The 72,089-nt window shown below is 44.1% G+C and overlaps 1 protein-coding gene and 3 pseudogenes across 1 annotated transcript; 1 reads left to right on the forward strand and 3 right to left on the reverse strand.

Annotated features, from left to right (window-relative positions):
- Nucleotides 1-6,634: 6,634 nt before the first annotated feature.
- On the reverse strand, nt 6,635-15,330 carry LOC123156168 (ABC transporter G family member 45-like; annotated as a pseudogene).
- A 13,341-nt stretch (nt 15,331-28,671) lies between these two features.
- Nucleotides 28,672-37,386, forward strand: LOC123155615 (DNA repair protein RadA). Its single transcript, XM_044573766.1, has 15 exons — nt 28,672-29,396; nt 29,621-29,676; nt 30,981-31,039; nt 31,246-31,317; nt 31,476-31,559; nt 31,784-31,891; nt 32,235-32,297; nt 32,390-32,470; nt 32,953-33,018; nt 33,963-34,118; nt 34,688-34,765; nt 35,005-35,043; nt 35,442-35,524; nt 35,642-35,714; nt 36,924-37,386. The coding sequence occupies exons 1-15, from the start codon at nt 28,687-28,689 to the stop codon at nt 37,092-37,094; spliced, it is 1,899 nt and encodes a 632-aa protein (XP_044429701.1). The 5' UTR covers nt 28,672-28,686; the 3' UTR covers nt 37,095-37,386.
- Nucleotides 37,387-39,087: 1,701 nt separating this feature from the next.
- LOC123163286 (uncharacterized) lies at nt 39,088-39,238 on the reverse strand (annotated as a pseudogene).
- A 556-nt stretch (nt 39,239-39,794) lies between these two features.
- LOC123155616 (ATP-dependent 6-phosphofructokinase 6-like) lies at nt 39,795-44,418 on the reverse strand (annotated as a pseudogene).
- Between the last annotated feature and the right edge of the window lie 27,671 nt (nt 44,419-72,089).

A 72,089-nucleotide genomic window follows, 5' to 3' on the forward strand; every position in this document is an offset into this window, starting at 1 on the left:
AGCAGAAAGTGTTGCGAGAATTACATGCAGGGGCGATTGGAGGCCACTCTGGCGTACAAGCAACTTACAGTCGAGTGATGAAGCTTTTTGCTTGGCCCAAGCTCAAGCACACAGTCAAGATGTTCATCGGCCGTTGTTCTGTCTGCAAACAAGCAAAACCCGAACACGTCCGGTACCCTGGGCTACTCCAACCCCTCCCCATTCCTGAACAAGCTTGGGAGATGGTGACCCTTGACTTTGTCGAGGGACTACCCACTTCCATGGGGTACAACTCCATTCTGGTCGTCATTGACAAACTGACTCGGTATGCGCACTTTATCCCACTTCGACACCCATTCACAGCTCTCCAAGTCGCCAAGGCATACATGAACAATGTATTCAAATTGCACGGGCCCCCAGATAAGATGGTGTCTGATCGCGATCGGGTCTTCACTAGCAAAGTATGGCAGGAACTATGCAAGTTGACCCACATTACTCTCAACATTTCTTCAGCGCGCCACCCGCAGATGGATGGTACCACAGAGCGGGTGAACCAATGCATGGAGCTCTATCTGCGCTGCTTCGTTCACAACTGCCCGAATAAGTGGGCAGAATGGCTGGCCCTGGCCGAATTCTGGTACAACACATCATATCACTCGACGTTGAAGACATCTCCATTTGAGGTTCTGTACGGTCACAAACCGCGTTTCTTTGGCATCACCAACATCGCTGACGACACAGTCAAGGATCTCGCTGCATGGACCCGTGACAGAGCAGCAGTAATGGGTCTCCTGAAGCAACATCTTCATCGGGCCAATCAAGTCATGAAGAGCAAAGCTGATAGGCATCGGTCGGATCGTGTGTTTGCAGTCGGCGACTGGGTCTACCTGAAGCTGCAACTTTACGCGCAATCCTGCGTGGCGGCTCATGCTAACCACAAACTGGCTTTCAGGTACTTTGGTCCCTTTCAGGTTCTTTCTCGTGTGGGCGAGGTGGCGTACCGGCTTGCTCTGCCCGATCAGGCCAAGATACATCCGGTCATTCATGTCTCTCAACTTCGAGCTGGGCTGCCTCCTTCCACGACGGCACTTCCTGAGCTGCCCGTGCTGGACCAAGATCTCCTTCAACTTCAAGTCCCTGAAGCCATCCTTGGGCGGCGAACGGTATCTTGCGGGACGCGCACGATCGACCATGTGTTCGTCAAGTGGTCAGGCTTTCCAGCATCACTCGCCTCCTGGGAAGATGAAGTTCCTCTCAAGTCAAGATTTCCACGTGCATTGGCTTGGGGACAAGCCACATCTCAAGGAGGGGGGAATGTCACGGGAATGCTAAGTCACCCGGCCCAGCTGGGCCGGCCCAAGAGAGGGCGCCGGCCCAACCCACGAGTCCAGGGAGAGGACTGGGTCCAGTGAGTGTGTACTTTAGAGGGTTGCGTGTGGAGGGATTCGGCATCGTTGGATCACTACTCTGTATCGGCGCCGTTGGGCGAGCTCTCCCCTCCCACCTCCTGGCTCTCCTCTCGATCCCCTTTCCTTCTACTCCGAACCCTAGCTCCAAATTATACCTCTGATTCAGTGATTGAGTAGCAATACAAGAGCGAGAGACATAGATCCGTGTCATACATCTCTCGCACCCAAACTCCATCTCGCCTTAAACTGTGAGAAGAACACAATGATCATTGGTTAATCTCATTTCAGGTCTCGGCCAAAAGAAGAGGACGAAGAAGTTGGTTTCAAACAGCATATTTTTAGGGTAAAAAAAATTCAATTCACGGCAGCTCAACCTATCAGGCCAAAGGTTTGCCAAATTCTAACCGGGCTCGGTTTCCCAAGGCTCCCGAAAATCGCAGGCCCAGCAGCCCACCTTTGCGGCTTTGTCCGTTTGGATCTCTCTCTCCGCCTCCTTTCCTCTTCGCCGCCGAGTGAACGAGAGACGACAGACGAGGCGAAGCAGCACCCACCGCCGCGTGGTGTATAAATACCCACCGAGCAGAACACGGCGGCGATCGAGATGAGTACCAGAGCAAATATCGCGGAGGAGGAAACGGCGATGGAGGGAGGCGAATCGAGCTCCACTCCCGAGCAGCAGCAGATCGAGGTCCTGTGCGTCGAGATGGAGGAGCTTGCGTCTTTCCTGAGGGCCAAGATCAAACCAGCAGCAGCCGCGCTCCGCCTCAGCAGCAGCAACGAGACGGGAGACAAAGAGGCGGCGGCGGCGCCGGGGCCAGACATCTCGGATCGTATCTCGGAGGCGCGGTACGCCGTATCCAAGCTCAGATCGGGGGCTGTGTTTTGATTTTCGGCCGCAAAATGTGTATTTCGGCCATCTCGGCCTGAGGCGAAAAATATATTTAGGCCGAAATTACTCAAATTTAACAAATTTTGGTCAAATTTAATTCAAATTACAGTCAAAATTTGGTCAAATTTCAGCCGAAATCTTTAAAAATGACCGAAATTCGGCCATCTTGGCCTAGGGCGAAAAAAAGCTCAAACCGAAAGTCAAAACACAGATCGGGGGTGGCCATGCTCCTGCCGGGCCCGAGACCGGCAGCTGCAGGCGAGTTCGTTCCGAACCCCGCTGGCGCTGGCCATCAACCGGAGGAGGGAGAGGAGGAGGATATGACCCCCGAGACGACCAAGTATTACAGGATGCTCGAGAGCGAGGTCGAGCTGGAGGAGTACGGGCACAGGACCGCGGAGGGCATAGCGATGTATGCCCGGTTCCGCAAGGAGCTGCTAGAGATGGAGTACGGCCTTCGAGAGCTCCGGGAGCAGAATGAGAGGGACGACATTAAGCGGCAGCGCGAAGTGGACGCCACCATCCGCTTGTCGCGTCGGGGCCAAGAGGAAGAGGAGGACGAAGAGGAAGCTGAGGAGGAGGAGGAAGAGGATGAAGACCTCACGGAATCAGTCGAGGAGATGGCCATGGAGATGGAGGGGGAGGAGAAGTTGTTTGCTTTGGAACGTAAAGGCTGGGAGTCTGCATGGGGAGACGAAAACGACTTCGAAGACGCGAGTAAGTAAAGCATACTTTCTTCATTCAGTCCTCCATTGAACTTCCGCTGTAAACTTATAAACTAGTAATATAAGATCTTTTATATCACTAAAGTATAGTGATCTAAAAGATCTTATATTAGTTTGCAGAGGGAGTATATAGTAATTCAAGTTGAAACATGTCTAAAATTTGGATTGATTTGGTGGCTTTGTGTCCTGCAGCCGTGCTGAGCCCTATGCACTTTACATACTGCACGCCAGGATTGATCCCGTTTGTTGCTAGGGCCGCGAGCACCTTGCAGATCTACTCCATCAAGATTATTGGAGCAAGTAGGAAGTTGGAGTGGCCACTCTATGTGTATGGGGTTGTCGCTGCCCGAGACGACGTGGACTACAACCGCAACATTCTCTTCTCTCGGCGGAGGGAAGACTGCCAAAAACTCACTCCAGAGGTATGCATCGTATCCCTGTTTTTTCTTTTTGTTTTACCTTTATTTTTATTTTTTATTTTGTTCAACTATACGCATGATTATGATGATGATCCCTGCAGGATCCATTTTTGTGCTTGACTGGCCCGTCCCGTGCGATTGTGTCCATGGAATATGCCGATTTGGAAGTCCAGCTGAAAGTAAAGGGTGAAACAAGGTCTAGTGATAGAGCATTGATCACCCGTCGGTCCACTTACTCCGGTGGTTACCATCAAGGTTTGGAGACCATGAACTTCAGCAACTGCTTTTGCACGGTAGAGTTGAGTTTAGAGCGGCTTACGGAAACTGTCCAGGCTACTATCTTGAGTGTCCGTGTTGACGAAGAGGGGCCATGGCCTTTTGAACATGGCGGACGGATTATGTGCTCCTCACCACCACACGAAGTTAAAGACCCCCTATCCAGGCAAGTTGTTCTGGTTGATTCTCATAGTTGTGAAGGTGGAGAAATGCCAATGGGCACAGCCGGTTACATTGATCTGTCAAGGCGTGTTGTTTCTGTAAAATTGGAAGACAACCTGCAATTTGTCATACAAGCCTACTCGCAGTCCGGCGCTATTGCTAGACAAAGTAGTGTCACATTCAGGACCAAATATTGCAATGTTAGCCGAGGTATATGCAAGATTGGTGACTCTGTGGTGGAGATTACTATTGCTTGGTCCCATATTGTTAAGCACAAGAGGGAAATACACTTAGAAGGTCATGTTTTGGGTGGCTGGGGAGTTGTAAAACATTGAGAGCACCTTGATGCAGCTGAGGTTCGACCATAACCATTTATTTGGTTTTAGCTTTACAAGAATGGATGGATGTTATTGGAAATCAAGTATTATGGTAGACAGAATATAGCATGAGTGACATATAATAAGAAAAGTACAAAATACAGCCTATTTGTAGTTTTGTACAACATGGCTGCTGAATCTACTTCACACAGCATAGTAAGAAATTATAATACACATGCACAAAAATAGTCCGATAACATTGGTCATTTAGCTAATCGATACTATGACAAAAAAAGTTTTCCAGGGCTTTCAGTGGTCAAGTTGTTTCACTTGTCCTTCGTAGCAGAAATGAACCTGTTTGACTGTCCCTGCCTGAAAAGATATAGTAAGAAAAAGACCCATGACTCCATGAGTAAGAGTTAATAGACCAAGGAAACAGCATGAAAATGGAGCCACGAGACCAGCTTGTTCCATGTCTGACCTGGCCTCCATGATGAATTATACCTGGTATCTAGCGTAAGATGCAGGAGCATCCCTACCAACTGTTTGCTCTATCTCATTAGCTGACATTTGATCAACACGGTTGCCCAACACATGCTGATCTCTAGTCCTGGTTGTTTGCTCAATCTCTTCAATTGCTTAAGTTCTGCGAATTATAGAATCACAAAGCGGTGCAAAATGGAGTAGAAGATATCTTTTTTTAGGGAAAAGTATATTTTCGTGCCTCAACCCTTTCAAAAGTTTAGAACTGGACCCTAAACTTCAAAACCAACAAACTATAGTCCCTCAACTTCCAAAGCAGATAAGTTTAGTCCCTGGTGTCACCTCGGGTGGTTTCTTTGCTGACCGTGAGTGGTTTTTGATTAAAACAGGGCACATCATGTGCGGGTCCCACTTGTCATCGTCAGGGAGAAAGAAATAATAGCTAAAAATAAAAATAAGGTGGATGGGCTGCTAGCCCTTGCGTGCTCCTGCCGGCGCGGTGCGGGTTCGACCATGTGTCTCATACTTCTCTCTTATTTAAAAAGCCACAGGGGTAAATGAATGGATTATGGTGAGCTGCAAAACATATACTGTGAATGAAGTAAGGACCAAATAAATTGTATGACTTGTCTGCTTGTCCCTGCCTGGATAAATATATACTCAAAAAGGAACAATGACTAGAGCTGACGACCAAGGAAAACACATTTGATGGACCGGCGAGGCACAGCATGAACCTGCAGCCATGCAATTTAAGCGTCACTGGTAAAGTTAGGATACTCGCACAGAGTACATCAACAGGCGACAACACAGCTAGCGGTCTACAAAGAAATTAAAATTTCATGCGGTGTGATGTGCTAGGGTTATGAGAAGTCGTCTTTTCCCCGGGTCAAGTCAGAATTGTGATGGTTTCGTACAATTCGCTAAGATCAACTGAACGCTCTGAACCATGGTCATGAAATTCTCCTTTCTTATAGAATATAATTTGTAATTTGTAATTAGATTAAAGCCTCAAACAGATCTTCAGCCATTTATTGTATACATTAAAATTGAGGGCTCGAGGCCAATAAGCCAACAGTTTTTTGGTTCTCGAGATAGCTGACCGCTCTTTTTTGCCAAGCGGCCAATAAGCTAACAGTATACTTCTATTATTTAAAAAAATGGTATATTTCTACTTGTGAATTAGAGATTTTGCAATTTGTTTTTATGAAATGCTCTCGTTTCTTCCTCTTGTCCTTGGTGTATACATCCCAGAAAATGGCGAAACATGAGGGTGGAGGAGAGCGATGGATGCCGGCGGCCAAACCATAACAACGGTGCACTGCCCCTGAGTATGAGAGCGAAGATGTGAATGATGGGTTGAACCAACCACTTGCTCGTGTTCAAACTGGTAACTCTTCCGATTATGCCCGTTGCCCTGTGGGATTTGTTGCCTTTGACCAAAAAATACTAGCACTCACGTGTGGGAGTAGTATCGATTGATCAGGTTCCTCGGATAAGCTCGATGAACGCCTCATATCGATCTGCTGGTATCTTAAAAGTTCTCTTTTTCTAGGAAGCCTATTTTCTGTTATTATTTATCTAAATATGTGCGTGTTTGATTGACTTCCATTCACGCTTTTATCACTCCATATTTGCTATCGTTGATATTATGTCTAGAAATTCCAAATTCCCTCATTTATATCAGGGAGGTGCTCCACTGTTCTTCCTACTTTGGTATGATGTTTTATTTTATCTTATAGACGTTTCTCCGAGACCCAAGTTATCTCCAGCCATTTCTGTAGTTCTTCAAATAATCCTTTCAGTTCGATTCACATGTCCACTCCGATCATTTAATCTAATAATATTAGCTACAAGCAGAATACACAAACATATCACCCAAATAAAATTTCTATAGATTCTAAAAATTATGTACCATCTGTATAGAGTAGATACACTTTTAATGATGCCCCATAATGATCCACAAATTTAAAAACGCCTATCTTTTTTGAAACTTGATATACTTGATGCCAACACAGAAGATAAAACAGAAGAGCATGCTTAGCACGAAGTGAAGAGCTGTGACCAGGGGAAAGTAGCCATTTTCAAGGCCTAAGTACTCCTCCAAAAACTTCATCACTGGTTGGTCTGGCTGGCCCAACACACGGATTAGTTCCGTGTGGTCGCCGAGCTGTGAAGACACAAGCCCATATAGGGTCCATGCTGCTGGATCGGCCCAGTACATCCACCTCCACCACATGGGCATCGCCTGTAAAAGTGAGTGGCAATGCGTCATATACGCTAACATCCATCCTTCTACCAAAATTTATGAAGAGAGAAAGAATTGAAGGGATCAGTTACCTTCCGTGTAATGATGAAGCCCGAGAAGAAATTCCATATCATGAAGATGAGGAAGGATAGCCCAGCAGCTATCTCAGGACTGGGTGTTAGTGCAACAGCCATCATCCCATAGAGTGTGTAGTCCATGAAGCTTAGTACCATGTACATGACAAACCATAAGAATTTTTCAAATGTCATCTGGAACCCTACCATTGGGTACACAATTGCTGAGAAAATGAGTGGTTGAATAACAATGTAAGGAATTTCAGCTGCTACCTGTGCAAGAAGATCCATTATGAGTGTGTTAGTTGCATTCCCTAGTGATGGAAGGTGTTTTATCAATTGACTCACCTGACCAATTACAAACGCCATTGAGGAGTACATGCCAGAAGCTTTTTCTCTATAGAAAACAACTCTCTCCATCGCTACGACTGGTTGTAAACTATTGCAATTCATGAAACCGAGAAATAGGGCTGACCCATATCCAATTCCCAGTATGTTGAACACATCTTGCTCCACCTTACTGTTGTGAAGAAGATAGTTGGTAAATATTCTATGTATGGTGAACTTTTCATTTTAGATTTGACACAAGTAGTGACCATGCATGTGTACTTACATTGTTGACCCAATTTGCCAGAACACAACGCCAAACATGATTGAGATTGCAAATGTATTTAGAAAGCGAAATATATTTAGCTCCGAGTTTTTTCTGTAAGAGCAATATTGTTTCCATATACATGTCATGCATTGAGTTTTAGTATCTCGACAATATTTGGATGTGAATTGTAGATCTTCCTGGTTTGTATTTGGTTTGCTCAACTCATCAACCAAAGCCATATTCTCCCTGTGGATACATACACAAGCCAGAGAAATACAATGTGAGCATTTGCCTTCCAAATTTCTAGATGACAAATACACTATTTAAACAACAAGTTTATAGGCATGCATGTAATAGCTTACTTATATAAGTTGGAGTTCTGGTAAATTTGTACGTAGTCCACTCCAATTGTATACTCCATGGCATGTGAGCTAATGTCTAACACCCATGAAGCTGGATTTTGACCATCCTTGATTCTAGGAACACCAGGAATAACCTAAAAAGAGGCCATTTAGTTTTTATCCCTATCTTATGAATGATAAGTTCATCTCAACCTATCTCACCTCGAAATATTTTGTCAAATTTCTACACAGTGAGCCTAAAGAACCGCTATAAATGAGTTGACCTCCTTGTTTCATAAGTAGCAGCTGTGATTAGTGAGAAAAAAATCAATCATTATACTAAATAAATTTGTGCATGGAATAGATGATTAGCTTAACTTTATGAAATGTTTTGTCAAATGAGCCCCTGTAAAAGAGACATCCCTGCTCATATATTGGGTGTGGATGTCATTCTTTCTGGTAGCACTAGACATGTGCACAACAACTAACATACCTCATCAAAAGATTCGAATAAATGAATGTTTGGTTGATGAATTGTGCAAACAATAGTGCGCCCGGTGTCCACCAACTTTCGTACTGTATGCAAGACAATTGCTGCAGCACGAGCATCTAAACCAGTTGTTGGCTCATCCATGAACATAATAGAAGGGCTTGCCACAAGCTCCACTGCTATTGTAAGTCTTTTTCGTTGCTCAGCTGATAGACCTGTCACCCCAGGAATGCCCACCATTGCATTTCTCAAGTTGTTTAGCTCTACTAGTTCCATAATTTCTTCCACAAACATCTAGCAAAGTTTAAAACATGAAACTATGAGAACATGTTTGCAAATCATGGTGCTAATTTTTCTGTAATAATAAAAGTAATAAATATCTTACATCTCGTTGATAAGGTTTCACATATGAAGGTAGGCGAAGGTATGCAGAGAATAGAAGTGACTCATAGACTGTCAAGTGAGGAGAGTGTATGTCTGTTTGCTCACAATAACCAGTAATCCTTGAGCATGTATCTTGCTGTTTTTGGTAGCCACCTATGTTAATAGTACCTTCGATGTAACCTCCAGTTTTTCTTCCAGCCAAAACATCAAGTAATGTTGTTTTCCCAGCACCAGTGATCCCCATCAACGCTGTTAGGACTCCTGGTCTGAAAGAACCACTAACATCCCGTAACAGCTGAAGCCTTGTTTCGGTTGCTCCATATTTTTTCATCTCCTGTCATAAAATTGGCATATCTAAGATAAAAAGAGAGCAAAATAAGTTGTCATACCTAACATAAAATTGACGTACAAGGGAGGGATTACTTTAGGCATGTCAACAAAATAGTTTATTTTTTTAAATACAAAACACAGTGGTTGGAACGGGATGCTAGCTTGATCGGTTGAAGCCTTCCCACCAACTATTACTTGATCGTCGTACTCTAAAGAGTGTCTCCCTTGTGACTTGATATTACCTTGGTGCTTGTGTGGAGCTGCAAATAGTTTTGATGAGATATTTATCCTTGTTTTTTCTCTATGAAGCATAAGATCTAACTTTGTTCAATGTACTTACAGTTTAAGAACTCTAATGCCAATATGCTCAGGATGTTAAAGATCAGTGCAAATCCAAATAAAACTACTATGCAAATCCAATACCATTGCCATTCACCGAGCAAACCCCTGACCTTCAGAATAGCTTCTCCAATAGTATTAGCATTTTCAAAATGGAACTCCTGTAATAAGACATGATTTAAAAAAAGTAGACAATGGAACACAAAGATATTGTGTCTCATGACATACTATAATTGTTTATGTTGTAGTGTTATATGCTGCTAGTAGATCGTTCCTTCTTACCTTAGCCCATCTTTTGTCAAGATATTCATTCAAAGCTAGAGCGTTGAGGGCGTAGGTGAATGGGGAAGCCCAATAACCCCAGCTCAACCATGGTTGGAGGTCATCTGCGTTTTGAATGGAAAATAGGTAAATTCCATCTCTAGCCTTGAAATGATGAGAATGTTATTACGTTGTTGCGCTATTCAATGGTAGATAATCTAACCTTTTGATATGATGAAGCCTCCAAGTATGAAGATTGCGACTAGAGCTTGCGTCCCTAGTATATTTGATACTATTGGTGTCCTTCCTATGGTTGCTAAAAAGCGATAAAGACCCAGTGACATTTGATGCATCGCAAAAAACACTAGTAATTGCTGAAATAACCTGCCACAAAATTGAAGGCCTCTGTTAGTGAATAGTTATTTCCTTATTGGATAGCATCTAAATGATGATGAATGATGTTGAAATTTTTGTATATACCTAATGGGAGAAGGTGCATAGCCAATTGCATAGTAGGTTGGGAAGGTCCAAAGACTTGACTCCATTAGTGATATAGGTAGACTGATAAGGAAAACTGAGCAAACAACGGCCCATCCTGGTAATGCTAATGACTCCCTTTGTTTATAGAATATCGGGAGCCTCTTTGTGGTCATTGCAAGTTCGATCATGCTGTTGAAGTTTATAACAGCTATACCCATAAAGAGAGCACCCAAGTACTTTACTCCGTCAAAAACTGTATCTGGGCTCGTTTCCGTCCGAAGGAAAAGTGTTGCAATGACAAAAGCTAGAAAAATGAGTTGTATAGCCTTGAACATATGAACCGGACAATTTCTTTTAAATAGGAGTACTTCCCTTGAGAGGCAAGCTCTGAAAACATTCCACTTTGATATGCCTGGATTGTTATATGCTTGAAATTCTTCCTTGCCCTGTTTGATGTCGTAATTCTTGCACTGCTTATCTTCCAGAGATTGAGGAAGGTCATATGCTTTGAAGCAATTTACGAATTTTTCAATGGTATGATTTTGATATTCGCTCACATCACCGCTCCAGTACTGCTTTTGATACTTTTTTAAGGTAACCTATCCAGTGCAAATAGTACATTATATATCATGTTGAGTAGTTGGATAAATTTATCTCGTGCTTACTCTAAATGATACATCAACTATAAAGTGCTTTACTATTGATTCCAATCACCGTGTGTCAAAAAGCGGACGAGACTTCTTGTGCACTACAATTTGGTAAATAAAAATGTAGGCATGCAGTTCAACTTAATAAACATCACTCTATTGTTTCCTATGCTAAAGAAACAACTGGTGCTCTTCCTAATATTGTTTCGTATTTTTGTATGTTTCTTTCAATGGAACACCATGTCAACTAAATTATCTTTGCTTCATTTTTCTGTGCGATGTTTGGTTATGTTAATCACATCACAATGCTTAATCCATACACGTCTCTACTCATAGGATATTTATTTTCTATTGATGACCTTATGGCTATATAATTAGAAATGGCAAGATATTTGTACTATGTGTTTTCTCTACCTAGTGAACTAATGGTCTATAATACAATTCCAATATAGCTTTCCTATCATTTGAAGCTCACGCAAGGCAAGTACTTGTAACGAATATGATTTATAACCAGTTATGAAATGTATCATGATTTACCTCTTGAAGGAAGTCAGCTACATTCTTCCTGCTAGGGCAGGTAAAGCCAATGTTGTTGAAAAAGTCAATAACATTTTGCCGAGCGCCATGGTAAACAATATCACCCTCACAGAGAAGGATTATGTCATCAAATAATTCTAATATCTCTGGAGATGGTTGTAACAAGGAGATAACCATTGTAAGATCCATGAGATGTGCCATTTGTCCAAGAAATGCCATAATATCAAATGTGGTAGAGCTATCCAGGCCTGTTGATATGTCATCCATAAAGAAGCACCTTGCACGACCAACTAGCATCTCTCCTGGATCATTAAAAGGAAGGTAATTAGAAAGATTGCTAGTGAGATACATATATATAATGAATTACAATATGTACGTGAAACCTACTTAACCTGAGCATACCCAAGACCGGGCTTTTGCAAAGCCTACTATGGTAATCATGTGGCCCAAAAACAGTCGTTTGCATTGTAAAAGGCATTGAAACCATTTTTTTGGAATAAACATGAGTTAATGTGCCTATTTAAAAATATTTTTTTACAACTTTTGGTATTTTGGGGCCGGTTTTGGCAGAATCATAGCTCGAGCCCATGCACACCCCCCTCAAAATTTCAGGTCGGGCTGCCCATGACCAGGCATAGTACAAACCATGTGGCACAATATAATTTTCCAACGATTGTAGACATGTAAATTTATCTATGCAATGTGCTTTCCTTCATCAACATAATAGAGTTAAAAATGTACTTTAATTATATTATTCTCTTTGCAATATTTTGGGCCATGTTGTCCCACAACATAGGTAGGGTATGCAATTCTTCATGTCGTGTTGGCAACAAGCACCTAATATGCTAAATATCTCTTACTTTTTAGTGTGTTGTACAACTGATTGCAAACAACTATATTATATTTCATTAGTAGAAATAAATCTTCTAGGATCACAATCTCCGAGGACAAGAATAATATTGCCATATTGGTCAGACAAAAGATCATCTAGACTGAAGTTACTCAATTGCATAGTATGGAAGTTAAAGCAAATAGTTTATCAGAGTGGACGAGAAGATCGTGTGTGTATTTTACAAAAAAATGTAAGACTTGCCTAATGTGGTTCTCTTCTTTTGCCCCCCGGAAATCCCTCTTCGGAGCTCATCCCCTATTATGGTGTCAGCACAGTTCGACAATCCAAGAATCTATGTGTAGTATAATTTTTAAGTTATCATTAGATAATATAATTTTGAATATCACAAGATGAAAGAAATATACCTTCATGATATAGTTTGTTTTCAGGTTGCTTCCTTCTCCAAACTTGGTTGCCTATGCAAAAGACACTGTGTATGTTATTCAATAAAATGATGACAACTTCACAAATATTTTAGTCATAAAAGTGAGTGATACCTTAGAAAATAGCTCCTCATCCACTGGAGTAGTCCTTCGCACTTCATCTTGTAGCATCTCTAAATTAATGGGCATGTCAAATAGGAGCAATGAATTTGTGTGTATCTCGCATGGAAACTGATACTATTTATTATTGAAACATGGCTATTGCTTGATGGTGTCAGTTAAATCAAGAGGTTATTTGTTTTTGCCTAGTTATGTAATTTAGCGTAAGGAATAGAAGAAACACAAGGGGCACACCAAAGTCGTTGTTGGAACCCATCATGTTGGAAGAGAAATTAAGTGTCTCTCTCACTGTCATCTCGGCATGGTGAAGATCATACTGGCTAACATAAGCACGCATGTAGTGAGGTGTAGAGGAGATTGATTCTCCATTGTACATTACTTTCCCTTGGAACTGCCAAAATGACATTAAAACATGATATTATTTAAGATCTTGCTTGCAAACCATTTGCAACAGATGTAACATAGCATAATGTATTATGTACTATTTTTGGCCTGATACCTTCAAAGAGGGGTCTAATTTTCCAGCCAGTGCTCTTAAAAAGGTTGTTTTTCCTGATCCAGGTGCTCCCACAACAAGAGTCATCCTAAATATAAATAGAAAGGAAAGCTTCAGGTACAATGAAATAATGTACTTCCCTTCGTAGATATTCAATAGGACCTCAGGACATCGCCTCCTCGATAACACAAAAGGTTGTCCACGGCTCAATGAGGATGAGTGCACTATGCTTACTCCTTCTAGCCATAATTAATGAAACTAATTTGTAACATACCATATGCCATGGAAAAAGAATTATGTAGCTTTACCTTGATGATCTTATTGTCCCACTCGCCGTGTTGAGAATTTTGATTCCCGTCCTCTGTGTGGCACAAAGGTATGCAGATTCTAGAATTTCCTACGCGAGAAAGAGATTTTCGCCCGTACATAGACTTTTCAATGAGGATACAAGAGGATATTGCCATTAATTGGTGAGCACCATACAAACCAGCAATAGGAAAATACATCTGTAACATAGTTGCAAGCACACCTAGCTAGCTATTTGATAAAATCTACAAAACATTATTGTACATACTTTTGTGTTTTCTATGGCCCTTTTTCACTGACAACGAGCTTCGTAAGTTTTTTTTTGCGCTGTTGTTTCTATTCTTCAATTTGGTATGCTTGTTGTTCTCTTCCAGATTCTGGTCAAGCTCATGTGACTGGGTGTATGTCGTGGAATATGTGATACATTCGCTGCCATGCAATGATGGCAATGAACAATTTCTATCAAATCCACGTCACATATATAGCTATAGATGAATAATAGAACACATATATTGTGTATATAATTATGAATTTTAGCACTTGGGTGGTTGGGTTACAAGCCAACTTGACATGTACATATAGGAATAGGAATCGGCAAGCAGACACAACCACTAGGTCATTGCTATTCGACTAGTCTATCAGAGTATCCTACGAAGTCAGGTCCAGTAGGAGCAGGATGCGCTAAGCCATTCAATCTTCCTGCTGGTGGTCCACCATAGATCTTCTATGTAGCCGTTTGTTTTCTCTCTTAAATAATTTGTTTCTTTTTTGATCTCATGACTTTTTATGCGATCGAAAAACGAATGAGATCAGAAAGATAGGCGGATGACTTGACCATAAGGTCGGATGTTTCCGTGAACAGTAAGCAACGGATCTCCCCTAAGATGATTTATGTGGGTGCCTGGGTACCGTCCCCATTTCTTTGGCTTTCAATTTTGAATCTTTTATATCTTTTGAACCAAAAGTCTAAATGAAGTTTTTGTTTGCACGTTCATTTTCCTAGTGAAGAGTACTTTTAAATAAGATCATTTTGAATACGTTTTGACATGTTTTTAAAACTTCACCAAGTTTCAACTGGTAAACCTTTTTTTTGCGGGGGTTCAACTGGTAAAACTTGATATGAACGAACGGAAAAGTTGCCAAGTTTCAGAAACTAGAAGTTAAAACTTGGTATTTCTCGTGCGGAATCCAATGATTTTGCGGATTCAGAAGTAATCGTGCTGCTGGGCATGGGTGAGCTGGTGTGTGCCCCTACACCCGCGTGCCTTTGCGAATTTCCGTGTACATATACATTACATATTGAGCTAAATTTGTAAATAAGCATATGGGGGATGATGGTTTGCCGGGCATGCATTGAGCGTTAAGAAACTTAAAAGGCGTAACCGTACGCACCTTGGCAGCGCCGACGCCCGGCAGTGCACGCACGCCGGCGTGGACACTGACGCCGTCGAACTGGACCTCCACCTTCGCCGGAGCTCCGCCGCATCCCGACCTACGACACGCACACAGCTCCGCGTTCATTAATCTGCATGCATTATATGGAGTGCACACTAGCATATACTGTATATACTACTCCTTCCGTCTCAAAATAAATGTCTCAAGTTTAGTACAACTTTATACTTGCAAATGCAACCATGCATGCAAGCACATAAAATCGTAAAGAACGTATATACGTACCGTAGCCTGGCCTCTCGGAGAATGCGAAGGAACTCTCGGTTCTCTGCATGCGTCAATGGAGGCACCTCCGCCATTGTTGCCCCAAGTATGTAACTGTGCGTATACCGAGCGGGCCATGGTGTGTATATGTACACATTTAGAACGAACGCTTCCACGCTTCCACTTTGAGCGTAACCTCAGGAAATGCTAGCGAGTAGCACGTAAAAGTATATAATAAACACGCATGACTCGATCAAGACCTGTATTCTAAGCGTCCAACCAACCATGTATGGGCTAAGAAGCAAAGACCTCAACCTACACGATCAAGAAAATGATTCAGTCGAGTGTTAGTGGTGCTTATGATACGTATAAAATGGGTATGGGTTGATGTATTTCAGTATTATATTTGTGCTGAAGTAATGGATGCATGTACTTTTTAAAACATATAGTTACATGAATTCACGTAAAAAAATGATAGGTATAGGTATATCAACGATCGACCCACGTTGTACAACCTACACTACACATAGTGCTAATACGTTCTTAATCAGTTGGTTAAGAGATTCTGCAAGCGACGTGCGTTGAGGAGACGTACTAACCGGCCTGGTGATCGCGTCGACTTTAATTATTTTAGCTGATGCATGCCCCACATGGGCTATACGCTGTGCAATTGTTCTCCGCCAGACACCGCGAGGTTGTCCCCTCCTGCGTGGCTGCTGTTGCTGCCGCCCCTCGTTCCCGGTTGCCTTCTCTGTTCTTGTCGGTCTCGCTTCGTTTGCCACGGTGAGACGGCGATGGGGACTGCACAGCCGTGGTGGCGCATATTGGTGGGCAGCGTGTTTGGTAGCGCATGATAGATCGTCTGGAGTCGTGGGTGGTTGGTTGTCCGGAGTAATCCGTGTCGGCTTGTCCGGCACCGACACTGTGACGTCCTTGGGCGCCACTGTGCCTTCCTGAAGGGCGTCGGGTTTGCCCCTTCCCCCACAATCCTCTACATACCAGGGGAAATCCTAGGACTTGTCCGGGCAGCAGCGTCGTCGGCGTCGCAGTCCTTCTTGAAGGTGTTGCTTGGTATGCGGCGATCCGGGGTGCTTGGAATGTGGTGGAATTCTCCGGTGGGCGCATCGGTTGTGGTTCTTCATCGTTTTCGTTGATCCGTTGTTGTTCGCATTTGTTTCTTTTTTGTTTTCTCTTTCATTTTTTTGGGCGTGACTGTGCTGCTTCCACCCCAGCACCTATCATTGGCTGTATCGAAGTTGGTTGCTTTGTAATACAAAGCGGGGGGGAACCCTTTTTCGTGAGACAAACCTGCATAACAAAACGCCAGACCTGAAGAACCACATCTACGGACACACCATCTTTCACACACCTCCCGGCGGTACGACAAGCATCACCGGAACGAGAGTGGGGCGGGTGGACCTTATTGCATGCCGACGATGGCACCATCGTCTCGCCACTGTCGAACGGAGACAACCCTAAATTTATTCCCAGCCCTACCATCACTCGAACAAAGCCCCGGTGTCCCCCTCTCTTCATCGAGCGGCAGATGGAGGGAGAGGTGGCCCTCAGACTCGCGGGGAGTATGGTTGATCGGGCTCACCGCTCTCCTAAGTGAGGTGGGGGGGGATGGGAGAAAAGAATGAACCAACACTTTAACATCCTAACAAATTCAAGAATTTAACGTCCATTTGATTTTCCTTGATCCACCATGTAAACCAGTTCATCATTTTCATTAACAATACGCAGCTCCTCATAAATCTGGCCTTACGAGAACATTCGTGTTAGGACTAATAAATATGGTTGATTTTGCCACATTCGCAAGTTGACCATAATTTGTTATGTCTATAACTTGTTGCAAGCAAGTTGCATTAACCGTATCAGCCTTTGTAACAATCAATGAATCGTCAATGAAACGTAAATGAGGTACTCCCTCCGAATGAGAATACACTGATTTTTAAGTCTTTGATTTCACTAGTGACACATGAGTTTTATTCCATAAAAACTATATCTATAGATACATTGTCAAATGAAGTTTCTAAACATATATTTGTTGTCGCATATCATACATATTTTATTGATTAAACTGATTACCTAAAACCCCGTGTCCAGCTTATATTCCCATCCAGAGGGAGTACTGAGTGTGCATTTCTGCAGACTCTGATACCTTCAAAGCCACCAACTTCTTCTTCCTGCATTAACAAACTAGACAAGCCTTCCGCACATGGCAAGGAAGTGACAAGGGATGGCAAAATCCTCTAATTGGATGGAAACCATCTGCCACCTGAGAATTAAGCCAAATTAAGTTTAACCTTACCATTCCTGCTCAAGGAGCCAGCTGATCAGAACATCTTTACCCTTCCTGGAACCCATGTTTGTTGCACTGGAGCTTGCCTCGTCCAATGCTATCAAGTCGCCATGCAAACCCTAGTCCACAACGGGACATGTCACCCCAAGCTCAAGCCTATCACATGAGACAAGAGCCAAATGATCGTCATGAACAAGAAGAAAACCCATTGTTGCGATACAACTGAGAGGAGGGAAAACCCTAGACTTACGTCAGGGAAAACAAATATGTAAACTCTTTTTTTATGATGCATACTAATATGGGTTTATATACCTTTTTTTAGAAAACTCCACTCGAACTTATGGGTTTATATCCCTAGATCCGCCAATACATCTATCGTACTCTTTTTTTTTTTTTTTGAACAACTGAAAGGCGCATAGCGCGCCAAATCATTCATTATAACAACAGCTTACATGATTAATGGCATAACCCTTTTGTGATACATCTTGGATAACCTGCTTCAGGGAATGATGCCAGCGTTGATGTTCAGCAATAGTACAAGTAGTTACACAGTGTTGATTTGGATTAAATTCCTGCGAATAAGCTAGCTTTGCTGCATCATGAGCTACCGAGTTTTGGTTCCTTCTTACATGGAATACCTGGACATGGCTTGAGCTTGTGAGGGCACAGAAATCTGCTAATATACCTCTAATCATCCAGTGTCCAGGCTGCTTGGTTGGTTCCCTTGCCGCTGCTGCTTTTGCTAAAGTTAAATTATCCGTTAGAATGGCAGCCTCATGTATTCCTGTCATGTTTATGATGATGGCTGCTAACTTGATCGCCAAGGCTTCGGCATGTATCGCTGATTGAGCTTGCATTGCTGTTGCGGAAATCTTGATCTGCCATTTTGTTCGTCTTTCTTGTCCTTCTATGGATATCCCTATACCTGTTTTCCCTGTTCCGTTCACACTTGATTGTTCCTGTTTATTCCAAGCTGCATCCGTGAATATTTTCGTTGAGGTTGAAATTTCAGTCAGATTAACTGTATTCCCTTGAACATATTTGTCTTCCTTATGCTTGCAATCCTTTCCTGTTTCAGAAGTAGCTGTTTCCTGCATATTTATATTTTGTTCCAAAGACAAACTGTTTATGATTGCTTGAGCCGCATGGAAGACCTGTATTGGAGATGCATCTTTTCTTTGAAAAACTTTGTCATTCCTGAACTTCCAAAGGCACCACAAAAAAGTGAAAATATTACTTAAGGTTGCATTTGGATGATTTGAATTAGCTAAGTTTAAGATGGTAGTAACTAAAGAATCTAAATTCTGACACAACAAATCAGTTCTAATGTACCAGGGGTTTGCAAACCATGCAGCTCTAGCATAAACACAGTTGAAAAATATGTGCATCTCATCCTCTTCTAAGCCACATCTTGAGCAGAACTTACTAATGTGCTTAGAATACTTACCTGCTCTCTTCCCTGTAGGTAAAGCTTTTCTTACCAGTCTCCATGCAAATGTTTGGATTCTAGGAGCCATATTTCTGTCCTTCCATACCTGCTTTAAGAGTTCTTTTAAATTATTGTTTAGAGTTCTAGGTTGTGGCTCTCCTTCCTCTTGCAAGACCTGGAAACAAGTTTTATATGCACTTTTTGTAGTGAATTTCCCTGTTGGTGTGTGTTTCCAACATAAAATATCTTCACCTTCTTCCTGTATGATTGGCACCTGCTTGATGGAATTAGCTGTATCAGAATCAAATAAAAGATCTATGAGATTAGCATTCCATTTTTTCTGCCCTGGAATCCAAAGATCTCTAATAAGAGCCGGATAGATAAAATCATTATCTTGAATTATGAGATGATCATAAATACTTTCCCAAGTGTTAAACCACGGAGAGCTCCAAAGAGAGATATTGCCAGCCCTGATTTGGAAAAAAGAATTTCTAATAAGAATTGGCCTAACTTTAAGAATGGAGGCCCAAAAGGCAGATTTGGGAACATTATAATTGGCTCTCCAAAGAGAGGAGTCAGGAAAGTATTTAGATTTTAAGATTTTTGATAGATGGCTGTCAGGCTTTTCAACAATTCTCCAAGCAGCTGCAAGAATGAGACACCTGTTGGTAGCTTGAATATTCTTGATTCCTAGTCCCCCTTCATTTTTTGGAGCACAAATGTCCTTCCAAGCTCTAAGACAAAGAGATTTGGCATTAGCTTCTTCCCTAACTCCTGTCCACCAGAAGTTCCTAATGATAGCAGTAAGTTTGGCCAAGAATTTTTTGGGGAAGAGAATATTTGACATATAATAAATGGGAATAGAAGCAAAAACTGAATTAATAAGAGTGAGTCTACCAGCATGTGAAAGTTTATTGGCTTTATAGGTTGGGAGCTTGGATTTGAATTTGTCAATAACAAAATTATAAGCTGAGGACCTATCTTTAGCTGGGAGAATGAGAGGGTGACCTAAATGAGTGAAATGATTATCAATGATGGGAACTGGAAAGATATTTCTGATTGTAAGTTGTATACTAGGATCCACACCTTTACTAAACAGAATACCTGATTTGGTCCAGTTGGGGGTTTGACCAGAGATAATACAAAAAGAACGTATAATCTCATTCATAGTATTAGCTTCCTCTATCGTGGCCAGACCACAAACAAGGAGATCATCAGCAAACATGAGAGAATGGATTGGGGGGCAATAAGGTCCAAGAGATATACCTGACAAGTGGTTGGCTGTCATGGCTTCTTGCAAGGATATTGAGAGCTCATTTATGGCAAGGACAAACAAATAAGGTGAAAGAGGGCATCCTTGTCTTATACCTCTACTACTTCTGAATCTCGCATAAGATTGACCATTAATGACAACAGAGAAAACAGGAGTAGCTATGCATGCATGGATGAGATGAATGAAATGACTATGCAACCCTTTTCGCGTTAAAGCCGATATAATGAAATTCCACTCAAGACGATCAAAAGCTTTTGCCAGATCAATTTTAAGCATAAAGGCAGGAGTGTTCCAAGAATTAAGAGTAAAGGAATGAGTGATTTCTTGGGCAATAATGATATTATTACTAATTCTCCTACCTTCAATAAAAGCTTGTTGAGAAGGATGAATAAAATTAGGGAGGTGTGGTTTAAGTCTATTGGCCAAGGATTTAGCAATAATTTTATAAACAACATTGCAGAGACTAATAGGTCTAAAATCAGCAGGAGTAGTACAAACAAGTTTTTTAGGAATTAGAACAATGTTTGTGTTATTTATATGATTAGGCATTACCCCTGTTTCATAAAATTTTCTTACCAGATTGGTGATATCCTCTCCTATCCAATCCCAAGCCGCCAGGTAGAACGCCACATTGAATCCATCTGGTCCTGGGGATGCATTGACCTTCATTTCCTTCAAAATGCTCCAAACCTCCTGTTTATCTGGGATAGTGTTGGTACAATCTCTGCTGTCATTGTTTGTTGTTGTTGCATCGTACGGCCTCCCAAGATCTGCATTGTTAGACTTGAAGATTTCTTTAAAATAGTCTACAAATATGTGCGCAATTTTATCTGGGTTAAAATGAGTAATATTTTTGTTATCCCTGATGGAAACTATTTGGTTTTTCCTCCTCCTTTTGAGAACAGCTTGATGGAAAAAACTGGTGTTCCTATCTCCTTTTGTCGCCCAATGTTTCTTAGCTCTCTGGCTATAAAATTGAGTGAGCTTCGTTAAATTTTCCTCAAACCTGCAAACAAGGGCTGCTTCCATGTTGTGATCCTGCTCATGCAATGGTTTTTTTTGAATATTCTTAATTTGTTCCTCCAGAGAATTGAGTTCCTGATTTAGAGGTTTCTTCTTCTTGCACCATTTCTTGAGTGATCCTGCAAGGTGGTTAGTTCTAGCATAGAAAGGCCTATGAGCAGTACTATTCCAAGCAACTTTGGCATATTCATTAAAATCCTTTTCCATGAGCCACCAATTTTCAAATTTAAAAGTTTGCAAAGGCTTTCTGAAATTACCTTCAGTGGAGACAAGAATGGGAGCGTGGTCACTAATAGTGATCGGCATATTATAGACATTAGTGATCGGATATAAAGCACACCATTCAGCATTTACCAAGCATCTATCTAGGCGTTCATAGATAGGCACAGAAGAATATCGCTTATTAGTCCAAGTATAAGCAGGCCCACTATATCCTAGATCAAAAAACCCACAAGATTTAACAATGTTACGAAAAGCGCGCATACGATTACTATTAACATGCTGGGAGTTCTTATCATCGTCATACAAAATGTTATTCATATCTCCCATACAGACAACTGGCTTGTTGGCATTATCATACACAAAAGATGCTACAAGATCCCAAATCTGGTTTGTCTGACGATGGTAAGGATCCCCGTAAACACAAACCAGAGCAAACTCTTCTCTAGACACTACATTTACTATTGTAGCTAAGATAACATGGAAATTAGAAATATGTACATGCACTTGAAGGTCATCACTCCACATCAGCCAAAGTCCTCCTGATCGATTCTTGGAAGGCACTACAATACTGTCATGCATGTCAAAACGTGTGTTCAAATCAGCAGAATTGAATTTAGATGATTTTATTTCAGAAATAAAAATTACCTTGGCTTTTGAAGCGTGGATTAACCTAGCCAGGTAGCACATTTTGGTACTGCCAAGGCCCTGGCCCATGCCTCGACAGTTCCAAGCTATCATCCTCATGGCGCCCGTGGCGCCTTAAGGGCTGGCGCCATAGCCCCATCAACTTCCATGTCACCTTCTGGATGAGTTTCCAGAACTGGAAATGTATAACCATTGTCATTGCTACTTTCCCCAACTTGACCTTGTACTTTGGTTGAAGCTTCAGCACCCCCATAGTCAGCATGAGCATCCATACCCTTATATCTGTCATCAACTGTCATAGGAGGGGAGAAAGCGCCATATCTGGACCCCAGAGAGCCTGTGCTAGAGGATGGTGAGGGTGTCCTAATAGGACATGGTTCATAGTCCTCTCCTCCTATTGATTCCACTCTTGCAGGAGATCTGTTGTAGCGATAAGGATAAGGACTACCAGTTCTTTCCTTAATAGAACTATTATCTTTGCGCATACGATTCTGATTGATTATTTTCTTAGATAAATAATGGCGATTTCTAATGGGACCTCCAGAGCCAACAAAAGGAAGTCTTGAATCTCCTGAGTTAAAATCTCCGGATCCGTTAGTCGGCCGAACATCCCAGCCTGAAACTCTACGCCGATGCTCTCCTCCCTGATTACCACTAACTATCTGATTCTTTGCTATAGTCGTTGTGTTGGTTTCTCCTCTTCCCAGATTTGTGACCTCCTGATTAGCTCCTGCCTTTTCCCCTTCTGTTCCTGCAATGGTGTCTACAGGTAGATCTTTTGCGACCGAGGATAGAGTTAGGATAGTTTCTCCTACTCCCTGCAATTTATCATTTTGACCACCGAACTGGATCTGGTCTCCTTCTGCAGATTCATGTCGTCCAACTTCTCCAATTCTAACAGTGTTCCGCATCAGTGAATCGTGAATTTCACTGGAGTGGAATTGCTGTTGTGTTTTCTGAGCTCCTTCAACTTGTGCACACCTTTTAGTAGCTGGAGTCTCCTGCAATAGATATTGTGAAGGAGCTCTCTTTCCTGCCAGAGAAAGTGCACTGATTAAATGGGAATGAATTTGCTCTGTGCTTGGATTTGACCTCTGAGCAGACTCATCAGTGCGATTGCTTTGAGCTACTATGTTGTCAGACTGAATAAGTAGAGGATAGTGCTCTTGCTGACTAATGTTATCTAAGGCTTAGGACGAATCATTAAGCGGTTTCCTTTGGACTAGAGCCTTCTTATTCAGGTTGTTCTGTACTTGCTGCAATCCCATACTTGTTTCATATATGTTCTTTTTCTGTAGTGTTTGTGTCGCTCTACATTCCTCTGAAATTGTATATGGCAGTATGTCCATTTTTTCCCCATGCAGGTCTCCAGTTTGGTTGTTTTCCGGTCTCTCTTCTGGATTATTCATACTTCTTTTACTGGCTTCAATCTGTTGTGCGTTCGTGTTAATGCTATGCACTCCGAATCCTTGTCTTATGTTTCTTTGTCGCTGCAATCTCTCCGAAACCAGAAGATTTACTGCTTGTTGTGTTTGCACCTGATTCTCCTTAGCTGACTGATAATTTGCTGGTAAATGAAGAACAGAAGTATTACAAGTTTTCCCTTGGATGAAGCCTTTCCCTTGAACTTCATCACTGAACATTTTCTGGAACCTGCTTAGAATTGATGTACCTTCCTTTCTTGGCCTCATAGTTTGTTTAGGAATCAGATTGGGGTCTAACAGCCATTCTCCATATCTAACAAAAGGTATATCATTAACCGGCATGTTGTACTTGGTTCTTTCCATGATCAGTTCATTTCTGATAGGGCAATGCTGGGCATTATGGAACATGATACCACAGAACAAGCAAATTCTTCCTATCTTCTCATAATGCAAATAGACCATGGTGGTGGATTTGTCAGGCAGAGTAAGACTAATTTTATCTATCACCTTTTGCATAACCTTTACTTTTGCCATGCCCCAAATGTATTCTGCCCTGGAAAAAATCATATTGGTCTGAAGTGGATGGAACTCTGATGGTTCACCTACAGTCTGAAGAATGTCCTTTAAAAGCTTCAGTGATCTAGCTTCCTTTGGCACTCCATAGGCTCTTATAGTGACATAGATATGATCAAATTTGTAATCCTCTCTTGTTTTGTCCTCATCATTAGGATCCACCCACTCTAGAAGTAAATTATCTGAACCCATCATCCACGGCTGGCGGGTAAAAACAAACATCATATCCTCTTGAGTACTGAAATATGCCATGAATAGATTGGTAGATACCTGAGATATTGCATAAAAGTGTTGCCTCCAAGCCCTTGCCATTGCCTGACTGACCGTGTGTTCCGAAATCACCCTTGGGGACCCTGCTGTACATGCCACTTTCATCAGTAGCATGTAGGTCTCCTGAATCTCCTGATTTTGCTCTGTTTGACCAGCTTCCAGATTGTAAACTGTTGGCGCTGATAAACTTAATGCTTGCATATTGAGCTCCAGATCTGGTATTATCCTGGCTTGCTGGCTATGTTGCTGAAGAGATAAATCACCAGGCGGATCTTCCTCTTCTTGAATGACCGGAACAGAGTTAAGGTCCATTCTTAGCGAAGCAGAACTATCCGCCATAATCAGAACTCAACTCTCAAGGATTTAATCGACGAGCTGTTGTGAGGAAAGGATTGAGAGATGGCGGATCTGGAAGAGGCGAATGGATTTTAGGGATTGAGTTAGTGGGATTGGATCAAAGCGGTGGGATTGAATCGAGACGGTGTTTTCTGGTTAGGAGGCGAATAGTGTAGAAACGGCAAGAAGCCACTCTCCACGTGGGACCTTCAGAGCCGGTAGTCATTCGCCCTATCGTACTCAATTCAGTGTAAGCTAGTTTCTTCTTTCTTTGAAAGCCTATTGGCGCTTTAGCCCGGGTGCGGCTATGCCTCACTTTATGTGAGACGGTACCTCAGCTCGCCTATAGGGAGCTGATAGTGGGTCGGCCCAGTGGCCATGTGGGATTGTCATTGCCGATGTTGCGCACGTTTTCTTTTTCTTATTTTACGCTTGTTTATATTTTGGAAATATTAAATACATATATTACGGAAAAATAGTTTTGTTAGTTTTTTTACAATTTTCATCATACGTCAAAACATGCACATGCATTGTAAAACAATGCTCAACTTTTATAAAATATATGTACCGTCAAAAAAAATGTATGCAACTTTCTGTAAATGTTCCAAGTTTTAAAAATGTGTTTGACATTTTTTAAATGTTATAAATGTAAATTAATTTTCATGTAATTCAATATCAAATCATACCATTCAAAAAAATCATTACATTCAACGTTTGAAAAAAATAGCATGCATTCAAGAAATGCTTAACAAAATTAATCATGTCTTTAAAAAATATTAAACATGTACATAAGATATTTTAGATGTATAGAAAAAACGTACAATGTGTATGAAAAAAGTAGATATCAAAACATATATTTAAAAAACTATTAATCATGTACTTGAAAAATGGTAAACGTGTATAAAAAATGTTTGTGATGTATATGAAAATGTATAATGTGAATGAAAGACAATTTAAAAACTAAACAAGAAAAAAGAAGAAAATGAAAAAATACCAAAAAACACAGAGAAAAAACAAACAAACCCGATGCGAAATAGTGAAACCCCAATAAAGAAAACCACAAACATAAAACTCACGCGACGGCTACAGTCCGGTTCCGGCCCAGTATGTCCGCGCCAGAAGCGAGACCTCGCAGCGGGCAAGAAATAACTCTGGCGCTTCAGGTCGAAAAGATGCACGTTCTGCGGGCCCAACCAACCGACGGCAAGTAAAGTGGGCACCCCCTCCCCATGTGCGGGGCAGCCCATGTGCTGAGCGGGAAGCCACCTCGTTTTTCTATTTTCCTTTTTTTCCTGTTTTAACTTTTTTCCTTTATAAAATAATTCAGGATTTTAAAAAATTATGATTTTGGAAAAAAATTTCATGACTTGAAAAATATTCGGGAAATAATGAATGCTCACAGATTCAAAAAAAATCATGAGTTTCTAGAAAACATTGACAATATTCAAAAATTGTTCGAAAAAACAGAAATTCTTCACAAAATTATAAACATGTTTCCAATTCTAGAAACAATTTTAGTAAAAACATAAAACTGATTCTGAATTTGAAAAATTGATCCTAAACATATATGGAATTTCAAAAACTATTCGTGAATTTGAAAATGTTGAAGATTTTTAAAAATGTTCACAGTTCATAAAATGTTCATGAATTTAAAAATACTCATGATTTCAATACAATGTTCATGAATGCAAAGTATGTTCACAAGTTTGAAAGATGTTCGCAAAAAATGAAAAAGAAAAATAAAAGAATAAAAAGGAAAAGAAAAGGAAAAAACAAAAAAAGGGGAAAAGATGAAAGGAAAACAAAATCCCAATACCGGTCGAGATAAAATTCAGAAATGGCTGGCCCATACGAATAGCGGGTGAGGGGGGTATGTGCTAGGTCACTAGAACCGGCGGAATAGAAGTGGTCAAGTTGGGTCGTAAGGATATCTCCAACGATGACCTAACCGGACACCGCATTTGTGATTTGTCCCCTAAAAAAAATTGTTTGCGGACATGAGGATCAGTCCAAGGACATGGATGTGGGAGGCGGCCATCCAAAATTTTCCGCATATGTCATGTTATATTTTGGAAGAATTTTAACGAAAATGGATAAATTTGATGCATATTTGAACACACCGGACAATATTCATCCATACTTGAATACTTTTTACATAAATCGGATGCTTTTCATCTAAACCGGAGCAAATTCATTACATTTAGAAAAATTTCTACTAGACTGGGCTCTAGCCCAAGCCTAAAATGACTACTGGCGCCCGTTCCCTATCTCCGGCCTGCCGTGAGCCCCGAAAAATGAAGCCCCGCCTCCTCCCCAGTCATGAGCGTCAAGAAGTGAAGTTACATGCCTCCATGTTGCCGACAAGCAGCTAATCGGCCGACTATGTTGAGGCCGCCAAGCTTGGCTTCAGCGGGAAAGGAGGAGCGGTGGCCTTCATGTGATACAAGCGCCTGTGACCTCATGTGCGTTACTCTTCCTTGTTGCCGATGACACTCGTGGACGTGCCGACTTCTTGGTCGTGGCGGCGGGACGCGGCCGAGTTGGCGACCTCGCCTTTGTCCTCGCTCTTGCCAAACACTTTATCCACTGCCTCGTCCATCTCCTTGTAGGCGGCCTCTAAATTTGCCTGGTACTGGTGGTAGCGCCAACGCTCCACAGACGGATGTCGCAGGCAAAGTGGTAGGACTCGAGTAGAGCCTCCTGCTCGGGCACGTCCACATCCAGCACGATAGCCGCGCCGACAGTGAGTAGCTCCTCCGTCCGCGCAGCTCGCCGAGGAGGCAGAGGTTGTAGGCCTGGTCGGCCTGCGCTTGCCGCAATGCGGCCTTCCAGTCCTCCAGCACGATGTCCATGTAGTGAGCACGGGCCTTGCCCATGGTGATGCCGACATTGACGCGTCCGCAGCGCCGGCCTCCGATGAGCTCGTCCATCTAGCGCCCTGCCAGCCGGCAGTAATGGCGACGATCTCCTCCTTCTGTTCGAACGAGAGGCCGTCCCATAAGGATTTGGAGCTCGAGGAGGTCATGGCGGGGATAGTGCTGCGAGGAATAAAGAGCGGAGGAGGGTGGATGGATGCGGTTGTGTTGCCGACCTATGGGGGTTAAATAACGGGCAAAGGGCATGCCAGACAACGAGGTCTTTAATGGCGGGCGGCAGACGGACGGACGAGTGGCACCAGAGTAGGTTTCTCGGCAACCGTGCGCGCTTAATGGAGGGAGGCGGATGAGCTGATGTTGTTTGAATGCGAAGAGACGAGGTGTGCATCGGGACGCAACAACACTCTCAGCCGGCGCGCGACTTCAATGCCGGCTCTAGTGATAGGTCACCTCCGCTCTGGGCCGGCATGGATCTGATGCTGACCAAAGTCGGGCGGGAACGCAGCCGAGCGAGAGAGAGAGGGTATTTTGGTGCGCCAGGTTAGTCAGACGCGGGCGTGGCAGTTGTCCGGAAGCCCGCAAAGCATCCTAGTTTGTCTCCGGTTTGCGAGAAAAGGTCCATCTGGACCTTCGAGCGGACCGATGCAGGACCGCATTGTAAAACACGTCGAAACCGCGAGGTGAGACGGTTACGGGCGTTTCGAGGGTCGGCGTTCGAGATGCCCTAAGTAATTATATGGAAGTAAAACGCAGTTGGCGTAAAAATGAAATAAAGGAGAATGCACAATAGTGTTTCCCTTTCTAAAATTTCTTTCCATGCGCCTGCCGCTTGGACGAGGATCCTCTGCCGTTCGGCAGGGTAGGGTGCCGTTCGACCACTGACTGATGGACCCATCGGGGAACAGGCCCACATGGCAGCGCCACAACGGCAGGAGCCGCACGTCAGGGGAGCCGCTTCCCCGCCGCTCCCCCTCCCCTCCTCCACTTTCCCCGCCGGCGCGCCGTGTTTCCGCCCCCAAACCCCCTCAAAACCCTGCAGAAACCTCCTCCCCCGGCCCCCTCCCCTTCCCCTTCCATGCTCCGCACCACCGCCGCGATGCTCCCGTCCCCCTCCTCCCTCCGCGCGCTCCTGCGCCTCTCCCGCCGCGCCCCACTCCCCCGCCTCCGCCCGCTCCTCCCCCACCTCCGCCCCCTCTCCTCCTCGCCCAAGCCCGCCCGCGACCCCCTCGCCCCGCCGGAGCCGCTCTCCTCGGCCTTCGCCGCCGCCGCCTCCAACCCCTCGACCCCCGCCGACTCCGACCCCGACTCCGACTCCTCCTGGGGCGTGTTCGACCCCGTCGCCGGCCGCATCGTCATGCAGGCACACCCGCCCCCTACCCCTCCCCCTTCCAGCTCCGACCGGGAGGAGGTGGATGACGAGGAGGAAGAGGTGGTGGAGGTGAAGCGGAAGGCGAGGCCGAGCGGCGGGAAGCGCGAGCCCAGGTGGGCGGATGTGGCCACCGCGAGGAGGGCCGCGGGGAAGGGCGGCAAGGCGCCGAGGGTCTCGTACGTCTGCAGCAACTGCGGGGACGGCTTCTCGCAGTGGTGGGGCACCTGCCGCGGCTGCCAGGCCGTGGGCACCCTCACCAAGTTCTTCCCGGGGGCCGCCGACTGCGCCGACGCCGACGCCGAGGGGTCGCACCACGCCGGCCGCTCGTGGATTCGGCAGAAGAGCAAGGAGATGGTGCCGAAGAAGCTCCGGGAAGTGACCAAGGGGTTTGACCAGGCGGGCTGGCGCATACCGCTGTAAGCTTCCTCACCCTCGGTCTGAATTTGGAGGAATGCTGGCTTCCTTGTTTTTAATTCTCTGAACTGCCGTGTGGATAAATTATGTTGACATGTTCAAATTGTTGAATGCCGTGCGCATACATGATAATCGGCTTTAGGATGGTACTTTTCGTGAAATGCAATTGCATATTCCCCTCATTATTAGCTAATGATGTGTATGATTGTGTTTGTTTACTTAACAGGCCAGGGACCTTTGGAAATGAAATTTCTCGGGTGCTTGGAGGTGGCGTTGTTCCTGGTAAAACATCACTCCAACCTCTATGGTACTGGTTGAAAGCAAACTTGGTGTAGGATCAGTCAAGGATCGTATCTGTGTAGATTCAGAACTGTGACATACTGACATCCATCATGCAGTTCTACCACAACTTTTAGATTGCTTAGGATACCCATGTCTCACCAAATACGGTGTCAGTCAGATGACGCTTTTCAATAGATGTTATTTTGACTCTCGAAATTAGCTTCAGAGTGAGCTGTCTGTGGCACATAGTGAGAATAGACTATCGAGCACTGCCACGTGCTCATAAGCTCTTAGCTCAACTTTTTCTTTCTTTCCACTTCGAGACTGTTTTTATCTTGCAATATTGCTTGATTTTGCTTGGAACTCGCATCGCATCTTCTGCCTACATGTTCTGCACTTGTTCTAGATTCTTGTTGTTCCATACTTCTTACTCAGTTTTTATCCTGATTCCTGAAATAAGTTTTAACTTTCAGATAACATGTTGGACATGAATATTCAGTAGTTACTGATAGACATAATCCTATATTCTTGCCCCTGCTTGCTCTAAGCCTCTAACCTGGACGCTGTCTGCATACACGATGTGCCACATTGGCACATCCCCATGGGTCCTCCAAATCAGTCGCAGCCTCCCCTTTCCTACCTCTACCACTCCCTATACATTTCAGCCACAAGCCCACAACCCCTCAACTGAATCTCCTCCCCATCTTTTTGAGTCCAGAATCAGGTACCTCTGCTCCTGCACATTCTCATTCATACGAGAATGCAAATTAATGGTTCATGTGTGTTTGCAAACGACGGCTACCAGCCTACCACTACAATTATATTTATATCTTGGGAAAACAATGAAACTTTATGTTTCAACTCAGTTTGTAGCTAATGCTGTGACCTATCTTTTTCCATGGATCAGATGCTGGCTTTAGTTGTTCCAACTTGTGGTTTTCGTCATGGTCTGAATTGAATATAAGCACTAGGGGTTGGTAATTTATTACCAGAAGGATGTTGTAGCTTCCCCTCTTATCTTTTAGTTCCATGTGAATTTTGTTTGTAGATCTCCAGATTGCAACTAATGAATGATTGTTGTGAAACCCAAGCAGCATAAAAGTTCCATACGGCTTTTGTGCGAGCTTGGGCCCACTACGTTTGCTTCTGATCTTGTGCCATCCCATTTTTGTATTACACTGAATCATTGACCATGTCTGGGAAAACCGCACCTCATGTGTTGCATGAAGCTTTCTGTGTTTCATGGCATCAATGCATTACCTACTGCTTTTCATTGTTTGGCCATCACACATGTGGTTTTGCAGGCTCCTTGGTTTTAGTAGGTGGGGATCCTGGTGTTGGCAAAAGTACATTGATGCTACAGGTAAAGATACACATCTGGCTATTAATTGTTAAATTGGCATGCCTTTTCTTGTGTTTTCAACCCATTAATTCCCTGCATGCGGTTATCTAGCTATACTTATGAATTTTAAAATTTATGTAATTACTCTTACATTTTGGGTATTAGAGTTTGGGATTTCTGCACCTAATTATTGAACTTTGGAATCTGACAGTATTTTTTCGATGTAGCTTGCTTCTATTGTATCCGAAGGTTCCGAGGACCATGGGTCTGCTCCTGTTGTGTATGTGTCTGGTGAGGAGGTTGGTTATATAGCTTTGCCCAATCTCCATCATCTGCACCTTCCAACTGTTTTGTGTCATTGTTGACAAAAACTTCATGGGTTGATCCATATGACACTCCTATGATTAGCTATTATCCTGAACATTCTTTGATAAAAAAATTGTGACTTTGTCCGCAGAGCATTGAGCAAATTGCAAATAGGGCTGACCGGATGAGTATCAGGTCTAAAGATTTGTATCTATACTCTAGTACAGATATTGAGGTAATATTATTTGTCTGGCATCATTTATATACTCATTTTCTTAGATTCATTGACCTTTGTTTTAAGGAAACACAAACATGCTAGAATAAGATATTTTAATTTTGTGATTTGAGATTTTTTACCAGCCGACAAAATCAAATAATTTTTATCTTGACCTCTTGGGAGAATCTTAGGAGACAGATTCATAACTGATAAACTATTGATGTCTCTCACTTGTTCAACAGGATATCTTGGACAAAATCCAGTCATTATCTCCAAAAGCTCTTGTTGTTGATTCAATTCAGACAGTTTATCTATCAGCATTTGCTGGAAGTGCTGGGAATCAAGTGCAGGTGTTTCAACCAATACATTTGAGATTATTTTCTTACTAAATTTTGAGTTCATGGAAGGTGCCATTTATAGTAGTTTTTCTTATCTTGTTGACTCTCCAAATGTTCAGCTCAACCAACTTCATGAATACATATCATGGTAGCTGATCGTGGAGAATTTGACCCATTTTCTGAATTTTGGTATTGGATCTAGTAACAGTTTATTTCTGTGAACTAGGTTACAGAGTACAAACCAAGTATTATTTAACATAAATTGTGATACTGAACGTGATGTATAATCTTATAAATGTTCATATTCATATCTTCGCTTGCTGAAAAGATCTCCTATTTTCCGTGTGGAGCATAGGTCAGGGAATGCACATCTGCCTTGTTAAGTTTTGCAAAAATGACAAATATCCCTGTTTTCCTGGTGAGTTACACACTGCGATATATTTATTCTATGTCCTGCATAAATGGGTGATTATGTTTCCTTGATTATGTTTTCTCTCTCTCTTCCTCTAGATTGGACACGTCACAAAAACTGGTGATATTGCTGGTCCTCGTGTTCTAGAGCACATAGTAGATGTTGTTTTGTATATGGAGGTTGGTAAATACTGATTTCTCGTACATGTTTTTGCTTGGTAATATTGCATGATTGTTTTAGAATTTTCACAGAAATTTATAGATTATACATGTGTATGCACCATTTTTTTGTTCTGCCTGGGGATGCGCTCTTTTAGCGATACATGCTGGGGAATGTCTTAAATATAATTGTTTTATTGTAAAGGATCTTTAAGCTCACCATTCCTGTTAAGAATTCACTAAGAGCAGTAATTATATACCAAAAATTTCCTTTGTCCACATTATTAACACCCAGGTGATAATTCATGAATTTTTTTTCTTAAAAGAAAATTCAAACAATCATGAACTGGTTGAATGAAATTAATTACGAAAAACCGTGCAACTTTATCACTAATAAGGTGTAAAATGTGTAAATTTTTAAAAACCATGCAACTTTACTCCTTTTTATGCAAGTTCATGTATTATACAGTGCAAGCCTAACAAGCTTGCTGCTCTTTTTTCAGGGAGAGAGATGCTTATCTCATCGACTGTTACGGTCAGTGAAGAATCGTTTTGGTTCAACAGACGAGGTATATGGTATACCCCCCCACCACACACACACACACATTGTTGTCAAATGTAATGCATTTCTTACTTAGTGTATAAAAAGCATCTACGTCGGATTTATCTGTCCTGTTAGTCCTAAGATATTGCTTTCTTTGTTGCCTATTATCTTCCGATGTGATACTCTAGTTCTGGTGGCTATTAATAATTTATCTGCATGATTAGGGATTTTTTTTGCTGTAAAACTTCCTCCAGCCAAAAAGGCGTTGCTCTAGATAAAAATAAGATCATGGAAGATAAGCAAAATGGCCCCTTCCTGATTCTGAGTAGATGTAACATGTTTATTCAGCAAATCCTAGAAGATAGTATTCATGGACCTGTCTAATGAAATTGACTTTACTTTTTTATGATGACAGTAAAATCTACTATTGTTACTGCTATGCCTTTTGAAAGCACTTCTCAGTTTTGGATGAACAGTTAGTTAAAGGAAAATAGTTCGTTAGCAGCATCTTTGTTCAAGCCATAACAGCATCTAACTGGGACCTTTTATGTCTAAATAGCTAGCCCCCGCTAACTATTTTAAAGCATATGCAACTATGCCACCTCATTCTCTCTCTCTAAAAAAAACTAAGCCACCTCATCACCTGAATAAGCTTCAGAAATTAAGTGCATGTTTCCTTCATACTCGGTTTTCTTCTCCCACACTTATGTTTTTTTTAACTCTCTACTGGTAACTGAGTGCACATATGATGTGATCAAACATATGCAATAGATACTAATTGGAATATTCATGTTCATACAATCAAATCTTACGGAAATTTATTGCAACCAATTCCCGCAGCAACACGTGGGGTGTCTAGTTACTAGTTAGTTAAGATACTTGCAACAAACTGGATTCTACTGCAACGCACATCAGCCGCAAACTGACCCTAAAGCAAATGTGTGCCACTTATGCCTTTTCTTTGGCCAGCTTGGTGTATTTGAAATGTCAGAACACGGTCTGCAAGCTGTTCTGAATCCCAGTGAGATGTTCTTAACTGAGCATGACTCTGATTCTGAGATACTGGCTGGGCTTGCTGTAGCTGTTGTTTTGGATGGATCCAGAACCTTCGCTATTGAAGTTCAGGTACTAGATATGATATCATTCTTGAGCTGTGATTCATTTTTCCTTCCAACAATTCATATTGTTTATTTTGTTCTTGTAGTGTAATATTACGTTGAGCTTAATTTTGTCAGAATGGAACATGTCGTTTGCTGTGAAGGTTTTTTGGTATAGGATGTAATAATAGTTAGGAAACTTAAGAAATAATTGTGTTATCAACTAGACTCGCTGTTTTGGAACTTTTATCAGTCTTTTGAATTTGGCACATGGTACTGCAGCTTTGCTCATAAGCCAGCTAGTTGCATGAAGCTTGCATCAATCTGTTAGATAGGCCACATACTCCCTAAAAAAGCTTTGTTTATAACGTTTTTGTCACTTCACTCTATGTTGGACCTTGTGAGGACCATTTGGACCATCTGGGTACTCTGAACTCTGAATATTGCAGCTGAGTTGAGACCATGGAATTTAAAGTTAATTTCCTTGAGACTTCCTTCAGCTCCGTTTGAATAAACTTTCACCTTTCTTTTGCACATTTTAGATTCCAATTCAAGAATTACGAGCCTTTCTGAGATGCAATTTGTGTTGTTTTTCAGGCACTGTCTGTTCCTGGTTCTCCTGGTCAAGGAAAAGTTGTTGGCACACGGTCAAAAAGGGTTGAGATGATAATATCAGTAAGTATTTAATAGTTTCCATAATACTTCCATCCTATAAAGCATTCTGCCCATATACTGTATATGTCTAAAGTAAATATACGTATAAGATCCAGCTGGATGGGCAGTATTCCCAGATTAGAAAAGGCAGATGGATAGTGTTGCACGCTTATTCTAGCTCCGCTAACCCCAGTATTTTGGTGATAGAGCTGCAGAAAAAAACAAATAATGCCAACTAACCTCTTTTCTCAACCCTACAGGTTCTTATGAAGCAGGCAGGTCTAAAACTTCATGATAATGTAAGCTCAGTTCCTGAATCCTCTATTTGCCTAGCTCTTTCTAGTTGCATGCAAGGTTTCCTTGTTAATTTAGAGACACTCAGACACAATCAGTAAGCTGGTGTCACGTGTAGGCTGGTTAGTTGCTTGATTGGCCTTCAAAAGACTTGATGAGTTAATTTGCACCAACATTCTGCCAAGCCACATATGTGCTCTGGTAGAGGCATCGAGACAAATGCTGGTGTGCTCTAAATTATTACATGGATGACAGTGGCCTATCTGTAGCAAGTATTATTGACACTTTCCGTAGTGTGCCAGGATTTGGGTCAATCTTTACTATAAATCAATCCTTTAGATGTTCTGTTTCCAGCTTTGTTCCCAGATTCTGATTCTCGTACTATTTTCTGTTTGCCATGCAGGTTATTTATCTGAATGTGGTCAGTGGGTTCGAGCTGACGGAGACTGCAGGAGATCTAGCCATAGCAGCTTCGATTTGCAGCAGGTCATTCTTTTTGTGGTTTATGTTTTGGAGATCTTAATTACTCCCTCCTTGAGTGGGTTCTGTCAATATTTCTGCCTATCTGTTTGTCGAAGTAACCCGTTTCCTCCTTGTTTTCAGTTTCTTGGAATTCCCTATCCCAAATGATATTGCATTTATTGGAGAGATTGGCCTTGGTGGTGAACTTAGAACTGTAAGTTTATATGTTTTTCTGCTTTGTGTGACCCTTGTTGGCTGTGAATATTCTTAGTTGGCACTTGCGGCTTATAGGGAAGAGCTTGTGTTTGACGAGGAAAACGTGCCTTTGGAAGATAACAAGAAGATGTTAATTGGGGAACAGGATCACCTATGTTCTTTCCCCAAGCCTGTAAGGCTATAATAGTGCTTAGCAATTGTTATCTCCAACCATTTTACTGAAGCCAATAAATATTACTACCACCAGTAGTTTTTGCAGAGCCATGGAGCTATTAACAGGTTCATAGGAGAAGTATGCCCCACTAACCATGTTCCAGCAACTACAGTGCCCTGACCTGGAAAACAACTTAATTAGCATTTTTTTTTCCCTATATTGTGATAGGATATGGTTCCCATGAAGAATTTGCAACACTATTGAGTACATGTAAGCCATTTATTGGCTTGTATGCTTCTCCTAATTATGCAAATGCATGTTACAATGGCTAACCTTTTGCTATACCTGATGTAGTTCTCACGTATGGATTTTATACATGCAAAAGTGCAAAATAAATCTTTTGGGTCAAGCAATTTACCATAAATTTGTTTAAATGGATATTGGTTTGTAAACGCCGCAGGGGGAAGAAGCCCCTGGGTCTTTAATTAAGCAGAGTGTGTGACAACCCGCCGTTGCGAGCATGGAAGTTCGAACGCGGGTGGGCAGGTGCGCATCAGCCCGCCCGTGTCAGCCGGGCTATGCCTTGGTCCACAATCCACAAGAAAACAATCTGTTCTTCATCATTTTGGACATTATTTTTGCTACATGTATTTCATAGATACATTGCGAATAAATGCTAGTGAATTTCTGACCACCCATCTAATACTAGTATTGCTTGTTGTGTCAAGTGGTCATGCATAAACGAGGAACTCAAACTGTTGGAAGAATAATCTGTAATGTATGTGGAAAATATGCATTAGTACTGTCGCTTGGCCTGCAGAGAAATAAATCTATTTACTATTGGAAGTACACCCTATGTGGCAACAATCCCCTATCACTTTGTTCATCTTTCAGTTTGTCCCATACACTCCAATTTTGCAGAAATTACAGAGAAATAATATGTCCAAGGAAATTTGCATTTGCTTATCCAATTTTATTTTGTCATGGTTGATTGTTTATTATTTTTGCCTGATCTATCTGAGTTCAAGTTTCTTTCATTTCTCCCTCTTTAAGGTGCCAAGAATGGATAAGCGGGTGATGGCTATCGCAAAGTTGGGCTACAGGAAATGCATTGTCCCCAAGACTTCGGAGAAGCTGCTCAAACCTCTCGATCTCGATATCCAGATCTTGCCCTGCAACAACCTGAAGGAGTTCATAAACACAGTGTTCCGGTCAGAAGTATGATGTTACATCCTGGCAGCGTGCTCTTCTTACAACTAGCTGATTGAGTGACAGTAGGTTTTTAGCGTGCCTGGGTCCATTGGTCAACCATAACTTGTTCGCTCATTTGAAGTGCCATTTTTACACTTCAACCGATCAAATCCCCAGTCATTTTGTGCATGATCCTTTTGCTAGGAACTACGGCTCACCACTCCATGCATGCATGATGTAAATCTTTGTCATCCCATCCTGGTTATGTATATACTCCCTCCGTTCCTAAATATTTATCTTTCTAGATATTTCAAATGGACTACCACATACGGATGTATATAGACATATTTTAAAGTATAGATTCACTCATTTTGCTCAGTATGTAGTCACGTGTTGAAATCTCTAAAAAGACAAATATTTAGGAACGGAGGGAGTAGTTCTGTTTGCCTTTTGTTGCATGGGCTCAGGTTCCACGATGGTTGATAATGAAAGGTAAGGAATCTTTTGTATTAACCAGTGTCCTTGTTCTTGTCATTTTTGGGGCTTCTTTAGTTAACAGGATTTCAGAATATGATGGAAATGGAGTAGAAGTTTGATGTCATGATATGTGGAAACCTACGGGACTGAAACACAAGAATTCCTCGTAGCCCATGTAAATATGTACACGAAGCGTTATATGCTGTAACAATGCCAAACTATCTTGTTCTATCACATGCCTCATTGCTAAGTACCACTACCATCAAGAACATAGTCAGAAAACTTTGAATTCAATTTTAAGCCAAGGCCTTCAGTTGAAGGTCTGAAGGCCTTGGTCAGCATTTGGTTTATGAGTCTGGCTAGGATTTATAGGCCTTTGATTTCACTAATAAAATATGTATAAAGGCCTAGAATCCATGCCCTGACTTGTCTCTCCCTAATAATAAAGCACGGATTGAGTTTGTCGGGTTCATCGTCACAATACGCTTCTTCCCGTGATTTTACGCTTTCAGTTTTTTTTCAACACGTCCATTTTTTTTCTTCAAAATCCAATGTGGTACTAATCTGCCTTATTTTGCCATCCTTGAAACGCCAAAAGATTGTAAAAAAGGCAAAAAGTTGCGTTAACCCGGATTCAAATCAGGGTCGCTCAGGGTTACGCCTTGCACCGCTAGCCAATTAGGCCAGCTCACCTTTCATGTTATCTCAAAGAAACTTAAACTATTTGAACATTTAAGTTCTCCAACACATGGGTCGAGCTGGGCCACTCCAAGGACGCACCCAACTAAATAGGCTTATTTGTTGCTAGATAATTAGTCCCACCTCGCCCTTTTCAATTTAATTGCACTGATTTATACAGGTATATGAGTTGTATGATAATCAACAAGGAGCCTCGAAGATTAACTAAGGAAGGATGAGACGTGGGTCGGCCAAATAGAGGGTGCATGAGAAAAATAAAGAGAAGGAATGAGTCGTTGCTGCATGAGAGATAAGGAGTGAATGAGAAAGGAAAAATAAAAGAAGGAAGGAGTCGCTGCTGGGTAATGAAAGAAAGGGAAAGAAAATATATGCTAAATGCATATACAAGAAGGAAGGAATAGCTGCTGAGAAAGGAAAGAAAGAGAAAGGAAATATATGCTAGAAGGAAGGAATAGCTGCTGAGAAAGGAAAGAAAGAGAAAGGAAATATATGCTAGAAGGAATGAGTAGCTGCTGAGAAAGGAAAGAAAGAGAAAGGAAATCTCATTAACATAAAAAGGTAACAATTTTTTTTCTATAGTTTTTTGATTATTTGTGAAGTTTAAGTGGTATTTTTTCAACTATTTAAGCATTTACTTATTTCATACCCAATGCAACACACGGGCCCTTTTGCTAGTATATAGTTATATACCCAACTGGTCGAAGCAGAAACAAAGGTAGAGCAAAACCCTTCAAAAATTTAGTAAAATCAAGCAAAGTTTGATTTTGGGGCAAGATTTCAAAGTTTTTAATAAAATCAACCAAAGTTTGATTTCGAGTCAAGATTTAAAAGTTTGAGATTGAATTTGTAGGGCCTTGCCCTCTCCGAGGAGAGGGAGCCCTTTCAGAAATTCTCAATGACCCACGAGGGCCAAAGAGGGGGTTTGGAAATAGTTTTCAACCAGCAATTGACGCGCCTCGGTATTACCTCACTAGCTGCGTCATTGCCCCAAGCGCAAAGATGCCTTCTTCCGTTCGCCCACGGCCCCTTCTTATACCCACCTCCATCCCTGCTACCTCTCTCCGTGAGCGAGGTGGGACTAATCGCACGATGCAGCAAACCAACCGGAGGTACGTATGGGCAAGCTAGCTCTCGTGGGCCGCTTCTCTGCTCAAGCCTCTTTCTTTGTACTGCACGGGAAGAGCTTCGGCCCATGATGGTCCGATTAGGAGGGCTCCTTGCCAACGTATTGTTTTTCGCTTCGATTTTAGGAAAAAGAACCATTCGAAAACATACTCTACCTTCACATTTCCATCTGCTCAAAACATGCAAGTGCATTTTTTTCTGCCGTGTATAAATGATGACCTTAATTATTATTTGTGCCTTACTTATTATAAACGGCAACAAAGGGAGAACTATCTTTCAACATTCATGAACAGAACAAGGCCACTCATGCCACAAAGAAACCCCAATTTAACATAATAGTATAATACTCGCCTGGTTTTTTTTTTCACACATGGTGGATGTTTAATTAACCCGTAAAAAGGTTGACCGGTTCCTGCCGGTAACTGGTCGAAATCGAGAAACTGATTTCCTTTATTGCCGTTTATAAATCGTAAAAAGGTTGACACAAATATCTGGAAAGTCCAGCCAACTGTGCATATTTATTTACCACTGGAATTTCAACTGGAGGAAGAACTAACTAAAGCGTGACTTGGCAATTGGAAGAACCAACAAATACAGCTGGCGGGTACTAATCGATGCGGACTTTATCTTCGACCTTGGGGTTCGAAGGCGAGCCGTCCAAGAGCTTGGCTGTCCTCTCGTCCTCGACCTTGGCATCGTCGACGTCTTGCTTGCTGAGGAAGCTCGGCTGGTTGGTGGAGGAGAGAAGCCTTGCCCACATCCTGTCAGTTATCGAGACCTTGTTCTGCTTCTCTGTGATCCTCTGCAGTTGGCGAGCGGAGCAAAGAACCGGTTATGGAGGGCACTGGAACAGTTCATAAATCAAACATTGTGGTTCTGAATGCGGTGCTTACGTACAAGGGAATGTAGCAGTGCCGGCCGTTTACTTGGCCGACAGTGAAACCGGTGTATCCAGCCATGGCTCCGTGGACCACACTGTGAGCCAGCAATGTGCAGTAAACATTATCCGATGCGTTGCTAGGAATGGCGCGTATCATGTATGTAGGATCTGCAAAAGACATGGTTGTGTGAAATTAAGCACCGACTTACTGTCAGACTGAGAAAGTTGAGAAACAACTGACCACTGACCTATGTACTTCAGATTTATGGTTGTCTTGTTTTTCTTGAAATGCTCCTGAATTTGCACCCAAAAAAAAAAGTGTCAGCTAGCGCAGAAAGGAACTAAAAAAAGTGAAATGTCAAACCACACAAAGTAGACATATGGAAGATGCAAAGCGAATTTCCAAGAGTCTCACATTTATCTTCTGAGACAACCAAAGACCAACATCAAGAAGCAGTGCGTTGCCAGAAGCATCTTGCCCCATTTCCTTCATGTTTTCGGCAATAAGTTTCTGTCCTGCACCCTCCGCAACGACAATGACCATATGGCCATTCTCCTTCAGACGCTTTTCTATATATTTGAAGAGCCCACCTTCACCTTCCAGATAGAAAGGTGACTCCGGAATCAAGCAACAATCCTAATACACAGAAAATGACAAAATGTGTGTTTGTTCAGTTGACAAAAATTAAGCCCTTATCTTGAGTGTAAAGTTACAATTAAAAGTTTCCACTTTCTGGAGAAGTTAACATACCACATCTCTGCTTGCTAGGGTGGCATAATGTGCGATGAAACCTGCATCAATAAAAAATAGTACTGGATCAAAAATATGGTATAGAATAAAGAGTAAATGGGCAAACTTACATTATTACTGTCAAAGTTGCTACAGCACATAGGTATGTTCGGTTTTAAAAGAAGTGTTGCATTCACAAACAGGGGGAACAAACCAAATGCTACCCAAAAGAATGTGGAACACCCACAACCCGATAAGGTGGCATATGTCAGCTACTGCCATGTGTTTTACTTGCAACAGCACGGAAAGTAGCACAAGACATGCATATAAATTAACAACAAAACTGAACAGGTTTTGTTTAGATTTCTTAGAGCAGTAGATAACAGTTAGGTTGTTAACATCAATAAGTAATAGTAGAACTTCACACGAAATTGTTAATAACGACACTATATCTAAGAGTTCCAAAAGAAGCACTGGAACTTCTTTAAAGATGCTCATTTCAGAAAATGTATTAAGAGGCAACTTTTTCAGCTAAATGTGTCAAAGGAGAAAATTGGCTGATAGCATATCATATTGTGTCCAAGTATACAGTTGGCTACTATAAACTTACCACTGTATCGTCCCATTAGCTTTACAAGGCCTATTCCATTGTCAGCACTTCCAGCCTCTACATGAGCGGCATTTATGGCACGTTGAGCTTCCTCGACTGCACTGTCGAAACCAAAGGACTTATCAATTACCTGAAACAAGGGTAGCAATCCATTCAGGGATACAAAGGGAAGAATGTATTTTCACCGTAATATCATTATAGCATGGAGCGGAGTATTACCGGGATGTCATTATCAATAGTCTTAGGAATGCCAGCAACAGCAACTTTGAGACCACGCTTTCTGACCTCCTGAGTTAAGATTCATGCAAACAGTACACTTACAACCTTGTTTCAGCAAAAAAAAAAAACAATGTACGGTTGATTTAACATCAGCAGAAAAAATGTTACAATATACAGGTGATTTAATATCAATATGCCATTTGATTCACATTATAAGCTATACAGGATATTATAACCGACAAAATGTTGAGAGTAAGAGCTCTAATTCAATTAGATTAAAGAAAGCTTTGTTCTGGTTTATAGTTGAGCTTACTTCAAAAATCACTCCTGCACCCCTTTGACTACCATCACCACCAATAACATACACCTGAAGAAAAAATGAGAGAGTGAAACCAATGCACAAGCTTACGATGTCTAGGTTTGAAATAACTTTTACTACTATAAGCAAGGGAAGAACCTAGTGATCTTAAAGGACAAAGAAGGAAAATAGTATAAATGGTGTTTCTTTACTTCACCTGATTTATACCACGGTACTGAATGCTATCAACAATCTTCATGGTGTCATGGCCTCCTCGTGACGAGCCAAGAATAGTTCCGCCCCTTTTGTGAATGTCATTTACACTCTTTGGAGTCAAGTCGATGGTATTCCGAGCGTAGAAACCTCTATACCCACCCTACACAAAAATAATCATAATATTAGAAGACACATAACCAATATATCGATATCTCTGTTTCTTGTAGGCCATTGTTATTGTTTTTCCTATGATTCCTAATCCCACACATAAAAAACGTACTGTAATCCAGTTTGTAAGTGAAAAGAATCTGCAATAGATGTACAGCATAATCCACGTGACAAGTTTGCTAGAATATTTTCCGGCTCTAGGTCTAATTATTGAATACTCAATTCTATCAAAAAAAATTGAATCCTCAAACTGGAATATATATCCATTATCCATACTTGGCTTTTGCATGATGCATCTTCCCGAATAACAGGTTGGTGTGATTGGACAGTTGTAACAGAAATAATGAAAGTGTATACCAGTTATCCCAGGATACAGAAAGAAGCAACAGAATCCAGGGGGAAAATAGCCTCTTGGTATTGAATTTTGTGATGCAATGTAATTGAGCAGCAGCTTACCTGAATCCCAAGTATCTTGGTAACACCATACATGTCAGATAAGCCGCATACAATTTCCCTAATCACAGTATTAAGTCCAGGGCAGAGTCCTCCACAGGTGACAATGCATGCATGGACCTCGTCAGGTTCAAAATAGACCTGATGGAGACAAAAATCGCTATGTAAGCATAAACACGGCGTGATATACCCTTTGGCGAGGTCCAGCACGACGGAAGTGGTTTCCTCTTGGGCCATCCTTGTGGACAACAATCTGCATTGAGACGCACAAGACACCGTATCAAAGTTAAACCGTCATTTTGTTGACAGAGAGGAAACACGTCTACACAGCGAACTTCACAAGAATTCACCTTCTGACAGACAGTGTCATCCGGATCAACGAAGTATTGCCTGCAAACAGAACATTTGGTTTTCAAGTCAACAACAGTATATAGAGGAAAACCGGACAGGAGTAAACCCAGTTAGCAGCAAGTTGTGCCTTACTTGACAACCGAGTATGCTGTGTTATCTTGCAGTGGGTTTGGGTAGGTCTGTCAAATCAAACAGCAAAATGGTCACCATGATCACAAGGTAAAAGACTCTTATTCAGCTCAAAGTCAGAGCAGCGGATTCAACATTTTCCCCGTTTTACTTGTGATTTATGTCAGAGAACCTAAAAGCTCATCACGGAATTGGAAACAAGTTAAGAGGAAAAGGTTAGGTTGGGTGACCACTTTCAATGGCCATCGCTGTTCCAATCCCCAAAAGCGCCCACGCCATGACGCAAATAGAAGTAACCAACAAAAGGTAGTACAGTATTTAATGACAAAAGGTAGATCGCGGAGAATCTTGATGAGATTCCACGTTCTGCCGCTTGGCAGCATGATCCCGCGGCAGGCCAACTGCTCTGCTCCAACTGCTCCACATGCCAGCGATCCAGCGCGGCGGCGACCGGTCCGACCCCCGGATCGATCTACGCACGCAGGAACACACTCCTCACGGGACGGCCGGGCTGAGGCGGGAAACTCACCGGGAGATCGGGGAGGTAGTCGGAGACGTGCGGCACGTCCTCGAGGACGTACCCGGCCTCGCCGGCCGCCAGCTTCGCCTCCGGCTTGCGCGGCGGAGTCCCGTCCATCGCGAGCGTCGCCCTCCCGCGCGGCGTGTCGCGGCGGTCGAGCAGGTGGTGCGCAGAGGTTCCCGCGGGCTGGGGACGGCGATTGGGGCGGGGGTCGGGTGGGGATCAGTGGCGGCGGCGTCGGTCAGCGACGACGACGCCATGGGCGAAAGCGGCCGCGGGGGAGGGCTCCATTGTGCTCAGATTGGGGCTGTTTTTTTTGGCGGGGCGGCGACGGTGGCGCGTGGTGCGTGGCGACGGAGGGTTGACGGCGACGGGAGGGGGTTCTGTAGACGGGTGGGGAAACGGCCGAAGAGTACGGCGCAGGGCAAAGCATTGGAGGACGAGGGGTGGACCGGTGGACTGACACTTGTTGGTGGGGCCAGGCCGCGGGCGGGTGGGCCCGGCCGGATAGGTTCCAGCCGGGATTCGTCCGCCTTGCAGATGCGCACGTAGACCGACAATCGTCTTTTCTTCCCCTCAAAAAGAAAAAATTTCTTCTTCCTCGTGATGATTGGCGGCGTCTCCTTTCTGTGCATTTTTCACGAATATAAGATGGTACACGTACGAACGGAGGAGCTCACATTCCACGTCCTCCTCCATCTTCATGCCTGGTCGGGACTACGCCTCCATGTTTATCTGCTCTACATATTTACTTTGACTAAAGACAACCTTTATAGAATTTAATCAAATTTATAGACATTTACAGTAACAAGTTTATATGATACGAAAATATATTCGATGAAGAAACTAATGACATTGATTCGATATTGTATATGTTATGAATATATAATTTTTTTTAAATATCCGGCCATCTTCATCTCTCCCAGCGACACAAGGAGGAGCGGAGCGGCCATCCTGCCGCGGACACATTCAGGGAAAGGAAGGAGGAGCGGCGGCAGAAGCTGCTTGCTGCGCGGCTGCAACAGCTACGGAGGAGTGGAGCAGTGGCCGTCCTGTCTTAGGCACATCTAAGAGGCGGAAGCAGCATCGAGCATGGTTTGCGGCAGTTGCTCGTGGTTGGCCGAGTTGCGGCCTCATCTGCAGACAACGACGTACATACATCCAGACACTACACAGGAATTGGCATGCGGCGGCTACGCCAAAGTGGATCAGGCTCTGCTCCATGGCGCTCATCTTGCAATTTGTGCATACCCATTGACCATTTATCGAGAATTCTTTCTAAATTTGTTTGTAAATAGTTTGCGTATAGATTATTCATGTCATTTATTTGGCATGATTGTGAAGCAAAATACAACTGTAGGTGATGAAAAAAATTGCTTTGATATTTAAATAAAATGCTTGCAAAAATACAAATTACTGGAAAAGCAAACACTACTTTTAAAAATTCACTCCATTCCATTCCACCAACCAAACATAGAAATGTAACCGTTCCATTCCAACTCACTCTTCGTACTAAACACAGAGATGGAACCATTCCATTCTTGTGGAATGTAACCATTCCATTACATTCCACTTGGTTCTTCAACCAAACACACCCTTAGAGGGTACCCTTGAAACCGTACTTTATAGGTCACTTTAGTAGAGTGCGGGGCACATGAGAGCGCACCATGTGTCGTTTCCTAGTGTCGTGACACAGCACAGGTGCGCTCCATGCGAAGCACAGGCGTGCGGGTGGAGCACAAGTTTGATTTCCACAAAGTGTAGGTGTGCTTTGTTGCGAAGCACATGCTCCCCCATGGTGAAGCACGTGCAACTGAAAAGGAAAAAAGAGTTGTGCTCAACCGCGAAGCGTATATGTGCTACCGCGGGTAGCACGAGCGTGATCGAAAAGGGATAAAAAAAAGTGAAGCACAAGTGTGGTATGTGATCGTAAAAGGAGGGGAAAAAGATGAAGCATAGATGTGCTCCCAAAGGTGAAGCACAAGTGTGCTTTACCACAAAGTGTGTGTGCTCCACGCGTGAAGTATGGGAGTTCTCCCAAAAGAAAAGAAGTGAAGCATATATGTACACCATGATATACTTCGTTGGAGAGCACGGATGTGCTTCATTATGAAGCATAGCACACACATGCTCTGGCAGAGCACGGTTATGATCCGCGCGATGGAGCATATAGAGAAAAAAGAAAAGAAAAATGTCAGCACGATCCCCTCTCAATCCACCACATGTCAAAACGGAGTGCATCAAAGATTGATCTCAGGTGTGCGACGACGTGCGGAAGCCACGTACGAAGTCTCTCAAGGCATGGCCATCGCTTCAGGGTGGACCGCTGCCCCACGGATCCACGTCGGACGAGTTGCTGCTGTGGAGGAGAAAAGAAAAAAGGCCCTTGCTTGCAGAGCCAGACGGGATCTTGCGGAGGAGCATGCTTCCTCATTGAAAAAAGCAAAAGGAAAGGACGGACTAAAGGAGAGAAAACAAATGGAAGAATGAGCCATGGAGTAAAAAGTAGGAGGCAATTACACCCGTGGTGCTAGAACTTGGCGTAAACGGTCACTTTAGTGCTACAACTTGCGACATACGTTAAAGTAGTGCAAAAACTTGGCTTGAACGTGCAAATATGGTGCAAATCTCGTTTATATACGTCGGCGAAGCTGACGAGGCATGACAACATGGCATAGGGCCCGCTGTCAGTGACCATATGGTGAAGATTGGGTGTGTGGTGTTCTCTTTTGCAATAAAAACCTTAGATTTTTATTTTTCGTTTTTTTCTCAAGTAAAGGCCCTGATCAGGTGTACACACAGTATCTTCGTGTGTGGCATTGGGTGGTCCCACCTATCAGCCAAACATCACAAATTTATTAGTATTAGAAAGAAAAATAGGAGTCAGGCAAGGATTCGACCCGTTGACGTATAGTCAGCCAAGAGCACGGCTAGCCAACACACATAACAGTTGTTGTCATATAAGGATACTCAGACTTTATATCTTTGTTAAATAACAAAAAATAAGAATTGTAATTCAATAAATAAATAAATAAATACATCCGTGGGATTTCGTACCAGCGACCTGACAGTTACCACGAGGAGGACCTAGCAAATACTATACAACAAACGGCAGTTCGCGCCTTAATAGGATTGTTAAGCTTTATACAACAGTTTAAACATGTTAGTTTTTTTTCTTTACTTCTTTTTAGCCCCACAAAATGTAAACTCTAAGTGTACGCATAATTGAAAAAACGTTTGCATTTGAGAACCTGTAGTCCGAGGCACACTAAGCTGATTCTTTGCACATATATTTATATTAATTTCATAATACATATCTAATTTTTAGAAAACACACACATTTTATTAAACCAACATTAAAACATTAAATCTTTCACAATTTTATATACAACATGAATATTTTATAAAAAACCCTTGTACTTTTTTTGAACTGATATGATAATTTTTTTAAATATTCATATTTTCTAAAGTTACTTTTATATTTTATTTAATATGAAAAACATTTTAGTCATACAATTAATTCATAATTTAATTTGATAGATTTCTTAAAATTAATATATGAGCATTTTTTAGTCTAATATATTTTATTTATATGTACATTATTTATAATTACAATTTACATTTCTTTACAACTTTCGAAAAGTGAAAAAAAAATTGTAGCCCAGGAGAACGTTCTGTTAGACATAAACTGTAACTATTATATTTACACATGAGAGTACATAGTTGGAGTGGCACGCCCTCCTAATTGTTTTACCTGGGTAGCCTTGCAAATTTCCGTGCAAATTTCCTTTATCTCCTGATTTCAAATATTCGAGCTGCCGACCAAGCTGCACCTCAACGTACTAACCTAACAGTGAACATCATCTTTCTCCTTTCCAACCCAAGTTCGTTTAAGTAGGTCATCCACAATTCCACTTCCACATACATACAACTCGACAGTGAAAGCACCAGCTGCACTGCCACCTCAACGAAGCAGCCACATCTCCAGGTGCTGCACGCGGCACCTCCGCCCCAGCGGGATCGGCCGGTCGTAGAACAGCTCCGCCTTGCCATCGTCGGCACCGCAAGCTTTGGAGAGGTATTTATGCCGCTGATGATGCGTGAGGTGGGTGTGGACTGTGGAGTTTGTTCCGAGTAGATAGGCTTTCATGCATGGTGTGATCTGCAAGTGTAGTAGCACTCGTTTGTTCAGCTACCGGAGTAGCTAGGATGAGTGTTTGGTCCGGGAGGTTTCGAAGAAAACCGATATTTTTTTATGGCATGTGTAAAAAACAAAATGATATCTTATGAGAAAACATTTTTTAACACCGGATTTTGTCTTTTTCACACGCGACACATAAGTTGTCAGGTTTTCACGAAACGACTTTGCGAGTATGTACAATATCAAAATGTACGCGCCAAGTTTTCTTTGAAATTTTCTGAAATTTCAAAATATGTTTAAAACACATTTTAAAAACCAGAAGCGCGTGCTCCCATATGCCAAAACATCACTCTCCGTGTCGATGCAGTTCCATGCTCGACGGAGAACAGCAGGAGCTCAAATCAATTTAATTTCGCTTAAAGACACACACCCAGTCGCGGATGAACGTGTGTACTATCAAATCTTAGAGCATCTCCAACAGCCGCGCTTCGCGCCACACGCTAAAAACTAGTATGGCGCGCGCATTTCGGCTGGTTTAGCGCGGCCGCCCGCGCTGGCTCCAGCAGCCGCGCTATAATGCAGCGCGCGCGCCGCTCTAGCAGTGCGCAAAAATACAACACGCGCGGCACACACAAACCACATATACATTTCAAATAAAAGTAAAAATGATAAAACAAACAAAATAAATCAACAATAAATAGTTCAATTCGTTATTACAACCCAAACAAATAGTTTAGTACAACAAATAGTTCATGAACAATACAATGTCGAATGCAGAAATCATGCTTTTTGTCGTCCATTCCATGCCCACCACTCTTTAATCAGATCCTTCTGAAGTTCATTGTGCGTTGTGGGACGCCGAATGGCATGATAGGAGGCAACAAAACGGGCCACCCTTTCAGCCCTCCGTCGCGCTCGCACGCGATGTCCTAAGAACTCATACTGTGAGTAGTCTAAATCTTAGCCACACTCATTCTCGATGATCATGTTGTGCATGATCACACAAGCGTGCATGATGTACCAAAGCATTTTTTGATCCAAAAATCTACCCGGTCCTCTCACAATAGCAAATTGGGCTTGCAAAATCCCAAATGCTCTCACCACATCTTTTCTAGCCGCCGCCTGAGCATTGTGGAAATCAAGATTTTTCTTACCTTCTTGCTTTTTCAACTACGGCTTCACGAAGGTTTGCCACTTTGGATAGATGCCATCCGCTAAATAATAGCCATAGTTGTACGTACGGCCATTTGCTACAAACTGCACCAGTGGCAACTCACCATTTGCAATCTTATTCATCAATGGTGACCGGTTGACAACATTGATGTCATTCAAAGATCCAGGCATTTCAAAGAATGCATGCCAAATCTAAGTCTCCTGATCGGCCACCGCTTCAAGGATTATAGTGGACCCTTTTTTTTGGCCGTGGAATTGACCATGCCATGTCTTTTGGACAATTCTTCCAACTCCGATGCATGCAATCTATTGAGCTAAGCATGCCAGGAAAGCCGCGAGCTTTGTTCGTCGCCAATAGCCTTGCGACGTCTTCAGCATTGGGAGATCTCAAATACTCCTCGCCAAACAATTGCACAATTCCCACTGCAAAATGCTTGACACACATGATGGCTTGGCTCTCACCCATAGCCAAGTGATCATCAACTAGATCAGCCGGGATATCGTATGCCAACATACGCAAAGCGGCTGTCACCTTCAGAAAGGTGCTATGCCCGAGCTCTCCGGCGGCATTCCTCCTTTGCTGAAAAAACTGGTCATGGCTAGCTAGTTTTTCTGCAATGCGCCTGAACAAGTCGGTGCTCATCCTAAACCGGCGACGAAAATACGCCTCCGGGTATGTGGAATTCTCCACGAAATAGTTCATCATCAATTTGTTATGGGCATCAATCCTATCTCTCCAAATTTTCTCCCGACTCATAACCGAACCACCGTGCTTCGGTTTTTTATTGATATGCATAGCTAGGATCATTGCAAGATCCTCCTCCTCTTCCATATCAAATTCTTCTTAGGAAGAATCATACGGCGAACTCATCTACAATGTTCAATACTATACTATAAAAATTACAATTAAAAACATGCACCAAATTCATGAAGTTTGAGCAATACATACCTTGTAGGCGTTTTGCCGAACACCTTGCGGGCGCGGCGCGGCAGCGAGCGCTCGGGCGCTGTTCCTCGGACGATGGGCGCGCGTGAGGGCCGGCGGGACTAGGAGGGGGGGGGGGCGGCGGAAGCGCGGCGGCGCGGGGATAGGCGGGGGAAGCGCCGGAACGGTCGCCGGGGGGAGCGGCGGCGCGGCCGGATGGGGGTGGAAGTGGGAGAGGAGAGAGTGCAGCGCGAGCGCTCGAGTGTGCCGCGCGCGGAAGCGGGCGCCCCAAATACACCGCGCGGGATAGGATATCCGACCGCGCGCCCAACTCGTTATAGCGCGCGGTTTTTGCGCGCCCGCTGGAGCCACCCGCCGCGTTGCGCGCGCGCTAAAACGACCTAATTTGCGGCACGACGCTAGTTTAGCGCGGCTGTTGGAGATGCTCTTAGCGTGCTACTAGCATACCCTATCTGTTTTATTATTGGATCAAAATGGAGCACTAAAAAAATACATAAAACAATGAGCACACACCCGATTCTACATAAGTAAAATGCACACACCAACATGGACACATAAAAAACACACTATTAAGTAGTAAAGTCTTATAAGATCAATTCAAAACTAGGTCGTCCTCTCCCGGCCCCCGCGTCGCTCTCCCGCAGGGCGACTCGGGCGGCGACCAGATCTGCCCGCCTTAGGTCCCCCTTCCCAGACCATTCCCCTCGCCGCCGCCAGTGGTCACCTCTGGCAAAGCCCGGCCCGGTGACGGCGGCGGCGGGGATTCGCACTTCGCGGCCTGCAGCAGCACTTGCTTCAGGGCGGCGGCCCTGGTCCGGCATGAGCAGACAGCTCTCTGCCATGGTGGAGATCGGCCAGGGGCGGCTCGGCTGTGGCGGCTGGCCATGGCGGCTCTCGGGATCTCGGGCTGTTCGTGGCGGATCTCGGGCGCGCGGTAGGTGGGTTGTCCTCTTCGGTGGAAGGCGGAGGTGTGCCGCGGGTGGTTGCTGGTTGCATGGTGGCAGCTCGTTGTCGGGAGCATGGCTGGGCGTGATGGGTGTCGTGTGCTTGCTAGCCTCGGCTCAGCTCGGATCTAGCAAGCTCGGTGTGGGATGGTTTGGATCCGTCTGGATCTGGCCCGAGGCGGTGGGTGCTGGATGTGGTGGACCAGTTGGTTTGGTATGTGCGTGGAAGACGATGCCAGGCGAAAGTCTGCCTCCGGCTATGATCGGAGCCGGCAGTAGCGGCGGCCGTGGGCGTCGCTACCTTCTTGAAGGTGCTACTGTGGTGAAGTGCTCCTCTCCCTTATCATCCCCTGCTCCAAGGGAAACCTCAGGCCCGTGCTCTCTCGGATCGGATGATGGCGGTGCATTCCGTCATTCCCCTCTTGTGGGCATCATTTTTGGAACAAGGATCAGCCGGAGAGACCCGTGGTGGTGGTGGTGCGACTGTATCAGAGTCGATGGTGGTTGTTCGGTGGTGTTCTTTGGGGTTTGGCGGTGGTGCCTTCGTCACCGCAAGGCGGCCATCTGTTTCCCCCTCATGAAGGTGTCTCACTATGCATGCTCAAGACCCTCCCATGGCGGCCGATGTGTTGCGGCGAGCGTCATGCTCTTGGTGATGTCTTGGTTCATCTTTGCTCTTTGATGGCGCAAGATGCCTCCCCAATTTGCTAATCGTTTCGATTTTCCGTGGCGGGGCTCCCAGTCAAGGTTTGTGTTTTTTGCACTCGTTGATTGTGGATGCTCCTGAGTTATGCCGTGGGGCTCGGTACGCACGCAGTGTGGTGCGTTAGGTTGCTTGCAAAGTCTAGGTATTGTGATCCCTCGATGACACCCCACAACTATTTGTGTCTTTATGGTGATTGTCCTTTTAGTCTGCTAGCTAGGTCTTGCCTTATGTTGGGCGTTACATTCTTCTCTTCTTGTAACCTTGTTACTTGTATGGTTTTCGGCCTGGATTTCTTTATAAATAGGTCAACTTGTTTAGGTTTTCGATCCGGTTTTCCTTATAAAATGGATCACTCTTCTGGCATATTGGCCACTTTGAGAAATATATTCAGGTGGAGGGACTCCTCCCCCGGTGATTCTCAAAAAAAAAATCAAAACTATGTCTAGGTGAGAAAAAACCCCAAACCAATCTGATACGCAATTGACAAATGGTGGCAATGATCATATCTGTAAAAATCATCTCATGACACCACATGAATGAGGAGGTTCTTCACGACAACGTCTGCAGAAAGGGAGCGACACTCAAGCGTCATCGTCGCTGGATCCAACTATCAATGTTAGAATTTAGGTTTTCACTCTGAAGAATCAATCCGAGTGTACCCGAGTGATACGTCTCCAACGTATCTATATTTTTTGATTGTTCCATGCTATTATATTATCTGTTTTGGATGTTTTGTATGCATTAATATGCTATTTTATATTATTTTTGGGACTAACCTATTAACCTATAGCCTAGTATCAGTTCCTGTTTTTCCCTGTTTTTGAGTTTCGCAGAAAAGGAATACCAAACGGAGTCCAAATAGAATGAAACCTTCGCGATGATTTTTCTTGGACTAGAAGACAACCATGAGACTTGAAGATGAAGTCGGAGGAGCCACAAGGTGGCCACAAGGACGGAGGGTACACTCGGGGGGGGGGGGTAGGGCACGCCCCCACCCTTGTGGACCTCTCGTGCACCTCCCGACCTAATTCTTTCGCCTATATATTCTCATATATCCCCAAATCAACAGAGGCATCCATGAAAACACTTTTCCGCCGCCGCAACCTTCTATACCCATGAGATCCCATCTAGGGCCTTTTTTGGCGTCCTGCCGGAGGGGGATTCGATCACGGAGGGCTTCTACATCAACACCATTGCCCTTCAGATGAAGCGTGAATAGTTTACCACAGACCTACGGGTCCATAGCTAGTAGCAAGATGGCTTCTTCTCTCTCTTTGATTCTCAATACCATGTTCTCCTTGATGTTCTTGGAGTTCTATTCGAAATAATACTTTTTTGCGGTGTGTTTGTCGAGATCCGATGAATTGTGGATTTATGATCAGCTTATCTATGAATATTATTTGAATCTTCTCTGAATTCCTATATGCATGATATGATATCTTTGTAATTATCTTCGAACTATCTTTTGGTTTTGCCAACTAGATTGGTTTTTCTTGCAATGGGAGAAGTGCTTAGCTTTGGGTTCAATCTCGCGGTGTCCTTTCCTAGTGACAGTAGGGGCAGCAAGGCACGTATTGTATTGTTGCCATCGAGGATAAAAAGATGGGGTTTTCATCATATTGCTTGAGTTAATTCCTCTACATCATGCCATCTTACTTAATGCGTTACTCCGTTCTTTATGAACTTAATACTCTAGATGCATGCTGGATATCGGTTAATGTGTGGAGTAATAGTAGTAGATGCAGGCTGGAGTCAGTCTACTTGACACGGACGTGATGCCTATACTCATGATCATTGCATTAGATATCGTCATAACTTTGCACTTTTCTATTAATTGTTCGGCAGTAATTTGTTCACCCACCGTATTATTTGCTATATTGAGAGAAGCCTCTAGTGAAACCTATGGCCCCGGATCTATTTTCTATCATACTAGTTTCTGATCTACAATCTTAGTTCCTAATCTACTATTCTTGCAATCTTTTACTTTCATCTATAAACCAAAAATACAAAAAATATTTACTTTATCGTTTATCTATCTCTATCATATCTCACTTTTGCAAGTAACCATGAAGGGATTGACAACCCCTTTATCGCGTTGGGTGCAAGTTTGTTTGACTGTTTGTGAAGGTATTCGGTGATTTGTGCGTTGTCTCCTACTGGATTGATACCTTGGTTCTCAAACCGAGGAAAATACTTATCTCTACTTTGCTGCATCACCCTTTCCTCTTCAAGGGAAAAACCAATACAAGCTCAAGAAGTAGCATCGAGCAATGCCTTTGATAACCCACAAGTATAGGGGATCGCAATAGTTTTCAAGGGTAGAGTATTCAACCCAAATTTATTGATTCAACACAAGGGGAGCCAAAGAATATTCTCAAGTATTAGCAATTGAGTTGTCAATTCAACCACACCCGAATAACTTATTATCTGCAGCAAAATATTTAGTAGCAAAGTAGTATGGAAGTAACGGTAACAGTAGCAAAAGTAACAGTAGCAGTTTTGTAGTAATTGTAACAGCAGCAACGGTAAAGTAAATAAGCAAAGAGCAATATGTGAAAAGCTCATAGGCATTGGATCAGTGATGGATAATTATGTCAGATGCGATTCCTCATGTAATAGTTATAACATAGGGTGACACAGAAGTAGCTCCAGTTCATCAATGTAATGTAGGCATGTATTCCGGATATAGTCATACGTGCTTATGGAAAAGAACTTGCATGACATCTTTTGTCCCACCCTCCCGTGGCAGCGGGGTCTTAATGGAAACTAAGGGATATTAAGGCCTCCTTTTAATAGAGTACCAGACCAAAGCATTAGTACTTAGTGAATACATGAACTCCTCAAACTACGGTCATCACCGAGAAATATCCCGATTATTGTCACTTCAGGGTTGTCGGATCATAACACATAATAGGTGACTATAGACTTGCAAGATAGGATCAAGAACTCACATATATTCATGAAAACATAATAGGTTCAGATCTGAAATCATGGCACTCGGGCCCTAGTGACAAGCATTAAGCATACCAAAGTCATAGCAACATCAATCTCAGAACATAGTGGATACTAGGGATCAAACCCTAACAAAACTAACTCGATTACATGGTAAATCTCATCCAACCCATCACCGTCCAGCAAGCCTACAATGGAATTACTCATGCACGGCGGTGAGCATCATGAAATTGGTGATGGAGGATGGTTGATGATGACGACGGCGACGAATCCCCCTCTCTGGAGCCCCGAACGGACTCCAGATCAGCCCTCCCGAGAGAGATTAGGGCTTGGCGGTGGCTCCGTATCGTAAAACGCGATGAAACTTTCTCTCTAATTTTTTTCTCCCCGAACGTGAATATATGGAGTTGGAGTTTAGGTCAGTGGAGGTCCAGGGGGCCCACAAGGCAGGGGGTGCGCCCCCACCCTCGTGGACAGGGTGTGGGCCTCCTGATGTTGATTCTTTTGCCAATATTTTTTATTAATTTTGAAAAGTTGCTCCGTGGATTTTCAGGTCATTTCGAGAACTTTTATTTCTGCACCAAAATAACACCATGACAGTTCTGCTGAAAACAGCGTCAGTCCGGGTTAGTTCAATTCAAATCATGCAAGTTAGAGTCCAAGACAAGGGCAAAATTGTTTGGAAAAGTAGATACGACGGAGACGTATCAACTTCCCCAAGCTTAAACCTTTGCTTGTCCTCAAGCAATTTAGTTGACAAACTGAAAGTGATAAATAAAGACTTTTACAAACTCTGTTTGCACTTGTTGTTGCAAATATGTAAAGCCAACATTCAAGTTTTCAGCCAAGATTATGAACTAACCACATTCACAATAACACTTAAGCCTCATGTTTACTCATATCGATGGCATAATCAACTAGCGAGCAATAATAATAAATCTCAGATGACAACACTTTCTCAAAACAATCATAATATGATATAACAAGATGGTATCTTGCTAGCCCTTTCTGAGACTGCAAAACATAAATGCAGAGCTCCTCTGAAGAATAAGGACTGGCTAAACATTGTAATTCATGGTAAAAGAGATCCAGTCATAGTCATACCCAATATAAACTAATAGTAATGCATGCAAATGACAGCGGTGCTTTCCAGTGGGTGCTTTTTAATAAGAGGGTGATGACTCAACATAAAAGTAAATAGATAGGCCCTTCGCAGAGGGAAGCAAGGATTTGTAGAGGTGCCAGAGCTCGATTTTGAAATAGAGATAAATAACAATTTGAGCGGTATACTTTCACTGTCAACATAACAATTGAGAGATCTCGATATCTTCCATGCTATGCACATTATAGGCGGTTCCCAAACAGAATGGTAAAGTTTATACTCCCCCCCCACTAACAAACATCAATCCATGGCTTGCCCGAAACAACGGGTGCCTCCAACTAACAACAATCCTGGGGGAGTTTTGTTTGCAATGATTTTTGATTTAAGCATGGGACTAGGCATCCCGGTGTCCAACCATTTTCTCGTGAATGAGGAGCGGAGCCCACTCCTCTTGAGAATAACCTACCTAACATGGAAGATACAGACAACCCTAGTTGATACATGAGCTTTTTGAGCATACAAAACATAATTTCATTTGAAGCTCTGGAGTTTGGCACATACAAATTTACTAGAAACGGCAGGTAAATACCACATATAGGAAGGTATGGTGGACTCATATGGAATAACTTTGGGGTTTATGGAGTTTGGATGCACAAGCATGAAGAAAATATGCCCTAGAGGCAATAATAAAGTTATTATATATTTCCTTATTTCATGATAAATGTTTATTATTCATGCTAGAATTGTATTAACCGGAAACATAATACATGTGTGAATACATAGACAAACATAGTGTCACTAGTATGCCTCTACTTGACTAGCTCGTGAATCAAAGATGCTTAAGTTTCCTAGCCATAGACATGAGTTGTCATTTGATTAACGGGATCACATCATTAGGAGAATGATGTGATTGACTTGACCCATTCCGTTAGCTTAGCACTTGATCGTTTAGTATGTTGCTATTGCTTTCTTCATGACTTATACATGTTTGTATGACTATGAGATTATGCAACTCCCGTTTACCGGAGGAGCACTTTGTGTGCTACCAAACATCACAACGTAACTGGGTGATTATAAAGGAGCTCTGCAGGTGTCTCCGAAGGTACATGTTGAGTTGGCGTATTTCGAGATTAGGATTTGTCACTCTGATTGTCGGAGAGGTATCTCTGGGCCCTCTCGGTAATGCACATCACTATAAGCCTTGCAAGCAATGTGACTAATGAGTTAGTTACGGGATGATGCATTACATAACAAGTAAAGAGACTTGCCGGTAACGAGATTGAACTAGGTGTTGAGATACCGACGATCTAATCTCGGGCAAGTAACATACCGATGACAAAGGGAACAACGTATGTTGTTATGCGGTTTGACCGATAAAGATTGTCGGTGTCAAAACCGGCGGATCTCGGGTAGGGGGTCCCGAACTGTGCGTCTAGGCAGATGGTAACAGGAGACAAGGGACACGATGTTTACCCAGGTTCGGGCCCTCTTGATGGAGGTAAAACCCTACGTCGTGCTTGATTAATATTGATGATGTGTGTTACAAGAGTGGATCTACCACGAGATCAAGGAGGCTAAACCCTAGAAGCTAGCCTATGGTATGATTGTTGTTCGTCCTATGGACTAAAGCCATCCGGTTTATATAGACACCGGAGAGGGCTAGGGTTACACAGAGTCGGTTACAATGGTAGGAAACCTACATATCCGTATCGCCAAGCTTGCCTTCCACGCCAAGGAAAGTCCCATCCGGACACGGGACGAAGTCTTCAATCTTGTATCTTCATAGTCTTGGAGTCCGGCCGATTATGATAGTTCGGCTATCCGGACACCCCCTAGTCCGGGACTCCCTCAGTAGCCCCCGAACCGGGCTTCAGCGACGACGAGTCCGGCACGTATATTGTCTTCGGCGTTGCAAGGCGGGTTCTCCTTCAAACTTCATGTTCCTGTCGAATAGTGTCCGGCTTCCTTATAAATGTTGCGCTCCTTGGCTTCTACGCCCAATAATGGCCTTCTTCCACGTGTCGTATGAATGCGAAAAGCTAGGGTATTTTTACATTTTACCCCCTAGCCGTGCGAACGAGCCGCCTATAAGAGAGGCGAGGATCTAGATCCAGCTCACACCATCCTCCATTCGCAAGTTCTCATCGAAGCGCTTCTGACAAAAATCCATTCCATCATGGATAGTCGACGCGGCTCCTCCTCTCGCGCTTCCAGCCCTAAGCCAGGAGATTGGGGGAGATGCTCAGTTCCACACAGCGAGCTAGTGGCGTTCCAAACCGAGGGATATCTTCCCCCAGCTTTCATGGTTCCGGTTCGAGCCGGACTGGCCACCTTCAAGGGTGGAAAGCAGGCGGAGAGCGTCCCCAACCCTTCCAAAGGAGAGAGGGTATGCTTCGTCCCTTATCTAATAAGGGGGCTTGGATTTCCCATACATCCGTTTCTCCGGGGGCTCCTGGAGTTCTACGGACTCCAGCTTCACCACCTCACACCTGCCTCATTTTTGCACATCGCGGGCTTTGTAGCTCTTTGCGAGCTATTCCTGGGCATCGAGCCCCATTTTGCGCTGTGGAAGAGATTGTTTTGCCTTGTACCCCGTTCTCATGAGGGGTCGATATATCAAGTGGGCGGAGCTGAAATATGGTGCATCGCCGGGACCGGATATCTATCCGGCACCCCGAAGAAGGCGTCCGAAGACTGGCCTTCGGAATGGTTCTACATGGAGGACGCCCCTCTGCCGGATCCAGTTCGGATCGGCCTCCCGGAGTTCAGCAATGCTCCCTTGAAGAAACGCCTGAGTTGGCGCCCGCGGAGCCCTCAACGGGAGGATGATAGGAGCGTCCATTATCTGATGGGCCGGATCAGGTTACTGGCCCACTCCGGATTGACCATGATTGGAATCATGGCCACGTGCATTATGCGAGGGGTGCAGCCACTCCAATATAGGGGCCACCCTATGTGGGATTTCAACGGGGAAGACGACGCCACCCGTCACGGCCGCAGAGGGCCGAGCTCGGCAGCCGATCTGGCAAAGATCCTGTCCGGCTTGTACAAGGGGGAGGAGGAGGACTTTCTCCGCACGAATCCATTGAACGGATTCTCCATGAACAACCCTCAGAGCTGGGTAAGCGGACGTTTATCTACCCGATCCATACTTCCAAAGTCAAGTATTTACTTTGTGATTTCGACGCAGGAGCTGCGCCGGGACGTGGAGGGCATACGAAGCCTAACTCCACAGCCCAAGGATCCGGAACGATCCCTTGATCCGACCTCCGAAGAGGATCCGGACATAAAGGTGGAGCTGATTGACGTGGTGTTCCACCAACTTAGCATGGACAATGCCCTAGTCGCCATTACGGCTGACTACCCCGGTTTGATTCCGGCCTCCCAGGTGACTACGACCGAGGTCTTGACACCATCATTTGATCCGTGCTCAATTCTGACCATCCTATACTGATGGCGCATCGCAGGAGGTGCCTTTAAGGCGGGAAACCGAACCTGCGGCGGCTGACCAGCAAGGGTCAGTTCGGCCCAGCAGGTGGAAGAGGAGTGCGACGCAAATCGAAACGTCGCCGCAATGGTACGGCGCATCGTTGTTTTTAAGGGAAGGATCCCCATGAGGTATATTAACACTCATAACTTTTTCCAGGAGAAAGAGCGCCCGCCGGACAGTGTCCGAAGAGGTTACCAATCAAGCCTCCGCCAGCCATGCTCCATCGCGTGGTCCGGAAGTGGAGGCGAACACAGGGCAAGAGCCGGATGCTCCTCCGACGGAGGATGCCGATAGGCTGTCCGCCACCCGGTCTGAGGTGGAGAGCGCCATGAATCACAGGCGTCGCCGGACAGTTCTTCGTGACACGTGTTTCTCCCCGGAGGCGTTGAATGCCTTTGATGCGGGAAACGCGCACCTCCGTGCTGCTCAAGATGGTTTAACCAGAGCCACGGAGCAGTATGTGAAGGACATACGGGTAAGTAATTTTAATAGTTATATATGCTAGTAGCCCCCGAGACTTAAAATAGTTAAAATAACTGATTTAAGGATCATTTATTATGCAGGATCTTACGGAGAAGAATACCCACCTGTCCCAGGAGCTCCAAGAGTGCAAGGCCCAACTTGAGGCCGCACTAGCCACCACAGGGGGAGCCACAGAGACCCCCGCTGGTAATACGTACTTCGAAAAGATAAGTAGTTAACAAAGTGCGGCGTGTGCGTAAATCTGACAATAATATTGCAGAGGGCGCCGGACTAGATCCGGACAAGCAACAGCTACTGCGTCAGCTAAAGGCCGGCGAGAGGGTGCTTATGAAGGTGCAGCAGGAGAGAAACAAGCTCCAAGATGCCCACACCCAGCTAGGAGAAGAGCTGAAAGGTGTTCGGGCCCAGCTGTCTGGCTCCGTGAAGGAGAATCAGCGGCTTCGTCGCGGCATTTATAGTAAGTGCTTGAGCAAATTCCTTTGAAAAGAAGAATTCGGCGAGGAAGTCGATTGACAGAAATGTGTCTTTAGGTGTGCTCACAGGTCGCCCTGCGGAGGAAATGCCTGGTTCAACGGGTGACCAACTTCCCGAGCTGGTTCAACTGCTCGAACGTGTTCGGCAGGCGATGAGTGGCGTCGTTCAGGCTTTATGGCCTTCCGTCTCCCTACCCGAGGGCCTTGGAGAGCTTGCTGAGAAGCTTCAGGGAGCACGGCGACGCCTCCGTCTGTGGAAAATATCGGCCTGCCGTCAAGGCGCCAGGGAGGCCTGGGCCATGGTGAAGACGCGGTACCCGAAGGCTGACCCAAACCACATGGCCGAGGTCGGACCTGCGGGGCCTGATGGGAAGGAGATCCCTGTGAGCTTGATGTACGGCCAAGTAGAACTGGCCGCGAAATATTCCCAACAGGACTGTAAATTAGACAGCCTGTTAGATGGGATTGAAGAGGAGTACAATCAGTCAGTTTGACGATGTAATTTGAAATGACATGTAAAATGCCTTCTAGCCGGATTGTAGATCGTTTGTCTTTGCGGACCTTTTCGCTTCAACCTCCGGACCCAACAGTCCGGAGTGTGTCCGAATACCCTTACGGTTATAGAAGAACCGGGGCATGCGTGGAGACAAGGCGTCGGGGTCATAATTGCTTTATCAGACAAGTGCCCAACTAGCTATGTTATATTACATGGTTAGTAAGAAACATCTTCCAGGGAGAATAGTTCCGTTAAGGGTTCCTTTCCCTGGGAGGCATGCCCTAAAGTGCATGTCCGGACTGCGAAAATAGCAGAAAAAGCATCTGGGGGCAAATAAATAAGTAAGTAATAAATCATCTTTCAAGTCACCGACCGAATATTCTCTTAAGAACGCTAGCTTTCGGCTTCACCCAGTCTGAGGTACACATCCGGCTGACCCGGCAGTAACAATCGCAGAGGTGCTCCCTTTACCTCCTAGCCGAACAATCGGGAACGTAGGGGTAAGCACAGGAGCCAGGCAACCCAGCTTGGCCAAAACTTAAGTCATATCGATGCATATAATGGTGAATAAAAGGTACATGCGGAAGTATGACACATGTGTTGGGCATGAAGCCCGTATGAATAAGCTTCTGTTAAAGAAGCCCCCAGGTATAACGAGTGCTAGGAGCACATCGAGTGTGTGCGAACAATGCGCAAATCAGCCTATCAAAGGTATTGAAAAAAAAGTGGGAAGAAGGAGGGGGACAAGAGATAGTGAAAATGTAAAAAGGTGGACGGAGGAGTGAGACGAACTCTGAGTCCGGCGTTAGGCGTAGAATCTTCGGAGACGGGCTGCGTTCCATGGGTTCGGCTCGAGTCGGTTGTCAGATGCGTTACGTAGACGGTATGCTCCGCCGGTCAGGACTTGGTCGATGATGAAGGGACCTTCCCACTTGGGCTTAAGTTTGTCCTTTTTCTTGTCCGGCAGGCGTAGAACAAGTTCGCCAACATTGTAAGCTTTGGCCCGTACTTCTCTGCTTTGATATCTTCGAGCCTGCTGTTGATAAAATGCGGAACGAGCTTTTGCCACGTCCCGCTCCTCCTCTAAGGCGTCCAAACTGTCCTGCCGATCCAGCTCGGCTTCTCTTTCTTCGTACATGCGCACGCGAGGTGAGTCATGAATTATATCGCAGGGCAGAACTGCCTCTGCGCCGTACACCATAAAAAATGGTGTGAATCCGGTAGTTCGGTTTGGCGTGGTCCGCAGCCCCCAGAGTACGGAGTCGAGCTCCTCTACCCAGTGCGTGTTAGATTCCTTGAGGGACCGCACTAGTCTGGGTTTGATGCCGCTCATGATTAGACCATTTGCTCGCTCGACTTGACCGTTAGTTTGAGGGTGATAGACTGAAGCGTAGTCGAGCTTGATGCCCATGTTTTTGCACCAGAGTTTAACCTCGTCGGCCGTGAAATTCGTGCCGTTATCAGTGATGATGCTGTGGGGGACGCCAAAACGGTGTACTACCCCGGATATGAAGTCTATCACAGGTCCGGATTCTGCCGTTTTAACCGGCTTGGCTTCAATCCATTTGGTGAATTTGTCCACCATGACCAATAAGTATTTGTGCTTGTGGGTTCCCCCTTTAAGGGGTCCAACCATGTCAAGCCCCCAGACCGCGAACGGCCAGGTGATGGGTATAGTTTTGAGGGCGGTGGGTGGCATGTGGCTCTGATTAGCAAAGAGCTGGCAACCGACGCATCGTTGGACTAAGTCCTGAGCATCTGCCCGGGCTGTTGGCCAGTAAAATCCTGTACGGAAGGCCTTGCCTACAAGGGCCCGGGCTGCGGCGTGGTGCCCGCCGAGTCCGGCGTGAATTTCAGCCAGGAGATTTCGCCCCTCCTCTTCGGAGATACACCTTTGAAGGACTCCGGTTGTGCTTTTCTTATAAAGTTCTCCCTCATGGACCTTGTAGGCTTTAGATCGCCGAACTATGCAGCGGGCCTCGTTTTGGTCTTCGGGAAGTTCCTGCCTAATTAAGTAGGCTAGGAATGGTTCCGTCCACGGGGCAATTACTGCCATTATTTCGTGGGCTGAAGGTGTTATTTCATTGGCTGAGCCGCCGATCGTGTCAGAATTGTCTGAGTTAGGTGATGCAGCTGGCTCCGGATTGTTATTTCCGGACTCCTCTTCCCATAATACGGATGGCTTAAAGAGCCGTTCCAGGAAGATGTTTGGAGGGACGGCGTCACGTTTTGCGCCGATGCGTGCTAACACGTCTGCTGCCTGGTTATTATCCCGGGCTACATGATGGAATTCGAGTCCTTCGAACCGAGCTGACATTTTTAGGACGGCGTTGCGGTAAGCTGCCATTTTCGGATCTTTGGCGTCAAAGTCTCCATTTACTTGGGATATTGCGAGGTTTGAATCCCCGCGCACCTCTAGGCGTTGAATGCCCATGGAGATTGCCATCCGGAGGCCGTGTAGAAGGGCCTCGTATTCGGCTGCGTTGTTGGAGTCCATGTACATTATTTGAAGTACGTATTGGACTGTGTCTCCAGTTGGGGACGTCAAGACGACGCCAGCCCCCAAGCCAGCCAACATTTTGGATCCGTCGAAATGCATGATCCAATTGGAGTACGCGCCGTACTCTTTAGGGAGTTCGGCTTCGGTCCATTCGGCGACGAAGTCAGCCAGGACTTGCGACTTTATAGCTCGCCGTGGTTTGTAGGTTATGTCAAATGGTAAGAGCTCAATGGCCCATTTTGCAATCCTGCCCGTTGCGTCGCGATTGTTTATAATATCGTTGAGAGGTACTTCGGAGGCCACCGTTATGGAACACTCTTGAAAGTAGTGTCGCAGCTTCCGGGATGCCATGAACACCGCATACGCTATCTTTTGATAATGTGGGTACCGGGACTTGCATGGAGTTAAGACAGTGGATACGTAGTACACTGGTTTTTGAAGAGGGAATCTGTGCCCTTCAGTTTCTCGTTCGACGACGAGTACCGCGCTGACAACTTGATGTGTTGCTGCGATATATAATAACATAGGTTCGCCCAGGTTGGGCGCGGCCAGGACCGGATTTGTTGCCAGTATGGCCTTGATTTCTTCGAGTCCGGCCGTGGCGGCATCCGTCCATTCGAAGTGTTCGGTGCGCCGGAGGAGGCGATAGAGGGGCAGAGCCTTTTCTCCCAAACGGGAGATGAAGCGGCTTAGAGCCGCTACGCACCCAGTTAGTTTTTGTATTTGCTTGAGGTCTTTTGGGATATCCAATTGTGACAGAGCTCGGATCTTGGCTGGGTTTGCTTCAATTCCTCTACCGGATACAATGAAGCCCAAAAGCTTTCCGGCTGGTACTCCGAAGACACACTTTTCTGGGTTGAGCTTAATGTCATATGCTCGGAGGTTGTCAAATGTCACCCTCAAGTCGTCTACTAGAGTTTCGACGTGTTTGGTCTTGACGACCACATCGTCTACGTATGCCTCTACTGTTTTGCCTATCTGGGTAGCCAGACATGTCTGAATCATGCGCTGATATGTTGCGCCGGCGTTTTTGAGTCCGAAGGGCATTGTGTTGAAGCAGAATGGCCCATATGGAGTAATGAATGCCGTTGCGGCCTGGTCTTTTTCCGCCATCTTGATTTGATGGTATCCGGAGTATGCATCGAGGAAGCACAATGAATCGTGCCCTGCGGTAGCATCGATGATTTGGTCGATGCGAGGGAGAGGGAAAGGGTCCTTTGGACAGGCCTTGTTAAGGTCTTTGAAATCGACGCAGAGGCGCCAGGATTTGTCCTTTTTTGGTACCATTACCAGGTTGGCTAGCCAGTCCGGATGTTTGATATCTCTGATGAATCCGGCTTCTAAGAGTTTGGCTAGCTCCTCTCCCATTGCCTGTCTTTTGGGTTCGGAAAATCGCCGAAGAGCTTGTTTGACTGGCTTGAATCCTTTTAGGATATTTAGGCTGTGCTCTGCCAGCCTGCGTGGGATTCCTGGCATGTCTGAAGGGTGCCAGGCAAAAATGTCCCAATTTTCCCGAAGGAATTCTCGTAGTGCGGCTTCTACATCAGGATTTAATTGTGCCCCAATGGATGCCGTCTTTGTGGGGTCCGTTGGATGGACCTGAAATTTGACTATTTCGTCTGCTGGTTTAAAAGAGGTGGACTTGGACCTCTTATCGAGTATCACATCGTCCCTATCCACCGTGGAGCGCAGCGCAGTTAATTCCTCTGCCGCTAGGGCTTCGGATAATGCCTCTAGGGCCAGTGCGGCTGTCTTATTTTCAGCGCGGAGTGCTGTATCTGGATCACTGGCGAGGGTGATTATTCCATTGGGTCCGGGCATTTTGAGCTTCATGTACCCGTAATGGGGTATAGCTTGGAAGATTGTGAATGCCTCTCGCCCTAACAAAGCGTGATATCCGCTGCCGAATGGGGCCACTTGGAACGTGACCTCTTCGGACCTATAATTGTCCGGCGAGCCGAACACTACATCTAATGTGATTTTTCCTGTGTAGCGTACTTCTCGACTAGGGATTATTCCCCTGAAGGTTGTGCTGCTTCGCTCAATGCAGCTCCAGTCAATTTCCATTTTTTGAAGGGTTTCCTCGTAGATGAGGTTTAATCCGCTGCCGCCATCCATGAGTACCTTGGTAAGACGAAAGTCGTCCACTATCGGACTGAGGACCAATGCGACTCGTGCTCTAGCTGTTTGGAATTTAGGTTCGTCGCTGGCATTGAAGGTGATAGCCGTGTCGCTCCATGGATTTGTTGTTGCTACTTGGTAGACTTCGGCAAGACTGCGGATTGTTCGTTTCCGCATATTATTTGATGCGAAAGTCTCGAAGACTGTTAATACCGTACTGGTGCTGCTGGGCTGGTTGCCCGGGGCTAAAAAGCCTTCGCCACTTTTGGCCACCTGCCGTAATATCCAACATGCTCGAAGGCTATGTGTTGGAGTGGCGCCCTCCGTACTATGGATTTTGCAGGGTCCGTTGAGCCATCCCTCCAGTACGGTTCCGTACCGTTTATGGGGTTTTTGCTTTTTGGTTTTTAACCCAGGTGCTTGAGTATGACGCACCCTTTTATTTCGGACTGGGGTTGTATTCAGGGCCGGATTGTCCCAAAACCTAGTTTCGGTTTTCCACGCACTTTCCATCGCGCAGTATTTTTGTACAATGGTCGCTAGGTCGGCGAAGCGTGTAACTTCGCGATGACTGATGGCGTTTATGATTCCCTTGTCCATGCAATTGTTGAAGAAGATTGAAACCGCGCTTTCTTCACGGCAGTCCTTTATCCTGTCCATAACCAGGAGGAATCTGGCCCAGTAACGATGTACTGTTTCATCGGGCTCTTGCCATTTTTGAGATAGATCGCTTATGTTTGGGTGGGTGGGTGGAATCAAGTTCGGAACCCCGCCCAATCTGAGGCTCAAAGGCCAAGAAGCTTCCGGATTTGGAAGCTTGGTTTGCTGGGCTTTCCAAACGAATCTGGTCCGATGCCTGACTTTAGGTTCAGTATTTGATTAACGTCCGTACCTCCGCGGGAATATGGCATGGAGGGATCGGGAATCCGGACATAGTTGGTTTTTAGCATAGAAGAAGAGTCACCGCATTGTTCCTCTACCACGACGTCATGGTGGGTAACCTGGAGAGAGTTAATTTCTCTTAGATCGGTTTTAAGCCCAATCTGATCGTAGTCGGTAGCGACTCCCAGGGCAGCGATGCGATCCAAGAGCTCATTTACGGAGGAGAGCTCAATCGGATCTAGCTGCTCGGCGGATTCCGAGCTGATGTGAAGATCGCTTTTAATGACCTGAGAGGTCATTGTCGGAGCGGTGGCCGAACAGACGGTCATAAGAAAACCGCCTAGACGTATAGTCTGGCCGGCGGCCAAAGCTCCCTTGACGACGGTGCCGTCTTTGAAGACGGGAAAAGGCATCCTTCCTGATGGTGACGGCACAGAGGAACTCTCAATGAAAGCACCAATGTCGGTGTCAAAACCGGCGGATCTCGGGTAGGGGGTCCCGAACTGTGCGTCTAGGCGGATGGTAACAGGAGACAAGGGACACGATGTTTACCCAGGTTCGGGCCCTCTTGATGGAGGTAAAACCCTACGTCCTGCTTGATTAATATTGATGATGTGTGTTACAAGAGTGGATCTACCACGAGATCAAGGAGGCTAAACCCTAGAAGCTAGCCTATGGTATGATTGTTGTTCGTCCTATGGACTAAAGCCATCCGGTTTATATAGACACCGAAGAGGGCTAGGGTTACACAGAGTCGGTTACAATGGTAGGAAACCTACATATCCGTATCGCCAAGCTTGCCTTCCACGCCAAGGAAAGTCCCATCCGGACACGGGACGAAGTCTTCAATCTTGTATCTTCATAGTCTTGGAGTCCGGCCGATGATGATAGTTCGGCTATCCGGACACCCCCTAATCCGGAACTCCCTCAAAGATCTTCATAGAATATGTGGGAGCTAATATGAGCATCCAGGTTACGCTATTGGTTATTGACCGGAGACGTGTATCGGTCATGTCTACATAGTTCTCGAACCCGTAGGGTCCGCACGCTTAAAGTTCGATGACGGTTATATTATGAGTTTATGTGTTTTGATGTACCGAAGGAGTTCGGAGTCCCGGATGAGATCGGGGACATGACGAGGAGTCTTGAAATGGTCGAGACGTAAAGATTGATATATTGGACGACTATATTCGGACATCGAAAAGGTTCCGAGTGATTCGGGTATTTTTCGGAGTATTAGAGAGTTACGGGAATTCGCCGGGGAGAAGTATTGGGCCTTATTGGGCCATACGGGAAAGAGAGAGGGGCTGCCTAGGGCAGGCCGCGCCCCCTCCTTCCTTCCCTTCTATCTTCCCCTTCCTTCTCTCCTACTCCTACTAGGAAAGGAGGAGTCCTACTCCCGGTGGGAGTAGGACTCCCCTCTTTGGCGCACCCTCCTCCTTGGCCGGCCGCCTCCCCCCTAGCTCCTTTATATATGGGGGCAGGGGCACCCCATAGAGACAACAATTGATCTCTTGATCTCTTAGCCATGTGCGGTGCCCTCCTCCACCATAGTCCTCCTCGATAATATTGTAGCGGTGCTTAGGCGAAGCCCTGCGATGGTAGAACATCAAGATTGTCACCACACCGCCGTGCTGACAGAACTCTCCCTTGACACTCGGCTGTATCGGAGTTCGAGGGACGTCATCGAGTTGAACGTGTGCTAGAACTCGGAGGTGACGTAGTTTCGGTGCTTGATCGGTCAGGCCGTGAAGACGTACGACTACATCAACCGTGTTGTTCTAACGCTTCCGATTTTGGTCTACGAGGGTACGTGGACAACACTCTCCCCTCTTGTTGCTATGCATCACCATGATCTTGCGTGTGCGTAGGAATTTTTTTGAAATTACTATGTTCCCCAACAGTAGCATCCGAGCCAGGTTTTATGCATTGATGTTATATGCACGAGTAGAACACAAGTGAGTTGTGGGCGATACAAGTCATACTGCTTACCAGCATGTCATACTTTGGTTCGGCGGTATTGTTGGATGAAGCGGTCCGGACCGACATTACGCGTACGCTTACGCGAGACTGGTTCTACCGATGTGCTTTGCACACAGGTGGCTGGCGGGTGTCAGTTTCTCCAACTTTAGTTGAACCGAGTGTGGCTACGCCCGGTCCTTGAGAAGGTTAAAACAGCACTAACTTGACGAACTATCGTTGTGGTTTTGATGCTTAGGTTAGAACGGTTCTTGCTCAGCCCGTAGCAGCCACGTAAAACTTGCAACAACAAAGTAGATGACGTCTAACTTGTTTTTGCAGGGCATGTTGTGATGTGATATAGTCAAGACGTGATGCTATATTTTTTTGTATGAGATGATCATGTTTTGTAACCGAGTTATCGGCAACTGGCAGGAGCCATATGGTTGTCGCTTTATTGTATGCAATGCAAACGCCCTGTAATTGCTTTACTTTATCACTAAGTGATAGCGATAGTCGTAGAAGCAATAGGTGGCGAAACGATAACGATGCTACGATGGAGATCAAGGTGTCGCGCTGGTGACGATGGTGATCACGACGGTGCTTCGAAGATGGAGATCACAAGCACAAGATGATGATGGCCATATCATATTACTTATATTGATTCATGTGATGTTTATCCTTTATACATCTTATTTTGCTTTGATTGACAGTAGCATTATAAGATGATCTCTCACTAAATTTCAAGGTATAAGTGTTCTCCCTAAGTATGCACCGTTGCGAAAGTTCTTCGTGCTGAGACACCACGTGATGATCAGGTGTGATAGGCTCTACGTTCAAATACAACGGGTGTAAAACAGTTGCACATGCGGAATACTCAGGTTAAACTTGACGAGCGTAGCATATACAGATATGGCCTCAAAACACTGAGACCGAAAGGTCGAGCGTGAATCATATAGTAGATATGATCAACATAGTGATGTTCGCCATTGAAAACTACTCCATCCCACGTGATGATCGGACGTGGTTTAGTTTATTTGGATCACATGATCACTTAGATGATTGGAGGGATGTCTATCTAAGTGGGAGTTCTTAAGTAATATGATTAATTGAACTTTAATTTATCATGAACTTAGTCCTGACAGTATTTTGCAAATTATGTTGTAGATCAATACCTTGCGTTGTTGTTTCCCTATGTTTTATATATGTTCCTAGAGAAAAACTATGTTGAAAGATGTTAGTAGCAATGATGCGGATTGGATCCGTTATCTGAGGATTATCCCCATTGCTGCATAGAAGAATTATGTCCTTGATGCACCGCTAGGTGATAGACCTATTGCAGGAGCAGGTGCAGACGTTATGAATGTTTGTCTAGCTCAATATGACGACTACTTGATAGTTTAGTGCACCATGCTTAACGGCTTATAACCGGGACTTCAAAGACGTTTTGAACGTCATGGACCATATGAGATGTTCCAGAAGTTGAAGTTAATATTTCAAGCAAATACCCGAGTTGAGAGATATGAAGTCTCCAACAAGTTCTATAGCTAAAAGACGGAGGAGAATAGCTCAAGCAGTGAGCTTGTGCTCAGATTGTCTGGGTACTACAACCTCTTGAATCAAGTGGGAGTTAATCTTCCAGATAAGATAGTGATTGACAGTGTTCTCTAGTCACCATAACCAAGTTGCTAGAACTTCGTGATGAACTATAGTATGCGAGGGATGACGAAAATGATTCCCGAGCTCTTCATGATGTTGAAATCGACGAAGGTAGAAATCAATAAAGAGCATCAAGTGTTGATGATTGACAAGACCACTAGTTTCAAGAAAAGGGCAAAGGGAAAGAAAGCGAACTTCAAGTAGAATGACAAGTAAGTTGTCACTCCCGCGAGGAAGCCCAAAGCTGGACCAAAGCATGAAACTGAGTACTTCTACTGCAAACGAAATGGTCATTGGAAGCGGAAATACCCTAAATATTTGGTGGATAAGAAGGATGGCAAAGTGAACAAGGGTATATTTGATATATAGGTTATTGATGTGTACCTTACTAGTGTTTGTAGTAGCCCCTGGGTATTTGATACTTGTTCGGTTGCTAAGATTAGTAACTCGAAACAGGAGTTACAGAATAAACAGAGACTAGTTGAAGGGGAAGTGACGATGAGTATTGGAAGTAGTTCCAAGATTGATATGATCATCATTACACACTCCCTATACTTTCGGGCTTAGTGTTAAACCTAAATAAATGTTATTTGGCATTTGCTTTGAGCATGAATATGATTTGATCATGTTTATTGCAATACAGTTATTCATTTAAAGTCAGAGAATAATTGTTGTTCTATTTACATGAATAAAACCTTCAATGGTCATACACCCAATGAAAATAGTTTGTTTGATCTCGATCGTAGTGATACACATATTCATAATATTGATGTCAAAAGATGCAAAGTTAATAATGATAGTGCAACTTATTTGTGGCATTGCCGTTTGGGTCATATCGGTGTAAAGCGCATGAAGAAACTCCATAAAGATGAATTTTTGGAATCACTTGGTTATGAATCATTTGATGCTTGCGAACCGTGCCTTTTGGGCAAGATGACTAAAACTCCGTTCCCCGGAACAATGGAACGAGCTACTGACTTGTTGGAAATAATACATACTGATGTATGCAGACCAATGAGTATTAAGGCTCGTGGCGGGTATCGTTATTTTCTGACCTTCACAAATGATTTGAGCAGATATGAGTATATCTACTTAATGAAACATAAGTCTGAAACAGTTGAAAGGTTCAAAGAATTTCAGAGTGAAGTGGAAAATCATCATAGCAAGAAAATAAAGTTTCTACGATCTGATCGGGGAGATGAATATTTGAGTTACGAGTTTGGCCTTCAGTTAAAATAATGTGGAATAGTTTCACAAACTCATGCCACCTAGAACACCACAGCGTAATGGTGTGTCCGGACGTCATAACCGCACTTTATTTGATATGGTACGATCAATGATGTCTCTTGCCAATTTACCAATATCGTTTTGGGGTTATGCATTAGAGATAGTTGCATTCACGTTAAAATAGGGCACCATCTAAATCCGTTGAGACGACACCGTATGAACTATGGTTTAGCAATAAACCTAAGTTGTCATTTCTTAAAGTTTGGGGCTGCAATGCTTATGTGAAATAGTTTCAACCTGATAAGCTCGAACCCAAATCGAAGAAGTGCGTCTTCATAGAATACCCAAAGGAAACTGTTGGGTACACCTTCTATCACAGATCCGAAGGCAAAATATTCGTTGCTAAGATGGATCCTTTCTAGAAAAGGAGTTTCTCTCGAAAGAAGTGAGTGGGAGGAAAGTAGAACTTGATGAGGTAACTTTACCTACTCCCTTATTGGAAAGTAGTTCATCACAAAAAATGGTTCCTGTGACGACTACACCAATTAGTGAGGAAGCTAATGATAATGATCATGAAACTTCAGATCAAGTTACTACCAAACCTCGTAGGTTAACCAGAGTAAGATCCGCACCAGAGTGGTACGGTAATCCTATTCTCGAGGTCGTGTTACTTGACCATGGCGAACCTACAAACTATGAGGAAGCGATGATGAGCCCAGATTCCGCAAAATGGCTTGAGGCCATGAAATCTGAGATGGGATCCATGTATGAGAACAAATTGTGGACTTTGGTTGACTTGCCCGATGATCGGCAAGCCATCGAGAATAAATGGATTTTCAAGAAAAGGACTGACGCTGATGGTAATGTTACTGTCTACAAAGCTTGGGTTATTGCGAAAG

This window comes from Triticum aestivum, chromosome 7B, assembly GCF_018294505.1.
Source record: "Triticum aestivum cultivar Chinese Spring chromosome 7B, IWGSC CS RefSeq v2.1, whole genome shotgun sequence".
NCBI classification, from domain to species: domain Eukaryota; kingdom Viridiplantae; phylum Streptophyta; class Magnoliopsida; order Poales; family Poaceae; genus Triticum; species Triticum aestivum.

What these genes read in the sequence shown, in the direction of transcription:
- LOC123155615 (XM_044573766.1), top strand. Translation starts at nt 28,687, where the DNA reads ATGCTCCGCACCACCGCCGCGATGCTCCCGTCCCCCTCCTCCCTCCGC. An exon ending in AAAGTACATTGATGCTACAG is followed by an intron (nt 31,040 to 31,245) that starts GTAAAGATACAC and finishes TTTTCGATGTAG; the next exon opens with CTTGCTTCTATTGTATCCGA. An exon ending in TGTATGTGTCTGGTGAGGAG is followed by an intron (nt 31,318 to 31,475) that starts GTTGGTTATATA and finishes CTTTGTCCGCAG; the next exon opens with AGCATTGAGCAAATTGCAAA.